The sequence below is a fragment of the Eucalyptus grandis genome, chromosome 11 (assembly GCF_016545825.1).
Source record: "Eucalyptus grandis isolate ANBG69807.140 chromosome 11, ASM1654582v1, whole genome shotgun sequence".
In the NCBI taxonomy this organism is placed as follows: domain Eukaryota; kingdom Viridiplantae; phylum Streptophyta; class Magnoliopsida; order Myrtales; family Myrtaceae; genus Eucalyptus; species Eucalyptus grandis.
In genome coordinates this window covers 3,981,413-4,042,360 of record NC_052622.1, presented here as the reverse complement: position 1 = coordinate 4,042,360, position 60,948 = coordinate 3,981,413, and the positions used below count along the sequence as shown (strand labels likewise).

Genomic DNA, 60,948 nt, shown 5'->3' with positions numbered 1-60,948 from the left:
GGCCTGCGGATCAGGCGATGAATGATGGTGATATCGACAGGATCTATAGATTCACCATATTGTTGCCTAATGGGACTACCGTGGGAATCACGTTAAGGGAACCCAACCCGACGATGGCCTTTGGAGATTTCATGCTGATGGCCAAAGAAAAGTACAATCGAGCCAAAGCGCAAGATCCATCACTAAGGTCAAAGCGTCCCATCGCATGGGAGAGTAATGAGTTGCATCTCGAAGATGCAAATGGCAACCGGATCAAAAGTCGAATTATTTTCGGCAACTTTAAGCCTCACAAGCGCCACATCTTGCGTCTTCACGTGAGTATTGGGCAAAATTCATATGTTGTTCGCTTGCTCTGTCTTTTAATTTACTGAGAGTGTGCAACACTTTAATGGCTGTACTTATTTTACTGTTTGTTTGTATGTATTGTCTTTTTCCAATTAGGATGGCTCTGGCAACACAACTGATACTTTTGAGGTTAGTATTTTATTCCTTTTTGCATCGTACCCAACTGCCGATATATTCTCAGTAATGGGTATCATTTGCCTTTTAGGAGTTCTCTTGCTGTGAATTTTGATAGTACCCCCCTGCCGGGGGTGGGGGTGTATCATGGCCTTCGAACACATGACCCATGCTATGATAGAGTTTCTCTAGTTCTCTGTGCTTCTTCAAGCGATTGCATTGATATATGGGTGAAATCTCTCACAGAATATGTGGGATTTAACGCCTGATACGGAATTGTTGAAGGAGCTACCTGAAGAATATACTTTTGAAACTGCTCTTGCAGATTTGATAGTAAGTTGTCCTGATGATTTTGGAAGTTATAATCCCTGTTTGATGCCAAACTGACCTGTTTGATGCCAAACTGACTGCTGCTCCTTTCGCCAGGATAATTCCTTGCAAGCTGTATGGGCTAATCCCCTGAAATCTAAAAGATTGATTAGGTGATTTCTTGATCTTGTCATGTTACCATTAGGATTGGAACATCAACCCTTTTGTGGCTTAAGGCTCGGAATTTGTGGAACATTAGAATCCATATTATGGCTTATGGTGGAAGCTGTGCAAAGGATGATGCTTCTTTGCGTTGATCTAGTTGTTGAACTGGGTGCATCTTAGAACTTCTCCTATAAAAGGAACCTTTTCTTTTCAAATAGAAATTTTATACTAAGCAAATCTATAAGAGGTGATTGATGACTTGTTCACTGGATAAATATGAACAATTGTAAACACGCATTCTTGTTGTTTCAACTAAATTAGTGAACAATAAATGAGAGTAATGGAAAGCAACATTGAAGCTTTTCCTTTGTTTGCAAGTATCACTGCCAGTTTGCTAATTGCCAACAAAATTCTTCTTTAAGTCTGAACTACTTAGGACTTCATCGATGCAGACATCTTTCAGCCATATATTATGAATCATAAGTTTCACAAGGAGGTTGTTGCATTTACTTCAACACGATAAGTGTTTGATGCACTATGATCATGGGCTTACTATATTTTAATCTTTCATCTTGATGCTTCTGCTAGCTGCATTCTTAGTGAAACTTTGTTGGGTTTGAACTTTGGAGCATGACTCACTATTGTTTTGTTTTTGCAGCTTGGATATATCTGATGAAAAGATCTCAATCTTTGACACTGGCCCTGGAATGGATGACAGTGATGAGAACTCTATAGCAAAGTGGTATTGAGTACTCTAAAGCAATGTTTTTTCTTCCCTATTTAACCCGAACCCATGCATGCACCCACACACTCACTTGGCCATGGCAACTTACACCATAAACCGTATTTTGGCTTGAGGAGACAGAAACTTTGGGTAAATTTTGGTTATCTAGTTGAAAACGAAGAAACAACATTGGCGAGACTTTTCGAACATGCTTTGATTATGTGGAGTGACATCTTCTTCATATGATTACTTGAGTCAATTATCTATTTCCAGAAAGAGGCTGGTGCTACTTAAATGCAAAATGATGGCTTCTTTATGGAGAAAACTGACTGTATCCTTTCCAGTTATTTCTAATAGAAATATACTTTATAGGACAGAATTTTTTTTTTCTTTTTTTAAAACAGATATGGTTAACTACAAGATTAAATTCCATCCACTAGCAAGCCTTGGTTTCTGATTTCATTCTCTTTTTGTAACTTTTCGTGGATTTGTGTTCATTCTTTTTGTCTAGGGGAAAGATGGGTGCCTCACTTCACAGAAAGTATAAAGTTAAGGCAGTAGGTGGAAAACCTCCATATCTAATGGTAATTTCTCTTCAAACACGTGACATTAATTGAATATTGTAGTCTCTGCATGAAAAACACTTGCAAAATGTCCTTTTGCTAGTAGCAGGAATCCATTGGTATTTCCAGGAGATGTAAATTGATGCAAGCTAATATCACATGTGAATGATTGGTTGACTGCAATATATTAGGAGTGAATCAATTTTTCCGCTGCCATATTCATACACTGTCAAGTGTGTCCTGGCATAATCAATGTTCTTAAAGAATCAACTTCCTCTTCCCGAAAATGTTGCTGATACCTTCCACTTCTCATGGGTGGAATTAATTTTCAAAGCTACATTGCGCCATGCAGCATTAGCTTTGTTGAAATACAAAATTTATTTTTTCCCTATTCTCCCCCAATAAAAAGCAAACACAAACTTCTGTTTTCAATGAGTCGGAGTTATATGAGAGAAGTCGACAGTATGTTCTTAACTAGCTGACAATTCACCATTCCACGTCCTGGACATGGATTTGAATCGGGAAAATTAAACTGTTTTGAATCTCTAAAAGTTTAAATTGCTTCTATTTTCTGGATAATTTGTTGAGCATGGTGCAGCCTTTCTTTGGCTTGTTTGGTTTTGGAGGACCAATTGCCTCTATGCATTTGGGAAGGTACGTTCCAGAGTATTGTAGTTGTAGAAACTGGTAGTCCATTATATTTTGTGGAGGTAATTTACACCTCTTTACCTTTTAATGAGTTATAGGCATGCTGTGGTTTCTTCCAAGACTATGCAATCTAAAAGAGTATACATGTTACATCTGAAGAGAGAAGCTCTATTGAGCAGATCTGGTTCTCAACACTCTTGGAAAGTATGCAAGATCACTGATTTCTTCATTGTTGTCATATTTTTCTCTCGACTGGACTCCCTTATGTTCCATACATAGATTTATTCAATCAGTCATCATTTTCTTTGTCATTTATTCAGACTGATGGTGGCATCAGGGTTCCTTTAGAAAATGAAAGTGCCAGAGCACCTCAAGGAAGCTTCACGAAGGTAGACTTCTTTTAATAAATTCTTTCTATCGTGGTACTTCAGTGTCAATCGCATTGACTCATTGGACATTTCGTGGTGCATATGCCACGTTTTTTCTTTTTATATTTACAACTAAATTTTTGCCTATGTTTTTTTTTTTTTTTTTTTCTTGGGAAGGTTTTACTCAGCTAATCTCTACAAACCTGTTAAAAACCATTGTCTAGGATGTTATCTGTCATGCTCTGACCCGGGCATCTTCCATTGAAAGCATGTCTTTTAAAGTAACCTCCATTGCTCTATAAATTTGTTTTTTGGCTTGGCCATGGCATAGGACTTGGAAGAAGTCATAGGTCAGCTGTCTTGAGTGACTATTAGGCTCTAGATTCTCTGATTATGCCAGTCGAAGACTTCTCAGGTCATGTCTTTACTTTGTTCTTAAGGCAAAGTCAAATCTTCTTGAGGGAATCCTAGGCTTTAGATTGTCTATTATTTCACTTTAATATAGTGGCGATAAAATAGATTTTTTTTTCGAGATATAGGATTGAAATATTTAAAGAAGACGTTAGGCAGTGGGAAGAGATAGGGAGAATTTAAAGTCTATAAGATGTGAGGTGAGTTGAGAACTATACGTGAGTGAGAGATGAAATACCCTCACAAGGATTATGAAACATATAAACTGGCAGCTACTGTGAGTTAAGACATAACTCTTCAAACAGTTTGAAGTTGATAAAGATTGATAGAACACCTCTTCATGCATGTCGGCGTCTGTTGATGGGGGACAGCCTCTACTATGTAGTTTGAAGCAAATATTTTATTTCTTTCGTGTACTGCCTTGGGCATATATACGTAGTTAATGACTTGTATGTATTATTCTAAATACATTCTGCCAGTAAAATTTTCAGGTATTTCTTGATTTGTCACAAGGTGGTAAATATTGTGAATTCTCGATGCCTAGACAATACATTGTGATGTTTTCATGCATTCTTGTCGTATAAATTCTGTACAGGTTGAGATTTTCAAGCCTAGAATGAAAAATGTGAATCTATATCAACTCTCGTGCAAGCTGAAGGACATCTATTTCCCATACGTTCAGGTTTGCTGAAATCATATCTATTTTTGTTTAGTGTTTTGTTAAAGAGTGCCTGCAGGGCCCTTGTTAAGCCACAGATTGAGGAAAGTTCACAGTTTTTTATGCACTGTTTTACTTTTATTATATGTAGTTAATACTTTAGAAATTGAAACATTTCATACAAGTATGCTTAGCAAGTGCCTCGGGGCACTCTATAACAAGACTTTTATAGAGACATTATTTTATTACAAGTGGAGAAAGTTATGCCGGCCTTTTTCTCTTGGCTTTATGGGGTTCATCAGCTAAATTTGGGAAAGAGTCATATCACTCTTTTGAAATTTAAAATGATGTCTTAATTTTCTTACATTTTAAAGAGTTTTGCTAGATTTTTCAGACAGATCTGCGTTATGTCATCTTTGTTGCCTGGACTTGTGGTGGTGGAAAGTTTAAGTAGTGCAGAAATTGGAGTAAATCAAACACTGCTGTTGATTTCTCCAAATAGAATATCGATGTGGTATCATAATTCCTGTGTTGCTCCTATGAAAAGTTACTGCTATGGCACATGCAATAATGCTATAATGCCATCACTGCACAATGTTCATAAATGCTGCTACCTGACCACAAAGTTGGGTTCAGTTAGCATTGCGGCCAATGTGGGGTATGGCTTTGGTCAATATTTTTGAGAGTAGTACTCTTGGCTATGATTTAAAACTATGCTAATGAGTTCTCCCTTCTGGTGAATTCATAATTGTTACTGACTCTGTATTACTGGGGATATCAAGGTAGAGCAATGTCTAAGATAGCAAGTAGTAGGTAAAATGATTTTTCAGAGTTATGCAAGTTTGCTTCCTCTTTGTAAGGATTACATAGGATGCCTGAATTTGATTTATATCTAATTAATTTGAATGTTTGCAGTGTGATGGTTTGTCGAATTTGAGGAGGACTATCAGACCTGTCCATTTTGAGGTATGGAATGCACCGTTAGTATGGTGGACTCTAACAGTAACTCCATCTGCCACATAATGCTTTTGCTTTTTAGCTGGCCTCAATTAAGCTATGTAACTATGTTGTTCAAATTAACAAACAATTTCAGATTTCCTTGTTCTTGCTATGCCTACAAATATATTAAGTAATTTGAGAAGGTTTGCTATATATAGTGTATGGTTTGCAGAAAAAATAGTACCCATTATTGCATTTGTCTTTTTTGTCCACTATGAACAGGCAGTTTTGTACATTCTTAATATTGTGATAGAAAAGGCACAATCCAGCTATGTAACTATGTTGTTCAGATTTATGAACAATTTCGGATTTCATGTTCTTGCTATGCCTGCCTACAAATATATAAACTAATTTGAGAAGGTTTGCTATTTCGACGCTTATGATATGAGTGTGTCATAGTGTATGGTTTGTTGAAAAAATAGTACCCATTATTGCTTAATGGGATCTCAAAGTAAGCTTTTTGCACCATGAAATAAGTTTGTGCTTTGTCAGGTTAATGGTATTGATTTAGCTGAAATTGAAGGAGGGGAGGTTGCAATTACCAACTTGCATTCATGCAATGGTCCTGATTTTATAATTCAAGTCCATTTTTCAATCACAGAGGACACTGACGCAAATAGAATACTCGGTAAGTATCTGTAGTTCTCTGTCCCATTCTTTATAGAAGAGGAAACAGAGTTATATCATCTTTTATTCTAGGTTGTCCACCTTTTATCGTTCTCAGGCCCTTCTTTCATTTGTTGGCATCAATGCTTTTAGTACTAGTTTTACCTAAGAATGTCACTTAGATTGTGCTTTTCTCTAATATAAAAAGCTGCTATACTTTTCAGGTTCTGCACCAATTCATGAGGCTAATGCTTGCCTGAAGTGTGTCTACTTTCCTGTTGTTCAGGTATGGCAGTATATTCTTATAGTTTCTTTTCTTTTCAGTTTACTGCAGAGGAAGTTCTTAATATAAGTACTCCAGGCCAAGGAAAACATTGAGAGAATCTTAGAGAAGTTAGAAGCTGATGGATGCAGACTGGGTGAAACCTATGAATCTTTCAGTCGAGTGTCAATCCGACGTCTTGGCCGACTGCTTCCAGATGCTCGCTGGGTGAGTTGTGGATCTTTTTGGATATTATAATCAGACTAAGAAAAGCTGATGAAACAACAAGCCCTGGCATCTCCCTTGCATCACATAAGATAAGGATAGTGAGATGCAGGCTTAAATGCCTAGAAGCAATAACACATTTAACGGTCCTTAAAACTTACGCTGCTCCAAAATAGTACAGCTTACATTGTTATTGATCACACATCTTCAAGCCTTTATCCTTTTGGATACAGCCCCCAGTTAACAGATGGATATTTAAACCTCTCTTTTGTTGCTATCTAATCTAGTGGCCCAGTAGTCTTGCGTAATCCATTTTCCCCAAACCATCCAAGAAGCGAGGTTTAGACACCTGGCCCCATGGTTATACTTTTGGAAGTTGGACGACTATGACTGCGATTGCTAATCTAACGGATACATCAAGAAGCAAGCATTCTGCAAACCTGGAAAAGCCTGATTAAAATATTCAACACATGGAGTTTGTGTGATCCATATTTCTTGCCTCTAGTTGCCCTAATATGCAAGGTCAAAACAGTTGTTGCTCATTCCTTGCATGAATTTTAAGCAAACCTGGTCATGTTTAAAGCTGGTATTAAGTATAACTTCTTAGGCTGGTTTATAAGTTTTTTATTTTTGGCCAGGCTGGTTTATAGGTTTGATGAGACCATTTTCTTACTTCTATGTTGTGGCTGCTGTGCTGGGAATAGAAGACATCACGTAACTGGTTGTGTGCATTGCATGTTAGAACAATGGTGAAATGGCATCCTGACATTTCAAAACTTCTTTGCTGTTGTGCTTCAGTGCAACTCATGTTATCAACTCTAGTAAATTTTTCAAATGGTAACCCCACCAAATCATGCTCTACCTCTTTCCTTGGTAGGCAATCTTGCCCAAAACTTATAAGTCTATGTCGATGTGCTTTTACATCCAGCAAATGCCCGTGGCAACCCATTTTGTCTATGACAACCACCAAAATGAACTTTTCTTGTTTCAGATCTTTGCCCACGTCAATTGCATTTTGATCATTTCTTATCCTCCCTTTTAGTGCATATATGCAAATGTTGACATCATCTTCTTCAAGTTTGTGAGTCAGCTAATAAGACCCCTTTTGCGGGAAAAATGCTTATACATGTATTTTTCTCGAATTTCACTCTATTAACAGAGAATTTTTTTTTTTTGTGGTTAAAAGTCAATATATTACTTACCTTACCCAAAAAAAAAAAAAAAAAAACAGTCAAGGTTTTTTGTAATCTTCATTTCTTATTTGTGAAATATCATCAAACTTAAGATTTATTCCAAAATGAAGGAATTTCTGACAAGATTCGCAAGAAAACACAAATACTAAACATATTGTGGCTTATCTTATAAAAATTTCGTGTGCACATTGAGAAGGTCCTATCTGAGAAACTTGATCTAATTGAAAATTTTGGTTAAATCAAGCGTCATTGTCAAGTGGTTGATGCTTCCACTGTCTCTCTTTAACTGGGGTAACTAATGTCCTTATGGTTGCTTTCTACTACAGGGTTTGCTTCCATTCATGGAGAGACATAAGAAAGGAGATAAAGCTCACTTATTCAGGAGATCTTTCCTTAGAGTTAAATGTTATATTGGTATGGTTATCACTGATTATTAGGATGGACCTTTCTTATCTAACGGGACTGCATTTTCTTTAATTCTATACATCATGATGTGTCTTATATTTTGATGATGCAGAGACTGATGCTGGATTTTCTCCAACACCTTCCAAGGTGAGGGGAACTCTACTGCCTATTCATAGGCCATCAGGCTTTCTTAGAATACTTAATGTTCCCAGTTCTGACACTTTTATGTTACTTAAGACTTTCAAATGCTTCGATCTACTGAAAACATATGGAATAGGAACTAGAGATGTCTCGTAGCAAGGCCAAACAAAGTGTGCTGTTTTGGTGGTGCAAACCAGAGCAGAACACAAAAAATAAAAAATGTCTCCAGCTAATTCATGTGTTTCCATAGGGATTCTTCTGATATTTCTTGATGTATTTTGGTAGGAATGTGCCTTCTTTATGGATAAAATGGTAGCATTTTGAATGTTGCCAAAGGGATTCTTCTGAAATTTCTTAATGTGTGTTGGTAGGAACGTGCCTTCTTCATGGATAAAATGGTAGCATTTTGAATGTGGCTGTCATAAGTCTGATCAGAGTTGAGACCTCTTTATGTTGTCATATTAGCACATATGAATTCAGTGTTTTATTAGTTCCTTTAAGTGTTATATCTCAGGGCAAAACATGTTGTCATTCGTCTGTTATTTGTCAGTTGATAGTGATGTTTCCAATCTTTCTCATCGCTGTTACCTAGCTGGAGAGGAGGTTAGAAGTATGCATACACAGTAGCTGTAAGCCTTTGCAGTAAAATATTGTTCTTACTAAAATTTAAGGTTTTCGAGTTGCCGTTTGTAGATTTTAGGATGAGTACCTTTTCTATGACATCTTAAAATAATTTAATAAATCTTTTAAATTCAATTAATGGGAAATGACAAAAGTTTGATGATCAACATTTCAAAGACAGGTCTTCTTCACTTCCTTTTCTTTTGGTTCTTCATTTGTCTAGTATCTGTTGAGCCGACTCTTTGCTTGATAAGTAGATAATGTACTTTCGGAAAACATCGAAACTGAAACATGTCTATCTTATGTAAGTGGTTCATTACTTGAAATAGTTTGCTTTAGCAAAAGAGTTTTTGTGTGAGATTTTGTAAGAGTGCCACAAGCTGTTCAAAAAGCTTAAGCTAGTAGATAAATGCATGTTTTAATATTTTAATATCCTATAACTCACCCTCACCCTCACGCTTAGCTTGGTCTTTTTTGCCGAGTATTAAGCATGAAAAAATTTCATTGGGAGGCAAATAGGGGCCTGAAAAGATTTGGAATTAGGATGTCCTGCTCTAATACCATGTGGAATTTTGTAAGATCACTATCAACTTTTCTGAAAGCTTAAGCTAGTAGATGAATGCGTGTTTTAATATTTCAATATTCTATTAAATCAAAGGACCAAAAATAGGTTGAATGACATATAGTCATCATCTAAATTGCTTGAGAAATGAAAATTGCTCATCTTCTTGTGGAACTTTTCATATAGAGAGGCTCAATGCTCCTTTCTTTTGACAGACAGATCTGGCCCAGCACAGCCCATTTACCAGTGCTCTTAAAAAAATAGGCAGGCCTCTTGATGGAGTAAAAGGTCATGCTTGTACATATTTCGACTATCTTCTACTTGAACTTACGTGGTTTTCACTCCAAAGTCCTTAATGAATTTTTGTCCATTATCTAGGAATAGATGTTAAAATCTACAAAGAAGAGAAGTTGTTGACTCCTTTGCAACTGGAAAAGGAGTATTCTAATTGGATTATCCAAATGCATGATCATTATGATGAAGAGGTTGACAGCGGCGAGGACCAAGCTGTTTTCATAATCAACCCTGGAAACAAGAAGGCACTTGGTGTATCATCCGACGGTATGTAGAAGTGATATATATCATAATCTGGTGGATTACCAGTGAAGTTCTGTTATGTCACATGATAGTGGCTTGCTATTCAGTCTTTTCCTGTCTTGCGCAAAATGTTTGATATCTTTTGAACTTCTTTGATTGCACTGCTTCCAGTTTTACCTATTATTTGTTTGCTTTGCTGCTCATGGTGCAATTGGTTAATATAAAAATTTATATCTTAGTTGTGAGAGTGCACCGTCAGATGAAAAGGAAGGGAGTATCTTGGAGATGTGGCCAGAAAATCAAAATTCTCAAAGGAGCATGTGCCGGAGTGCACAAGAAGAATGTTTATGCTACTCTGGAATATTTTTTGCTTGAAGGACTTCAAGGAGATGGCGGTGGTAAGAAATGATATACATGTGTGCATTTAGTTGCTTTTACTTCGAGCTTTCTGCGAAAAGATACTTTTATTGTGGGCATGTTAGATTATCTCAGTATGTCTAACAGATAATGTTTATAATTAAACAGAATGGATTTTTTTTTTTTTTGAGCATGCGATTCGAAACATAAAGAGATACACTGCATCTAATACGTACAGACGTTGTAGCTTCTATGATAACTCTAAGTTTCAAACTGGTGCCTACTCCATAGTAGTCAAATGATTTTTCAGACAATTTCATTATTTCACCATCAATGACTTGATTTTTTTCCAAGGAGACTTGGACAGAAAAGTAGGTTCCTTAGAAGTGTCCTACATTGATCAGTGGAAGCATTTTGCATTCAAACCATCAGTCAGTACTTATGTTCGCTAGGTTTGAAATGAAAGAATTAGATCATGTATTAATTTGGAGAAAAATCTTGTGATCAAGTTTTAACCGTCTATCCGCTCATAGGGGATTTCCAGATCAGAAGATCCCTCAACTTGATTGAGAAAACAGTTTATTTATTGCGACGATGTTTCTCTATTCTATTTAATGAAGTGTATTGGTCAATTGATCTTTCTTCTCTCTTCAGGGGAAGCACGAATCATATGCAGGTGAGTCACTTATTGATTTTCTGTGGTTGAACTGTTTTCAGTTTTCATCAACTGATTGGATACCTCAAGATTCTGCTAACAAGCTGTGCCTGCATTATTTTGCGTGAAAGGCCACTAGGGGTGCCTGATGAGAAAGGCTGCATCCTCAATAAGCATGATGGAAATGTTTGCTTGGAGGTTCAGAGTTCTGTATCTATACCTATTGGAGTAATTGACTCTGGAGAGGTATCTATTTAATTATTTGAATGTCATTTTACTTCTTTATGTCGTATAATGTCCAAAATCACGGTTCTTTGTGGTCTCTACTCAATCTTGAGCTTCCAAATCCAGTTAGTAGCTGTTGGGAAATCTGAGTGGGAGTGCCAGTTGGAGAAGCAACACTTGAAAGCTCCATCTTCGATTGACTTGCTAGATGCCAACCAATGTGAAGAGTTAGGAATTCATGAGGTACGTGTCTAATTAGGGTTTGTAAATCGATCTTCAATTCACAGGTGACTGCAGAAAGTATTTCTTGAAGCATCCTATATAACCTTGTTCAAGTATTTTATAGCATTTAGGTGAAATCTGTCGGTCTGAAAGGTTTAAGAGCTAAGGAGATTTTCTGCATGATGTTACATATTGTGTTCCTTCTCCTTACAATAACCGCTGACCTGAGGATACTATTGATTTATCTGTCCTCGTCTATATTACTAGCCTATTCATATTTTCTTTTGTCTTTTTGTTTTCAGGCGTTACCAGTTCATGCACCCATTCCTGCTGGACAAGACCCTCCAAAGGAAATTGTAGCTGTTGTTCGGCCGGCAAATTTCAGTTACTCCACTGCTCCAAAGAACTTGGATCAGAAGTACATTGTCAAAAATAAAATGGAAATGTCAATGGAAGTCAAATTCAGTGGCGATTGTGATCAAGAAAGTCATCTTTATTCATCTCGCGTGACACCATCTTGTCATAGAGGATTTCACGGTCTATACATCTTTTCCTTGCAGCACAAGTCTCATGAACTATTTCAGAAATCTGGTGTATATAAATTTCTGTTTCATATGGTAAGCAAACATCTTTTAACTCTTTTCTGCCAGCTAAAAGAACAGGGACAAAATTTATCACTAAATGCTCTTTTTATTGTGTAATACCTCTCAAACATCATTTTGTTGATATGTACTTTTGATCAGGATGAGACAAGCTGTAAAAACTATGAAAAAGAAGTGACAGTTCTTGCATCTGCTGAGGTTGGAAGGTGGCAACTTGTGGGCTATGATAAGAATGAGCATCTTAGAGTCAGGTAAGGATGGTAAGAAGTTTTTGATAGTACCAACTTTTGTTCTTTTGTTGCATATGTGGAGCTCCAGGTTTATAATGTAATTTGTTGGCTATTTTGACAGGGTTGGATCATGCTTTCCTCCTTTAGAGGTTGCATGTTATGACATATATGGGAACCTCATTCCATTCCCATCAACTCCAAAAGTCAATTTGCAATTCAAGATGGGCGAAGGCATGTTGATTTGTGTAAAGAAAACGAAGGCAGGCCTTTCATCTGACAAAAGGACTCTAAGAATTAAGGTGCCATGCACATCTCTTTAATATGTCCGGCCCATCTCAGATTTGCACACTTTACTAAAATTTAACTATCGAGATACAGTAGTATCTCAAGCATTGTTGTGGTAACTCGGATTTACTGATTGTGTAGGATATACTAATAGAAAGTGGGGATTTAGATGTCATCCGGCCAAACTATGAGGGCACAATGCTTTTATGTCCGCCAGATGAATCTTTGTCCATTTCTATTCCATGTAAAGGTATCGCATTCTGGATTAAATTCCTTTACAGGCATGAGCGCGAGATTTGTTAATTGTTTAGCTATTGATATGCCTGGAAAATATTTTTCTTGACATTCTCATAGTTATTCCTGGACATGTGCGGCGAGTGTTGGCACATCCATCCATGCAAAGTATCCAAATGCTTCCTGGGTGCATAGTACAAGAACTCAAATTGGAGGTAAAAGCACATCCTCTCAAGCCTTGTGCTTAAGCCCAATTGTGAATGGAGTTTCTAGCACTATTTGTACGAGACAATACTCAATCATGTGCAGACTGTTACTAGTGTGCACATATTGCATAGTTGTGGTCCTCAGTGCATTTTCCTGATCGCAATGGCAATTATTTTACTTGCCATGTATATAGTTCTTAGTCTTTCATAAGGTATTTTATTGGATGGAAATTGAGGCCTGGTCTTTCTCTTTTCAATAGAAAAATAACAAGTATCTGAGACAGAACTTCTTTTAACTTTTTAATTGCGTACCTTATAGAACTTCACGGTACAACAGAAAAAGGAGTGTAAGCTAACATGGTCCAAACTGGAATATCATTATGTATAAGCTAATATTTCGCTGTATATTTGCAGAAGAAATTTTTTGCCACCCTTGCTTATGTCTTTCGTTTGATTCATTTCCTTCAGATGTTTGATGCTTATGGAAATCATGCTTTGAAGGGCTCTGAAGTTCTTTTGAAGGTTGAGGGATTTTCCATTAAAGATCAGATGGGTAAAAAGCACAAGGTGATGTGCTTTCCCAGATTCCCTGTGGTGCTATTGTGTATATTCTGTAATTAATTATTTGTTCTCTTATTCTATGTTTGGGAGATGAAGGAAAATGGGGAAAATGAAAATTTGGGCGGAAAGTGGGTAGGTAAGAATTCGGAATTTTTGTGAGAGTTTGGAAGGAAAATTCAAAGTTTTGTGTAGTCACACCTAAATTTTCTTCCCTACACTCTCCCAAACAAAGCTTCAAAGATGGCCTTTGTTGACACCGATTCAGCATGTTAGTCATGGCACTTATCTTTCCATAGTTGCATATGAGGTGCATGAGACCGTTTAACTGAAGCAACAGGAACTTTGTGGTGATTTTGCTCTCACATTTACCTACATTTCTGTTGTTATTATTGGGAATGACCCTGCTGGCCTTTTAGATATAGGGCATAAACTGTTCAAGCGATGAAATAGCATGTCGGTGGCCCAAAAAGATTTGGCGCATTGTAGAGGTGTATTGTGTATTCATACCATATTTGGAACAGCATATGCATTGCTGATGGGTTAGCCTCTGTCGAAAATTATTTAAGAGAATGGAATAAATTTCTTGTTCAGGTGGATCATGATGGATTTGTTCATCTCAGTGGCATGTTGAAAGTTACTGCAGGTTTCAATCAAAATGGTATGAACCTTGAGTTTGTAGCTTGAACTTTTACTTTGATCTCTTCTAACTTTTTCTTGGTAATCTTTAGTTGAAGGAAACTGTGTTTGCAAAAGAACATCAAGTACAGTAGAGTAGAGTATAGCTCAAATTCTTGCAATAACTTTCACAAGCTATATCTAAATTTAATGAACATGGTAGAGTGACCATGTATTCACCATTTAGGGGGCAGGTGGTATGCTAAGACTTACTCTCAGGCATATTTCCTTCTCTTTTTGCAGTTTTGTAGCTCAGCTCGTGATTACATATTTATTTGCTGATTGAGCCTCCAACCAAGAATGCTACTAGGCCTATGGCCATTCGAAAATGTGGTCCCTTCATGGTCTTAATTATAATCCCAACCTTCTACCATTAAAATCACGTCGTAAACTATTATGGGATTCATCATCGATAGGGCATTTTCTTTTCTACGCAAAGCCCGTTGATCTCTTGAAAAGTGCTAAATTTTGATTATCACAACTAACTTCTTAGTTCCTACATCTGCCATTAAATCAATGCAGTTTATTTTGAACCGAGGGTGGACTTATCGCTCTCAATATAATTAAGGAAGTTACAAGAAGCAAATAACTCATAAACTCTATAATAAAAGAAAAACATACTCAGCCTATCATTATTACTTTTTATTACTGAAAAGTTTCATCCTTATTCTAAACTAATATATATCTGTTTTCATTCTTTCAAACTAATTCCTTTTCCTTGATGAGGGTTCAAAAACTCCTGCTAGTATAAACCAAAAACTTGTTCATATATTTTTTTTTCTTTTTTTTTTGAAGTTTTTCATGTCTCTCTTGATGAAATTACTTTAACCTTGCTTGAATTGAGAATGGGTAGAATTTAGCGATTATGCAAAACATAAGAAACATTAGAGGTAGCATCATTGACACATATATTGAGGTTTACTGTAATGACAACAAAGTTTGAGTTTCAATTTACCATACTAATTGTTATAATTGACTCAAAGGAGGGATTGCATTAATACAATTAAGATTCGATTAATTAATTTTAAGAGAATTACATTGAGTCACCTTTTATTTCTTCAACTTATGCATTGACCATACAGTTTATTCAATTAGTATAGTTTACACTCCAGGTCGATCTACTTTAGTTATTCATTGTAGCGTTGATCAATTGAAGCTTAACATGATACCTATAAACAAAGATTTGGGTACTCCCAATTTATGAGGTAAATAACAGTCCTTTTACTTGGAGTGCAGACTTTCTGTGGTGTGGACTCGAAATCACATAGTTTTATCAAAAAGGTGTTTTGTTTTAATCTTGCTTCTGGGACATATCAGTTGATGATATTTATTGCTAGGAACTAAAATTATGGTGTTTGTATTTCATGCTCACGCAGCATCTATCATAATAATTTTGCTAAAGATTTAATATGGTTTCAGTAATCAGATTTGTGGGTAAGGATCTGAGAATGTAATGTTCCCTTAATAATAGTGATTCCAAATGTTTGGTCAAAGTCTATATTTCTGTATGTGTAAGAAAATGTTCTCATAATTTTAAACTATTATAATAAGGAATTGAAGTGCCAGGCATCTGGAAAAGGTGCAATTTCTTTATCAACAACTATCTATTTTGTTAAGTTCATTGGAGGGTAAGAATTCACATTTCACTACATTGAAGGAAACTCCAATAGATTCCATGTGGTCATCACTTAGCAGCTGTGCTGAAAGTGAAGCTTCAATAGTTGTACTATCAAGTTTTAAGTTTCAAACTTATAGCAACTACTGACTGTCTGGGGATATCTACATTCATTACCTGCATACAGTATTGCTGTCTGTTATAGCCGGTGGTGAAGAAATATTCAAGGAAGAGCTCCAAACAGAAAAAAGGGAGCTCAGAGTTGCAGAACCAGTTAGTATAGTCTTCTGCTTCTAGTTGCACAATGATTTCGATTTCAGAAACTTGTTTTAATGATGGCATGATTTACAGGTGCCTCAGCTTTGTGCGGCTGGTTCCCAACTAGAGAATTTCGTCTTCGAAATTGTGGATACAGAGGGTAATCTCGATGAGAATATCCACAATGATGAGGAAAATGGCCATTTTCATACACTTTCCATAAAACTGGACTCATCCGTTACAAAAACAACCACTTTATATGCTTTCCGAAAGGGGCGATGCACTATTCCTTCTCTTACTGTCCCTCGAGATGCTGGTTGCTTTAGCTTTTCTGCTGTTCATTCTCGTCACCGAGAGTTATCTTTGAGCATCAAGGTCGCAATGTTTTATTTTTGGTAATGTGTTGGTAATTTGCAGTGGTACATTTATTGAACTTGATTGGTATACGCAGATTGGCATTCAGCCTTCTTCAGATTTGCAGCATGAGATTCAAACCTTATGTCCAAATACGAATATAATGATGCTACAGGACACATCAACCCCTAATGATATAGGGAATGTACTTTCCATCATCAAGAATGAGGTATTGTGTTGGATCTTCATTGCACATTACATCCCTCTCATAAATCTGGTTATTTGTGGTTTGTAAATTCCTATTTTAATCTTGAAAGTCGTAACTATTCTTTAAGTACCTGGCTTTAAGATTCTAAATTTAAGCTTCTCATGTTCTAATGAGGTCAGTTGCAGCTAATGCCCATCATCCTCACATACTTATGTGGTCAGTTGTGCCTTGTGACTTACAATTACTGCTCCTCACAGGTTCTTGAGGAATCTGCTTTGTGCATTGAACATCAGGAAAGGGTAAATTCCTATTGTAATCTTGAAGTCGTAATTATTCTTCAAGTACCTGGCTTTAAGATTCTAAATTTAAGCTTCTCTCATGTTCTAATGAGGTCAGTTAGTTGCAGCTAAGGCCCATCATTCTCACATACTTATGTGGTCAGTTGTGCCTTGTGACTTACACTTACTGCCTCTCACAGGTTCTTGAGGAAACTCGTTCGCGCATTGAACATCGGGAAAGGGTACTGAAGTTGCTGCATGACCGGAAGGTTGAAATAGAGCAATCTTTGGTGGAGTTAGGAGGTGATTTGTCTTGGTTAATGCTATTACTGAATATTAATTGGTTTTGATAAATGCATGCAACACTGTTTTGCAATGACGCGCATTTCTTTGTCTTTGTGGTCTTGTCAATATCAGTGACCTATGGCTACTTAGTTTGGAAAGTCTAAAGAATATAAATCCATGTTTTTATTGTCATATTATGACTCTCTCATCATATTATCATGTTTGTCTCTAGATGAGAGAAATGCGATGCTTTTTAAAGAACGATTTGCCATTTACTCCAACGTACAATATATATAGATCTGAATCAAGTAAGGACGAAAATGATTGCTTAGTTAATGGTTGCTTTTCACCAAAATCACCTGGGGCGCGATTATTCATTTTACCTAGCAAATCCAATTGTGACAAGTAGGACCTACATCACTAAGTTAGGTCCATGGGGATGACCAACTTTTTCAGTTTATGCAGGGCCTTCCCCTTTGAACATTGTGGAACTCCTTTTTCGCCAAAGAGGAAATGATAGACATGATAGAAAACAGAGATGGCTCGGCAGCTTCCGTTCTCTGTGAACTGATCAGAAATTCTGCTTCAGAAGGACCACATGGAAGATCTAGAGATGGCATCATTGGTGTGGTTGCACTTCTTGGAACAATTCGCAATATTGAGCTTAGCAGGCAAACTATCACTGACCCTTCTATCTGACCCACTTGTTCAATGTTGTGAATCCCCTTTTCACATTTTAGACAAATTGATACTTAGAGCTGCATTTTCCATTTTGGAGGATCTTAGCCAAGTATCTGGGTGAAGATCAAATGCTCGGGATCGTGTGCACAAACTCTGAGACGGCATTTAGTCTCGAGACATATGACAAAAACGGAGAAGTTGATCTCCAAAATGCCGTTTATGCAAAAGCAGCTGAACTTGGCAAGTCTATTAGTGGTGAATTTCGTGTCATATGTCTTGAGGAAATAAGGTACATAAGTGGTATTTTTATAATTTTATAACATTTACTGTTATGGAAGATCATATTCCTTACCAACTTATTCGAGTTCTCAAAAGCATTTCCTCATTCATTTGCGATAAACCTTTGGCAGCCCATACAGAGGAGAGATTGAAGGCTGTGATCCTCAAAGGAAACTGGCTTTGCCTTATCCTACCTTACCTTGTGGAGAAATCCCTCCAGGCTTCGTAGGATATGCAGTTAACATGGTCAACATAGACTTTGATCATTTGGCAACAAGAACAACCAAAGGCCTTGGTCTACGAGAAACACTATTTTATCGGCTTTTTGGCAAGTTACAGGTTTATGACACCAGAGAACACATGAAGCAGGCCTCTGTCTGCATAGAACACGGTGCTGTATCACTGGATGGTGGAATAATACGAGAGGACGGCTTGATTTCTCTAGGCTTCTGGTATCTCCATTCCTCCCTCCAATTTTCCAGATGTCGTTAGTAACTATAAAATTTCTGTGACTAGGGTCTGACCTAACTGAAATTAAAAAAGAAAAAGGAAGTTGGTTGCTATTCCTGATAGTCAGTGATCAAGCTAAATATTCTTCTTCACATTTTCTTCGAGATTGATAAAAGGTAGAGAGACATTTTAGATGCGTAGTCAATCATTCTTCAATTTTTGATCAAGGAAGTTGTTTCTTTGCTGTAAAAGCTGTTGCAGTAGCAAGAATATCCCGTGGGCTGTTTTTTCTATGTGTTTCATAATCTTAAGCAAAGTTTCACAACACCATACTATTACTACATGCTCTGTTGATTATTAAGGCTTCTGCTAGTTCATATTTAAGGAAGGATATCTCCATTAACTGCTATGAGTGACCTGGTTTACCATTTTGCCTCTTCAGGAAGCCAGACATAATCTTTCCTGTTGTCACATCTGAAATTCATATAAATACTTTGCCGGGGAGTACGCAAGTCGGGATGCAGATCGCAGAGGCTATGTCGGAGTTGAGAGTGACCCTATGCAAGATACGTAAGATTACAAGAGCTTGCGAGGAAGATAAGCGGCAATTTTTTGGGAAGACTGAGGACTTTATAAGTAATGGACACAGCCGAGGCTTTCATGAAAAATCACTGTCCGACGATGGAATTCTGCCCGGATAATTAGGTCTACCCCACCATTTCCTCGTGAATTATTTCAAGTCTTATATTTCCAGCCTTGGAAACATGGGATAATTGTCTATGCCGAGTAAATGAAAGAGAACGAGAGAATCACTGGGTGTTTTTTGCAGCTGCCAATTTTTTGGAATTGAAACTGTTACCGTAAGTTGAACATTTCTGTCCTCTTTGTTGGATTGATGTTCCGGCATCATTAGTCAAGAGGCATCGCTTCATCTATCTATTCCCTGAATCGTAAGTTTCAAAATCAATGCCAATGAGGATGCCCGATATTTGCAGGTGCTTCTCGTGATCTCAGATAAAATTTCGATTATCATGACTATAGTATTCTCTGTGTAACTCTGTAGAAACTATGGTACTACTTTACTTTATGGGCAGTATTTTACACGACTGTTTTGGGGCGGTTTAATTTTGAAATTCTCAATTAGAATGGGTTCTTCTTTTAAGGAAAATGGGCAGACAAAAAAAGAAAGCGAAAGGTACAGATGATTACAGACAAGCAAGCGACTTTTAAGGTAAAAAGGGTCTTCGCCGTACTATCATTTGTCACTCTGGCGGCGTACAACCTTAACTTTTTCTAATGTTTCTCCTGGGTGCGAGCGTCCCACGTTTCTCCATGGATCACCAGACCATTCGAAAAGGGACAAATTATTTTTAAAATAAAGCATTTAGTGACTAATTAATCTTGGATTAAGATAAAGCGCGCTCTCTTTCCGCCCATTCTCTGTCCGATGCCCTGTCAGGTCGCTTCATGGGAATCTGTTTAGCATCGGTCCCGCCCATCCTTGCGTCTTGTTCCTTTCTGTGGAAAAAGTTAAAAGACTGTCGAAGCTTGCGCACGTATGCTGGTTTTTACGTTTGCAAATTACGGAGCAATACGGCTCGCTTCACACGACTGCACTTTTCATATTTGTAATTTTTCTATACCAATTTCCCTTTCCTTATGACTTAAGTTTTGTGATGGACCAACGTTTAATTTGGAAAAATTTCATTGAGAAATGATGACGATGTGAAATCGATATGACATTGTCTATGGTACAATATAGCTCCATCCATATTGCTGAGCAAGTTTCTTTCCGTTAGCTTGTTAATTTCCTTCTATCCATTTTTAAAATCTCAATGTCTCTAAGCATCAAGCTCACAAACTTAACTTAGAATATTTCGAAATCCTTTCTTAATCAGTTGAACATTACATATCCATTTTAAATGTATATTCTTTTGCTATGCTGAATTTAAGAAATTAATGAAGGAGGGCACAATAAGTTTACGATATATATAAGTGTGTGTGCACACGTGCGGGGCACAAAATAATATGGACTTATCTTAAAATTTTTATCTTAAAAAAAAGTTAAGGGTTTTTTATGAGAAAAAAAATTAAGATAGAATTAGGATCGAATTTTTTTTAGTTCGATTGGGATTAAAGTTAAAAGTTGGTATTTTTTAGGGTTTTAGGCCACTAATTTTACATTAACAAAATCCTTTTTTTTTTCCTTTTTCTTAATATTCTGGTCTGGTAATACACGTGACAATTTCGGAGATCCGGAGGTAGTTTATCCGACGAGCCCGTTTATGTTAGTTGGTTTGTTCGATTGTTTTGAACAGAGTTATGCAACGGCTTGACGCCGGTCTGGTATTCTACGTCGGCGTTTCGCCCTCCCTTCGTACTGGAGTCTCGTACCTCTCCCTTGGCGGTCCCCATATGAATCCTGAATCCTGTCGACTCTGCAGAAGGCAATCTATATCGTCGCCACAATCACTGTAACTTTCAGAAACGTACGGCGGACATTTATAACTCCAATAATGAGCGCCTCGGCGAGACCAAGAAGACGACAAAGGTATTCCATACGTCGTACGGATGTGACTTGGCCAGTTAATGTGCCTCCGAAATAGAGTTGCAAGATTGACTGGACTTGACATGGTTGCTGTTTTGGGGGGCCACCGTTCAGCCGGTCACTGCAGTCCCCACCATCAATGCTTTCCTGGTAAGAGCAGAAAGGAGAAAGCAGCTGCTGATCCCACAGCCAGCCTTCAAAACCCCCTCCTTTCCGCTCGCCCCACACGCTTGAGCTTCATTCCGACCGACCCGGATTCTTGAAATGGACGCCGACTCGCCGGAGGTGCACCGGAGGTGCGCGAGAACCGGCACGCCCAACTGGCGGTGCAGGGAGAGTGCTGTCAGCGGGGAGAAGTACTGCGAGAAGCATTTGCTGTATTTCACCAGAATGCGGAGGAGCGCTGGCGCCGACGGTGCTGGTGCAGCTGCTGGGGCCAACGGGAGGAGGAAGCGGTTTTCCGGCGACGTCTCCGACATGGGCCGCCGGAGGAGGGTGCTGAAGGTGGGGAATGGTGGAGGGTCTTGCGGTGGTGGTGATGATGATGGTGAGAGCAAGAGAGATGGTGGTCGGCGGAAGAGAGGGAGGCCGAAAGGATCGAAGAACAAGAAGAGAGTTGGCGATGGGACTGTGAAGGAGGAGGAGTTGGCCAGCGATGGGAATCAGAGTGTGTGTCCGAAGGCAAAGAGAGGAAGGCCAAAAGGTTCAAAGGATAAGAAGAAGAGGGAGAGGAGAAAGAAGGAGGAGGCAGGTCTTGGAATTGCAGGGGACCAAGCATTTTCTTGGCTTGAGACTCTGCGTGTGAACAATGTGGGTCATGAGGGAGTCAGTGGAGTGAAAGGAGAGACAACTGAGAACGGGGAGGGCCAAAATGAGATTTTAAAGCGGAAGCGCGGTAGGCCGAAGGGCTCAAAGAATCGGAAACGAGCCACTCATAAAACTAGCAAAAATCGGGAAGCTGCTCCTAGGTATGATGAGTTGTTTTGTGTCAATAATGTGGGCCGCGTGAAAGATGGAGAAGTGCATGGAGAAAACGAAGAGGAAAAAGTTGAGGTGGTACGAGGAAAGCCCGGACGGCCAAAGGGTTCGAAGTATCGGAAGTTTGCTACCGCTAAAAATGAGGCGGTTTCTGAGGATGGTGATAATGTGGGTTACGCAGTGGGCACTAAGCATGAAGAGGGGAAAATTGAGGTGGTACCACAAAAGCTCGGACGGCCAAAGGGTTCGAAGAATCGGAAGTTTGCTACTGCTAAAAATCAAGTGGTTTTTGAGGATGGTGCTAATGGGGGTTATGCAGGTGGTACTGAGCATGAAGAGAGGAAAATTGGGATTTCAAAAGGTCGGCCCAAGGAGTCAAAGAATCTTCGGAAATCTGCTATTGCTGATGGAGGTTTAGAGGGCAAGGTTGGAGATTACAAGGAAAATGTTCATTCTGGGTTGGAGACATTAAAGCCTAAAAGGGCCAGAGGCAGACCAAAGGGTTTAAAAAACAAGAGGACTCTATTCCTCGAGAAAGCTTGGTCTTCTCACGGCACAGAAAGGGTAGTCAAACGGACGAATAGAGAAAGAATGGTCAAGATTATTAGTGGCAGGAGAGTTGGAAATTCAAGATCATCAGTAAGTTGTCCCAAAGCTTGTCATAAGAAGCATCCTTATTCATTTTAACGTTGTATTGGTGACACAGGATTCTTGAAACGTAACGGTATTTTTTCTTTTTAATGACAATGTCAGTAACATTGTTTGTGACAAAATTGACAGAATCCTGGGAATTAGGAATTATCTGGTTTCTGTTTCAGTATCATAGGAGTCGTGAAATGAAGAAGAGGAGTTCAATGTGTCATCAGTGCTTGAGGAGTCACAGAAGTGGGATCGTAATTTGTTCAAGATGCAAGAGAAAGCGCTATTGCTCCGACTGCCTTGAAAAGTGGTATAGTATATAAGTTATTCCATTCAAACAAAGAGTAGCTGCATGTATTAAGTAAATCAAAATTAGCAAGCTTCATTTGAAGTTTTCTAGATTGATTTGCACTGTGTTAAGCTGATGTCACGCGACCATAGTCAAGGGACTAATCATTTTTTGATTGAATAGGTACCCGGAGAAAAGCAAACAAGACGTGGAGAAGGAATGCCCATTTTGCCGCGGCCATTGCAACTGTAGAAGATGCCTCAGGAAAAGTTCTGTTCTTAGGGTTAGTTTCCATATTCTTTTGCATTTTGTCTGCTTTCTTCCTTTCACTTCCTGCACCAGAAGTCTGTTTTCAGTGCTTGTGTCATTCCAAACTAGATATTGGTTTCTCTTAGGCAGAGGAGGACCGGCAGGATAGTTCTATGAAGCTGCAGAAGTTACTTTACATGCTCGACAAAACTTTGCCTCTCCTCAAGTATATGCAACAAGAGCAAGTTTCTGAATTAGATGCAGAGGCTAGAATCTGTGGTATTAGATCTGCTTGTTTGGTTCTCTTTATTTGCTCAAAAGTTTGTCATCGAGCGTGAATAAGGCATTTTGTCTGCTCCTTTTGTTCATAGGAAATCAAGTGGTGGAGGAAGATATACCGAAGTCTCTACTGGATGACGACGATCGAGTGTACTGGTAGATCCTGTTCAGGTCTTCCTGATGCTGATATTAATATATAGCATTAACGTGCTTCAACCTTATGACTTGTGGTAGATTTATATAGTATGACCCTGGTTCACCATCATAGCCAGGCTTATGAGTCATATACTGAAAAGCATTATATAAAATAGCTCCATGATAAACTAGGGATGGCTGGTCTCTTTATTTCTTTCTTCCTTTGAATTCTCTCTATAGATCAGCAATATGTTTTCTGAGTGATTCGGATGTGTATAAATTTGTAATTCTGCGTGCAATTTCTTTCAACAGTGATAACTGCAACACATCCATCATCAATTTCTACAGAAGCTGCCCCAACCCTTTTTGCTCATATGATCTGTGTCTAACTTGCTGTTCGGAGCTGAGAAGACTTGATGAGGCAGAATCAACTGAACCAGAAAGATTGCAGAGTGAAGGTACGGAGCTGGGTGTCCAGATACCATCTGTGAAAGGGGAACAACATGGTCATGAGAGCAAATTGACCTCCTCACTGACCAATTATGCAGGCAATACAAAATTTGACTTCCATGATCAGAGAGCAGAAACTGACGGTTCAATCCGTTGTCCTTTGAAAGCACAGGGAGGTTGCGGTATGGGGATTCTTAAATTGAGACGGATCTTTGATGCAAATTTTATAGAAAAAATAATAGACAATGTGCATAAGCTGATGCTAAATTACAAGTCCCCGGAGACTAAATTTTCCCAAGGATGTATATCATGCTATTCCACTGATTCTACATTAAGTGGGAAACTTGAAAGAAGACAGGCAGCTTATCGAGAGAACAGTCATGATAACTTTTTGTACTGTCCCGATGCTCTTCACTTGAAAGATGATGGACATAAGCACTTTCAAACTCACTGGGTCAAAGGTGAGCCTGTCATTGTTAGAAATCTACTACAAAAAACGTCTGGACTAAGTTGGGAGCCAATGGTAATGTGGAGGGCATTTATGGGTGCGCAAAAGGTATTGAAGGAGGATGCTCATGTTGTTAAGGCCATTGATTGCCTGGATTGGTGTGAGGTAGGTCTCAACTTTAAGCTAGTTGAGCTTGTGAGTTTGTAGTATCTTGTTTCTCGCTTAATGGTATCTGCTAATTGGTCTAATGTAAGCTGTGGTTGAATGGAGGATTCCATTACATCATCATTCGTTATTCAAGGTGCAAACTTCAATAGTGATGACATATTGCAGTAGAAAGAATGGAAGTTCCTGTTTTCCTAGGATCTCTTTGGCAAGGTCAATGAATATCTCCATGGCTATCTTTCCTCGGTACTTTTTCGACTCAGTCAATGAGTAAAACTACACTCAAGCCCAGACAAGTATCTAAGATAGGAAAAACTTAAGCTCAAGTCAACAACTCATGCCTGTCTAGATAATTTGCTTGAGATTTTATAAGATGCTTGTATAAGTTCAAATAGAATAATTCAGGACTTCCATGCGCTCATCAAGTAGATCCTTCAAAAAGGTAAGGTCTTCTTCCTGCTTTTGTCCGTCTGAACATTTCTGATGATCTTAACAGATATTGAGACTGCATTTTATATATGGAAAAATGCATAGCATGCCTTTACACTTCAGGATAAACACTGCTATCTGTTTCTGGTGCTGCAGGTTGGAATCAACATTTTTCAGTTCTTCAAGGGCTACCTAGAGGGTCGCAGGTATGAAAATGGGTGGCCAGAGATGTTGAAATTGAAGGATTGGCCACCATCGAATTCATTTGATGAGTGTTTGCCAAGGCATGGGGCCGAATTCATTGCAATGCTTCCTTATGTGGATTATACTCATCCAAGATCTGGTCTTTTGAACCTTGCCACGAAGCTTCCTGCATTTGTGAAGCCTGACTTGGGACCTAAAACATTTATCGCCTATGGATTTTCAAAAGAGCTTGGAAGAGGCGATTCAGTTACAAAGCTTCACTGTGACGTTTCTGATGCGGTGTGCTTCAATGCTTTGAGTAATCACTGCATATGCTTATTATATGCAACTTGCAAGTGAAGTGAATTAGAATTGACCATGAAATGCTCACATGTTTAGAAGCATGAGGACTTTCTCTTTTTAATACATTCTTACGTTTGCATAGAATAATAACATTACTAGCAGGCACTTTGCTCTCACTAGCTTTTGCTATGCGCTTTTTCCAAATACTTTATTCTCAGTAAAACTCTCAAAACTTCTCACCTATACTTGAAGATTGTATATCGTAATTTGAAAGCTTAAACAATAACATCATGTTTTCAGATCAATGTATTGACGCACACTAGCAGAGTAAATATAGCTCAGTGGCAGCGTACAGCCATAAACATTCTCCAGAAGAGACATGAAGCGGAAGATCCTGATGACCTCACTAACTGGATGCAAAATAAGTTGGTTACATCTAAAAGAGATGCGTTACGTGCTCATACTAGTGATCCTAGTGTCCATGAATCCCTCTCCTCGTCTGTGAGAAATGAAGGTGAGGAGCCATGTGATAGGGTCAGTAAAAGCGCATCAGAATCAGTTCTTCCCGAGGATGAGATGAGAGATGCAGGTTTGAAGCGCAACCTGAGCATTGCTGAAGAAGTTATTCTAGACGATGATCTAGAGGAATCATTTGGAGGTGCTGTTTGGGATATTTTCCGTCGGCAGGATGTCCCCAAACTAGTCGAGTACTTGCAAAGACATTGGAAAGAATTTCGCCACATCAACAATCTACCCGTTGAATCTGTGGGTATTTGGCTCCAAAATTAATTTGCCAAGCTAAAAGTGAAGTTATATTCTCTAAACTCGGTTGATGTGACTGTTGCAGGTTATTCATCCTATACACGACCAAACTCTTTACTTAACCGAGAGGCACAAGAAGCAACTGAAAGAGGAATACCGTATGTGAAGTTATTTATTTGTAATTCCTTCTTTTTATAGATTTATAGCCAGGGACAGTTCTTACGCGTGAACTCTCTTCAGACATTGAACCTTGGACGTTTGAGCAACAACTTGGTGAGGCTGTTCTCATTCCTGCAGGATGTCCGCATCAAGTGAGAAACAGACAGGTAAGACTGCTAATCTCAGAACGAGATGGATCAACTGTCCTAAGTATGTGAATAAATTGCCATGATCCTTGCTGAGAGCCAACTCTTCTGTACTGGAAGAGAAGAAAGGGAAAGACTTGTTATATTTAATCTGATCTTGCTTTATTATTCTTGATTGCACTAACAAGGTCGTAGTTCAAAGAAGGCAAACTTCTCTAAGATTTATCCAGAACTTCTGACTTATTTTCGATTTTCTTTCTATGTAAGTTTGCTTCTTTCACTTAGCTTTGCTGTCATACTGTACAGTCGTGTATTAAAGTGGCCCTCGACTTCGTATCCCCTGAAAATGTTCAAGAATGTGTAAGATTAACTGAAGAATTCCGCAAGCTTCCGAGGGACCACAGAGCGAAGGAAGACAAACTGGAGGTACATTGTCATGGTGCTGCTTTATATTATATCATAAACTGTGATTTCACACCATTCATCAGGTTTTTCACTTGATTTGCGTTATCTCAGTCATTGGTATATAGCCAATAATTCGCAAAAGTCAAATGACTGAGTTTGTGAGGTTGACAATGAAGATGAATCAAAACTAAGACGGTACACGTTGATATTGCTTCTAGCATGCATGTCATGACTAGAAATATCGATCAGCATATTGTGGAAAGATCACATTTTTAGTTGTTACAGTGATATCTGCTCTAGGTAATCTGATTGTATCTCTGCAAATACCAAATTAAGTCTCGTTACCTTTTCCCTTTTTGTAGGTGAAGAAGATGGCGATCTATTCTGCAAGTTATGCTGTAAGTGAGGCCCAAGTTCTGACAACTAAACTTAATCAGGATCAGCGTGGCCCTTAACCTCAGCACATTCTCGTAAGTACGTCGACACTTTCATTTTGCAAAGTGACCCTGGAAATTGAACAAATGACAGTCAACTCATGTGTGTAGGATTGTCATCTTCGAAGTGGCTTGCTATACTCTTGAAGCCGATAATTCCAGTATTGCTCCCTGAATTTTCCCTCAGCACATTCTCGTAAGTACGTTGACACTTTCATTTTGCAAAGTGACCCTGGAAATTGAACAAATGACTGTCAACTCATGTGTGTAGGATTGTCATCTTCGAAGTCGTTTGCTGTACTCTTGAAGCCGATAATTCCAGTATTGCTCCCTGAATTTTCCCTCATCCCCCCTCCTAGTTTTGTAGTTCAGCTAACGGAGACAAGAGATAAGTAAGGGACTATCTGTCGGAAATGTCTCCGTCCTAAGCAGTGTCAGAGAGTGAGATTTTTTGAAGATATTTGTATGTCAAGACATCGAAAATTTGGTACATGCTCCATTGACAATCGAGAGGTTATATTCACGTAACCTGATAGACATTCTTTGTTCAGAGTTAGCTCGTAATCTAACTATAGTAGAAGGTGAAAGTGGCGTATGCATTATGCAGGATGTGTAATGAACACCACCTGCTTTCAATTGTGTCAGTCTAAAGCTGCTCATTTCATCTGCGACGGCGGCAGAGCATTGAATTTGCAAATAACCAAGAAATTATCGCCAATACTTGTTCTCTTAGATCAAACCGATTGCGTACCACGTATGGAGAAACTAGGTTGCAACACATTTTCCGTTCTTGATTTGTCCATCAAATCGTCCTGTGTCACCTTTAGACAAGTAATCACAATGCAGGTTATGTCCAAGGATTAACTTATTACAAGATAATACCAACTTCGGTTTTGTATGAAACTAGTAACAATACGCACTTCATTGTCAAAGCGCAAAAAGGAAAACCAGTGACAGCGCAGGAGCTGTAGCCTGTATGCATTTTCAATCACTGCTTTTGCTCGTTCGTCTCTCCGAACTGATGAACAGCTCCCTACTACAACTACTCCAAGCTGACTTCAAAAGTCAACTTCCGAGTCTGACTCGTGGAGTGCACAGAAAGGCACGTTCCTAAAGACAGCGTCGCACGTGCCCCCCGACGAGGAATGCGTTCCACTCGTGGAAGGATGGATGTCGCCGTCGGGCACGGCTCCGTGGACCCGGGGAACGACGCCGACCTCGTTTTCGCCGCGAAAACGAACGGCGTCGTTTGAGCCGAATCAGACCGCTTAGATATTCTGGAGGGCCCTCGCATCTTGCGTTTGCCCATTACTTTCTCCCTTGGCTTCTTTCGACATATCTCCTCTTCCTTGTCCGCTTGCAACTCTTCGTTGCGTTCCCATAAGAACAGTGGAAAAGCCCATAAAAAAATCTCGAATCTTTTGCGTGCTTTGATGACCTTTGACGCTCACCCTTTTCGATTCACCTCATATCGTCCCCAACCCATCCGTCAAGTTCCGATTTTTCTCCATCTCTTTGTATGAACTCGGAGCTGGGCTCCGGCTGAGCTCGACCTTTCTTGACGAAATTCGCCCGCTTTTTGTGCTTTCCGGGGAAGTTCTTGACGGCCCTCATGGCCGCCGTGCTCAAATGCAAGCCTTCCAGGGAAACAGCGGCGTTCGCGGCCTCGCAGTTCCGCTGCTTTATGTTCAACAATCAGATGCATGCGGGCCGCGTGCCCAATTCTCACCGCGCTAGCCATTCCAATTGGGATAGGTTCTTTGCCAACACCCCGTACCTCTTTACTTCATTCAAGCCCGTGACGCTCCGCGGCGATTTCGTCGAGCAGGGCACGCAGTTCTTGAGTGATCGGAGGGTTAACTCGATTGTTGGTACCAAGAAGGGTGCCGTAACATGTGATGAGAGGGAAGAATTAGGTAATTTTCGTGGGGATTATGATGGGGGTAGAAGGTGGAGTGAGAAATTTAACATGGCGAGCTCCAATGGGGACCCGCCGGAGGTGTGGCAGCCTCCTGGGGGCGGAGTTACGGTGAGGCTCGGGAATTCAGGGTATGTCGTGACGAGAGGAGGTGGGTCGGGTTCGGAAAGTGATTCACCCAAGGATGAGTCTTGGGGTGGCTCCAATTGGGGGAGCAATTTTCCCACTCCAAAGGAGATTTGCAAGGGGCTTGACAAGTTTGTGATTGGACAAGAGAGAGCAAAGAAGGTAATGCTTGTTGCTTGTTAGTGAACTTAAAATTCGTTTTTAAAGGTTCACTGTTTATGCTCTATGAAATGTAAAAGGATAGATGTCAAGAAGCTTAATTTGCTAAAGCAATGTCTTCTTTTCTTATTTTGAATTGATATTCTGAGTGGTTACCATTAGCAGTAGTTACTGATCATTGCAATATTGCTTCTGGAATACAATCAAACGGTGTAGATTAATTCTCCATTAGTTGGGAGTAAAGAATCTGTTTAGGTATTATAGTTACCTGTAGTTGCGTAACGAGTTAGTATTTTATGCTGTAAAGCAATAAGCTTTTACTGTTTGTGAACGCTGGAAAGCCAATGGTTTTCTGTCATACTATCAGAATGAGAATATTGTAATTGGTGATTTAGCATGGTGATACTCAGTGCTCATGCTGGTTTCTGAATCAAATCATATGAAAGTTTCCTGCGTTACTTGAACTTTTGGGATCCCTCTCCAGATATGCTAGCCTTGAAACACTTGTGTGGCTGTGAGAAGATATTAGGTGTGAATAAATGGAAATATGATGGACTTTATTATAGAGCTTTGGAGCTATAAATAGTTTCTCAGTCTGTTAAAAACATTTTTTACAGTCCTCCTTGTCATGTGCTTTTGCAGGTGCTCTCAGTTGCAGTCTACAATCACTACAAAAGGATATATCATGAGTCTGTGAAGAGGTAATTAGCTTAATAACTCATGGTATACTCATACGAGCCTGAATATTTCCTGATTGATCCACGCACTTCTGATGTTAAACCATTTAAATGTCCAATTGAACTGTGCCATGCTTTCATGTATATTTTAGGCAATTTCTCCTTTTCGCTTGGTGAATTTCTCTTTTGGGAGTTGCCATTTTTCCATTAACTGATAATGAGCAACTTTAATTGTTATTGTTTTGAACCCCACTAATTAAAATTTGTTGGTAATTTAGTTTTTTGTGTGGTGAGATGCAGGATGTTTCCGTGTTTGTTGTATATGTCTAAGCAAATACAATAAGGATAAACTATTGGGATGTAAAGCTAGAATTTCAAGCTTATGGAAGATATTCACTCTTTTATTCTGAGGATTTAACTATGATTATTGCCGTGCAATATGCAAATCTTTGTCATAAAGTTGAAAGGAAATGCATTCATGATTCAAAGATGGATTAGCATTGACCTGTTTGTTCACAATACTTCAAATCAATACATTGAAGATACCAAATTAATTTGTCCATATTGTGCATGTGAAACGGAATAGCTTCGGTGAAACTTTTAGTTTGCCACCATAAAGGCTTGGAACTTATTATGGGTTAATCGTCCTCAATGGATCTTTCTTTACGTCTATCCAATGTTCTCTAGCACTACGACCTTGAAATATTGGAGTATAGCCTTCATGTGTTTCTCTATGCGCCTGACTAGTGTCACTTCTAGTGCTCATAACTCTTTGTGTTAAATTGTTTAATCCTTCGACACTTCCATCATCATTCTGGAAGTTAGGCCTTCTGGAGATTCAGAGGATGCAAGACCAGAGTCTGCTGATGATTACTTAGTTGAACTTGAAAAGAGTAATATCCTTCTCATGGGGCCGACAGGCTCAGGTAATTCACTATCAGTCTCTATCCCCACTTGAGAAATGTGAATTAGTAAATGTTTCAGCTATAAAGTAAATATTTTTTATCTGATCAAGTGCGAAATGCGTTGTCTAGTTGTACGTCTTCATTCGAGCCAACTTAGGGTCCTTTCGTGAATCCAAAAAGTTAATATAACCCAGAGTACAGTTTGTATAAACTGAATTTGCATATAAAAACTTCTCCCTGCCTTATTAATTTCTTCTGTTACTGATGTTGATCTCTCTTTGCTTACAATTATGTCGGAATATTAAATCGGAGTTTGGACAGTTGATATGATAACTATAAGAGAACATACAGAGTTTTATATTTTTTCTCTCTCTTCCAGTCATTTAATTATCCCATGAATTGACTACTTCTCGGGCTTACTCTCTGTTGATGTTGTCTCAAGGACAGGGAAGACATTACTAGCCAAAACTTTAGCACGATTTGTGAATGTTCCCTTTGTTATAGCTGATGCAACTACATTGACTCAGGCAAGTCCTTAATTTTATCTTTTTGTCATCAGCATGGAGCAAAAATGTGAACACATTGAAGCTTCATGTTTTACAAGTATTTGTCCCTAGTTGCTCATATATACACAAGCTTTGGGAATTATGAAGATGCAAGAATGTACCTAGTCTTTCTCAGTAGGCATTGCTGATTTGGAACCTTACCTTTTAGATGGATACCAGTAACTTTTTCTGCGTCATTCTTGCTGAGTAGTTGACTATTTGACGATATGGAGTAAGTGACTTGTCCAGGGAAGACTCGTGTTCATTGAGTTTAACTAATATGGTATCGACAGTGGAAAAGTAACTTCTTTACCTAATCTTAGACTTCTGGGGAGAGACTGGATGATTTATTCCATTTGTTTTAAAGTTCTTTTAGGAGAGTGGGATACTAGGATAGCTAGGATCATTGTTTTCCCCCCCTTTTTGGCTCAATTTAGAATTGAAATTTGTGTCATTTTCTTTTGGAATTCATATTTCTGAACTTCTCATGTGCTGTCCTATTCAATTGCGAAAGTGAGAAAGTTTGTCAGTGATTTTAGCTCTGGACTTGCAATGACATGAACTGTAACTTGCAGGCTGGATATGTAGGGGAAGATGTGGAGTCCATATTGCATAAGCTTCTTACAGTAAGTTTTTCTCCCAAAAAGGAGTGACAGAACTTTTGTCCCTTGACTTGAATTTTTATCTTTCTCTGGTTGCATCTTTTCTTGGGTTAAGATGGCCTCTTGCAATTTAGGGCATGTACCTAAAGGACTTTCACTTTATACTTTTTTGATTAATCTAAATCTGCAATGCTCGTACTTTGACCTTTTTTAGTCTAAAAATATCTGAAACTTTCTCAACATCTAAATGTTGCCCCCATAAATTCACATATATATTATTTTTCATGAATAATATTTTAAATTTCGTTGTGAAAGCAACAAAGGTGCATTTTGCTTATGATTAATCAAAAACGAACAGTCCTTTAGTAATCTTCACTTTAGGTTCCTTTTGGTTGTTTTTTCTTTTGAATGAGGACAATTCTACCACAAGCCGTAAGATATGGAGTTACTTTGGATTTGTCTGTTCTAGCTCATTAGGATTATTTCTCACAGCAGTAGTGATCTATCACATTACTTTTGAGTCACATTCATTTTTCTGGTCCAACTGCTCAAGCTTCACCTGAGCAAGCCAAAGTTATGCTTGCTATTACTCAGATTTAGTGCTGCTTCCTCATAAGATTTTGGGCCTTCTTTGTGTGGCCTTTCAAGTTTCTTTTGTCCTGGCATAAGTCCCAAGCTCTACTTTAAACATGTATGCCTATCATAAATTTCTTCAGTCTTGGAGTGTGGTACATCTGCCAAAGTTCTTTGTATGGGTTGTCCTTTAATTGCCCTCTCCCTCTTCTCAAGAATAATAGTTTTCCTTGTGTAAAAACAACAGAAAATAAAAGCTAGTTTTTTCACTGTTTTCCATGCTGTATTAGCTTGCTAGAGCAGTTGTGTATATATACGAATTATCTTCTGTCATGGTTCTCATTGCGGTGAAAACTGGTGATCTTACCTTCTTGTTTCTTCAATTTGTGAGGCTGCCGATTATAATGTGGCAGCTGCACAGCAGGGCATTGTTTACATTGATGAGGTTGACAAGATCACCAAAAAGGTTTGTGCTTCCCCTCTTTGGTCATCTTGCTTGAAAATTTACTGAATCCTTTCAACCTTAGAAGCATGTGATTTGATTACCTATTTTATCTTGCAGGCTGAGAGTGTTAACATAAGTAGAGATGTATCTGGGGAAGGTGTCCAGCAGGCATTGCTAAAAATGCTTGAGGGGACTGTAAGTGTGTTTTCTGCCCCAGCTCTAAAATGAGTAAACTAGCCGTCGCTTATGTTTCCATGTCATGGACAGGCAAGGTGACGAAGTGTCACTAAAAAAGCTCTTTGTGCTATCATGAACACAAACACACACGTACATATATATACACAAGGGGAAAAAAAAGAAAAAATCCTGCCTGTTGATCTTATCACCTCCAGAGTCTGTCAAATGGTGGAACTTTTACCGTGATTATTCTTGACTATGTCTGATCTTGAACTCTTTTTTTTTTTTGACATTCATTTTGTTCTGGATCTTGTAAAGGTCGTAAATGTTCCAGAGAAGGGAGCTCGTAAGCATCCTAGAGGTGACAATATTCAAGTATGTTCACCCTGCATTTATTTAATGAATTACAAGTCATGAGCATGTACTTCATTACATCCTGGTTTACAACCTATACTTTGTTCTTTCTCTTTTTGACAGATCGACACCAAGGACATCCTCTTCATATGTGGCGGGGCCTTTGTTGACCTAGAGAAGACAATCTCTGAGAGGTCATATTAATGCTAAAGTCCTGATTCTAATGTCCTCAAAATTGACTATAAATGTGCTTGTACTTGACTACCTGAAAAATTGGTCTGCAGGCGTCAAGATTCGTCCATTGGATTTGGTGCTCCTGTACGTGCGAACATGCGAGCTTCCAATGTTACGAATGCAGTCGTGGCATCTTCTTTATTAGAGTCTGTAAGTGCATGCTAGTCCTCATTTTGCATCTAACAGCTTGTAATCTTCCAAGCTTGTTAAATTCACATTTACTAGGGCTGTTTGGCAGGTTGAGAGTAGTGATCTTATATCATATGGTCTGATACCTGAGTTTGTTGGGCGGTTTCCAATCCTTGTCAGTTTGTCAGCTTTAAGTGAGGACCAACTTGTTGAGGTAATTCTGTACTCTATTTTATAGTCGGTACTTTAAATTTGTGAGGTTAATTATGTGAAGTCAACTGACTGACTGGTTTTTAATTTTGCTGTATGTCTCGCATTTTCGTTTGCCTCATGCTGTCTTTAACTTTATCAAAAGATCACACTGTTCAAGCATTTTTAGAGTGTTGAAACGTTGCTGACTATGTGCATTGACTTTTTGTTCCTTGGAGAAAACATGAAAGCGGTCAAAGACTGCAGCAAAATAAGACTTACAATGTTTGACTTCATGATTTGGGTCGCTCCAATTTTAGCTTGTTTTCTACAATCTCATGACTCTGTTGTAACTCATGTAGGTTCTAACGGAGCCAAAAAATGCTTTGGGAAAGCAGTACCGGAAGATGTTCCAAATGAATGGCGTAAGTTTTATTGCAGGGGCTTCTTCCCAGTTTATGTGGAGAAGCTCTGCTTAGAATTGTTTGTGTGTTCAGTGTGACTAGTGTCATTTAGATTGTTTGATTTCACATAGACATCGTGTTTTGCAGGTGAAGCTGCACTACACTGATAATGCTTTGAGATTAATTGCTAGAAAAGCGATAGCCAAAAATACTGGTGCTCGAGGATTAAGATCCATACTGGAGAATATTCTGATGGAAGCGATGTATGAGGTAATTCTGATATTCCTCCTGGGGATCACTTGAGTGGTCTTCTGAGAGCAGTAATGTCAATCAATCCCTTTGCTTGTTGGCTTAATAAGGACGCTTTAAAATTTTTTGTAGCTAAGTCAAGAACGACAGTTCTCGGGTTTGAATGTTTCTTCAATTACTTTCGGATGTTAGTTTGGTGATCTGTTGGCCATTCTTGATTCATAGGTTGGTATTTGCAACGTTTCTAGTTGTCTCATTAAATACCTAATATTCCCTAATTCCTTTTTGCAGATTCCAGATGTCAGAACGGGGGAAGACATAATTGATGCTGTCGTAGTTGACGAAGAGGCGGTTGGGATCGAGGGACGTGGACATGGGGCGAAAATCCTCTATGGCAAAGGTGCTTTTGATCGATATCTTTCCCAAAAGAAAGTAAAGGATCAAGAGGTGCATCTTGCTATCTTCTCGTGTTACAAGTGTCTTTCCCTGAAGAAACATCTCTTTCTCACGTTCTTATTTTCGTGTTGCAGACGAGCATCGAGAGTCCTGATGGGGAACCTGAGGTCGAAGCCGAGATTCCTAAAATTGTTGCCAGCATGTAATCCTTTTAGCTCAATCTTATTGTAATTCCATCGGTGTACATAATAATCTTATATTTATTGAACTAGTTAGTGTATGCATATAACATTATAATTCTCCTCAGAAATTGCATTTTCTGACGGTTCGTGCGCGTGTATATTGTCATTGCTTTTCTGATTGAGATCTATGGTACATTACAACTTCTCTTTTGCTTTTCTGTGAAGATGCAAATAGATTGTTCCTCGTGATTGGGCATGTTCCAAGCGTGCATTATCTACTTGAATTATTATGGGCGTTATTATGCCACACTCTCATTCTCACGTCTGGCCTTGTGAAGGATGACATTTCAAATTTGGCATATGGTTAGGCCGTTTTCACTGTAAACACGGTCAGGATTTGTGACATGACGGGAATTATGTCCTTTCATCTTGGGGTAGTGTGAGGAGCAGCATCCTTTGTGAAAAATCCAATTCTCGAAGTAGCACCGCACGAGAATTCGGACCTTTCTTGACGATGTCGAGACTGAAATACAAGGACATCAACGTCGCTCTATTTCATACACTAGCCCATGCATTGCATGCAATGCAAGAAGTACGCCAATCGTGACTACTCTCCATCCGAGGTGGCATATCACACAAAATGATACGTTTGCATGCTGCCGCACGATACACATGTCAACGCACACAAACACCCTCTCTCTACTCCAGTAAAACGGTCTTAAGTCAACTGCATAAAGAGAGAAAGCAATAAAAGGCTTCAATCATGCGACTTCCGATTATTATTCTGAAGGAGACGAAGTGAAAATGGGGTCTGTACGCTTGATATTAGAAGGAAACCCTTCTCATGTAGATTATAAGTACGCTTCCGTGAGACCATTATAGGGAATTTCTTTTTGTGTTGAATGAAATGACGCTCGCTTATTGAATTTGACATGAATCAAGCGTATTGATATCATTGTTCCATAACCAAATCATCTGAAGTGGAGTCTTGTCCTTGGCACAAGAGCAATGCTTCACCTTCTCCTTCAAATATAGTCATTTCCAATCCTATTCCTTTAAATTACTTTTTAGCAAATTTCCCGTTTTCCATTGAAGTGGGCGACTGCCCCAGGTTTCACATATGAACCAAGCAAAATTTGTTAGGTAAAACGACGTTTAGCCTCATGTTCTAAGCTTAAAGGAGCTTTTGATTAGTAGCTGCTTTATTATACATCCAGCAGCGAGTGATGCATACCAACAGCAGTTCACAGAAAGTCCGAGATTTTATCTCCATCGATACCTTTTATATCGCAACTAGTATGCACTTGATGGAATACCCACAGGCCACAATAGATGGTTCAGCAAGACAAAGCAGGTGACATTTCATCCAATATCTATTCCACTGAAGTGAAGCAAAGAATGCAGATACTCACTAGCACTTAATTAGCACAAAGGAGACTTTCCTTAGGCTTTCACCTGTTTGCAGCATCATCGCTTCTGCCTTTGGTCTCGACTATAGTCTCATTCTCATTTGCTTCTCTGGCTGGATCTACGTCCCCACTAGCTGAATTCTCAGCAACAACTTCCTCAGTACTCTCTTCTTTCTACGTCACGGCTAGCTGAATTCTCAGCTACAACTTCCTCAATACTCTCTTCTTTCCCAGCATTTGCATTTTCAATCGCTGATGGGGCTGCATTGGCTTCGGCACTGGCGTTATTAGCCAAGTCCTTTTCTTCTTCCTTCTTACCCAGCAACTTTGAAGGAAGTAAAGAAGCAACTGCAGCTCTTGCGCTTCTCTTGGCTGCTTCAGCTGCCTCGGCCTCTCTAGCTTTAGCCTCAGCTTTTTGCCTCTCCTTCTCCTCCATCAGCTTCCCCAACTCTTCCTCTCTCCCTTCTTTCCTCAACTCTTCCTTCACAAACTCCTGAAACTCCTCATCGAAGATAATTGGATCTTCATCCAACAGTTGATCCACCATTTTAAGAACTTCGTCCAATTTACCATCCTCGCTCAGCGCCTTCATCATGAACTGGTAGCTCTCCACATCCATCTTCAGCTTCTTCACCATGAGATCATAGAATGCCTTAGCCTCGTCGACCTTCCCCACCTTCACCAACCCATCAACCAACTTGTTGTACACTGCCAAATTAGGTCTCAGACCAGAATCCACCATTTTCTTAAAGTATCCCGCCGCATCATCAGCCCTGGCATTCTTGAAACAGGCATCCATCAGCAGAACGTGAGTGAATTCATCAGGATTGACTTTCTTCTCGCTCATTTCCCCAAAAAGCTCCTCTGCTTCTGCCAGCAAGCCATTCTCACACAATTGTTCAATCAAAACATTGTATGACAACACGTCCGGACCACATCTATAGTCGCCCATCTTCCTGAAAACATCAATCGCGTCTGTAAACTTCCCTTGCTTGCAATAGCCATCAACAATCACGTTAAAGCTCCCCAGATTAACTGCCAACCGCTTAGGTGGATTATGCTCGTTAAGCATTCTGTCAAACAACTTCAGCGCCTCCTCAAACTTCCCATTCTTGGTCAACGCATCCAACACCGAATTATACGCGACAGCACTCATCTTCACCTTCGAATTCTCACCCACGGCTTCCTCATAACACTCCATCGCAGCATCCTCCGTTCCCCTCAAGAAGTACCCTTTCATCAACCCTCCATACACAACCCCATCCTCAATGACACCCCCCAACTTCTCCTTCAACTCCTCATAAAGCTTGAAAATTCCATCCGCATCCGAATTCTTCGCACACCCGACCATCAGATAATGATACACGAGCGGGTCCGGAGCGAACTCCTTAGCGGCCATTTCCTCCTTCAACTCCAGAGCCCTCTCGACCCTGTTGTTATCCACCAACCCCTTGATCAGTATCCTGTAAGTCGTGGGCGAAGGATTAATGGGCGCGTCATTGATGAACTGCTTGTAGTGCTCCATCGCGGTATCGGGTCTTCGGCAATCGAGGTAGGTCTGGAAGAGCAAATTACAAGTGATCACATTGGGGGCGAGCCCGGCCTGAGTGATGAACCGATGGAGAGACAGGAAATCGGAGTACTTCGACTGGCGGACGAGCGCGTGGAGGACGGCGTTGGCGGTGAAGATGGTGGGGCGGCAGTTGGAGTAGATGGAGTGGCGCGTGAGCAGGGCGGCCTCCTCGAGGTCGTTCTCGCGGATGAGCGCGAGGATGCGGTTGTGGAGGTTGAGGCGGTTGCCGGAGAGGGCGGAGAGGGGCTCCGGGAGCTTCGGGGAGTTGGGGTTCTGCGGGATGGAGGACGGGGGCTTCGGCGGGGGCGGGGAGGCGGAGGGGCGGCTGAGGGAGGAGAGCGGCGGCTCGATGCGGAGGCGGCGCTTGCGGCGGCGGCGCTCGGCGGCGGCCTCCTCCGGGGTGGCGAAGGAGAGGAGGCGGAGGGAGACGGAGGAGGGCGGCGGCGGGTGGCGGCGGTGGGGGCGGCGGAGGGCGGGGGTCGCCAGGGTTTTGAGGTGGGCGAGGAAGGCCGGTTTTGAGAACGCCATTTCTAGAGAGAGAGAGAGAGAGAGAGAGAGAGGGGGGAAGGAGATGAAGCTGGATAGGGTTCTGAGAGGGTTTTAGGAAGGAGGTCGGGTCGGGTCGGGTCGGGTCGGGTCGGGTCGGGTCGGGTCGGGTCGGGTCCAGGGACGAGGGAGTTGGTTTGGGCTTAAGGCCCAGTAAAAGGATTGCTTATGGGCTTTTTCTCGTGTATTATTCCTACTTGATAAAGGAAAGCTCGTGGGTCGTGACATTAACTCGAAATCTTTGGTAAACCATAAGAGGAAAGAAATGAGATTGAGATATTGGAACGTTGATTTTAGCCCCTAATACTAACTTTAATGAGATTAATAATAAGAAAGAATCGATTGATCTTGATTACCCATTTCACACGGTTCCACGAGTCTTCAGAAAAAAAATCGAAATGAAATTAATTTGCAAAAATTGCAATTTCATTTGCTTTGCGAACTGTACTCACAAAAAAACCCCTTCTTGAATTGGATTGAAGAGCAAAGATAATTGGGTGCACTTCGATTCTAGTTCACTAAAGGCGGAGCAAGATCTTCATTAAAAATAAAAATAAAAATTGCAATGTCCAAACTTTTTTAGCACGCTCATATGAGTTTTCATATATATATTTTGGTTGAAACAGCTTCATTTAATTTCACTTCAAGTAGGTAAAGTAGAAAACGAGCCCAACTGGGCTTCAGAACAAAGAACATCAAACAATGGTTGGGGTGGGCTTGAGACCTAGTTCGGAGGGAGGGACTGATCTAGTTGGGCTTTAATGACTCAATCTGCTACTTTATTTTGTTCTCTAAAATAGTGGGTTAAGCTTAAATGAGGCAAAGAGGAAATTGAGGCCCGGCCTATCTTGAGTAGTTCAGAGATTTCCCACGATGTTTGACTCTCCCCCAACAGTGCCTGAACTAAACTAAGGCAATCAGACTCTAGAGTTGTACTTTCACTTCTCCCTTCTTTCTTCTCCCATTTGTGCATGAACGCCACTCCCTCCAATAGAGCTAGGGTTTCTGCTTGAAGTGCAGATTGCACTCTCACCTAGCGCGCAAATCCTCCGACTAAAGATCTAGCGGCGTCTTTGCATACTCCAGTAATTGTGCCTATTGTTGTGCCCGCTTGGAACGTGCCGTCAACGTTGATTTTCAGCAACTTTGGGGTAGGGGGACGCCATTGGGATGATGAGGTACGGTCTCTCTCCAACCCTTTTTTCTAATTTGAGTTCTAGATGCTGAAATTTTCGTGCTTTGTGAGTGTTTCGGTGACTACTCCACGCAGATCTGGTGTCTTCTCTCAAAAGATGGCCCCATTCCTCTCTTTCCACACAAACCAGAGTGTTTCAGCAACTAGTTCGAGGGAAGGTGCTTATGGTAAGTCGCTCTTGTAATGAAGGAGCCATTGATCTATGCTTGTTAGTCCCTTGCTCTGAATTCAAATGCTGATTCGTGGATCCGACCACACTTTAGTTGTCCAGGGGCAAAGCAGAAACAAGTGCTTTGCTGATTCGTGGCTTCATTTTGCACAATTGGCATGTCAATTTGGTATGATTTTTCGTCTGAATAAATTCTCTTTCGTGGGGAGGGCGTTTTGACATAGAGTCCATATAAAGACTTTGATTTTTGGTAGGGTCTACATACTCCATATCTTGCACCATAGCGCTTGAGGCTTTTGGTATGATGGTGATGCTTCATTTTATGCTAGGTTGATATTGGCTTTCCTTAATTGATTATATCTACTCTTCACTGTATAGTTGCCTGATATTGTTTTTGTCCAAATAAGTTTGTCTTTTTCGCTTGTGGACGGGATAGGAATTACCAATATTTCATTTGCAATTCTGTCTTTGAATGTGTTCTGTACTATGTCTTCTTTCCATGAGAGAGTCTGCTTGTCGATCAACTCAGTTACACGCTTAGGTTCTTCTCGATTAGTTCGTCCTATAAGTGTACCCAGCTTTAACCATTTATCTTCACGTATTCTAATGGATTGCCCATCCCTCACTGCCCATTGAACCGAATATGATATGGCATCCCTCCCAACTAGTAAGCTTTTCCATCCCCACGAAGATTGTTGCCCCTCCCTTGCATGCCAGAAGTCGGTACTGGGAAAATATAACCCTTTAAAGAGCTGACTCCATAGTGTGGGAGGATTTTCGACCATTCACCATGCTTGCTTGCCTAGCATGGCCTTGTTAAAAGTAATTAGGTCCTTGAAACCCATCCCTCCATTATCTTTTCTCATCTTCATTACATTCCAGCTTTTCCGGTGAATGCCAGCTTTCACTTCATTGTTTTTCCACCAAAAGGAAGCGATCTTTTGCTCAATAGCTTTACAAATAGATTTCGGGATTTTAAATATGGACATTGCATATTGTGGCAAGGCCTGAACCACTGCTTTCAACAGGATTTCCTTTCCAGCTTTTGACAACAAATTTTCCTTCCATCCTTCCAATTTCATGTTTACCCAAGCCAAAATTCATGCAAACATATGTTTTTTTTTAAACTGCCCCAGTCAAAGGGGATGCCCAAATATTTCCCTGTTTTCTCAATCTCTAGGACTCTCAGCTCCCCTGCCATATTTCTTCTTAGACTCTGAGGGCAGCCCGTACTAAAAAGGATCCCTGATTTGTTTAGATTCACAACTTGTCCATTTGCTACACAAGATTGATTTAGCACCTCAGCTAGATTTTGGCATTCGCTAATTTTGCCATCCAAAAAGAAAATTGAGTTGTCTGCAAACAATATATGAGATAATGTGGGGCAATGTTTGTTCAGCTTAATGCCTTTTAATCTCCCTTCCTCAACTATTTTTTTCATCAATAAAGATAAGACATTTGCAACAAGTATGAACAGGTAAGGGGATAGAGGGTCTCATTGTCTAATACCTCGAGCTGGTTGAAAATAAGGTAGAGATTCTCCATTGAATTTCACGCTGAAAGATACAGTAGTCACACATTGCATGATCCATGATACCCATTTAGTGCTAAACCCCATCTTCAGCATACAAGCTTCTAGAAAATCCCATTCAACTCTGTCATAAGCCTTCTTCATAAACAACTTGGAACTTCTTCTTTCTTTTCCTGATTCTAAGTTGGTGGAGAACCTCTTGAACTATGAGAATGTTGTCTTGTATTTGTCTTCCACTCACAAAAGCGCTTTGTTTTATTTCAATCAGCTTAGGTAGCCATTTTTTCAGTCGATTTGCTAGCACCTTCGAAATGATTTTATAAGTAAAGTTGCAAAGGCTAATCGGCCAAAATTGATCTAATTTTTCTGGATTGGGGGTTTTAGGGACAAGTGTGATTTGGGTTCTATTCAGAATTGGGTTGAGGCATCCTTTCTCCATGAAATCCTCTACCATTTCTAGAATATCTTTTTGAATGTAGTTCCAATGATGTTGATAAAACTGACCATTCAAACCATCTGGTCTTGGAGCTTTGATTGCACCGAGTTGAAAGATAGTTTCTTTGACTTCTTGTAGTGTAATTTTAGCTATTAGAGCTGTATTCATTTCATCAGTCACCATAGTAGGGCATTGATCAATGATGGGTTGGAAATTGCGAGGTCCAATTGAGCTGTATAATTCTGTAAAGAAGGATAATGTTTCCTCTTTCAGTCTTCCCTCATCCTTGCTCCACTCGCCATCCGAAACTTGGAGTATGGATATTCTATTTCTTTGCCTGCGCTGAATCGTAGTAGCATGAAAGTATTTAGTATTCCTATCCCCCCATTTCAACCAAGTAATTCTCGATCTCATCCCCCATAACATTTCTTCTTGCTTCCATAATAGCTCAATATTTTCTTTTACTTCTTTGACCCTCTTCTTATTGTGCTCGACCTCTTTGCTATTTGTGATGGATTCAAGTTCTCTTTTTAAAGATTTGATATGCCTATGGGTGTTTGAGAAGTTTTTACTCCAAACCTCTAATGACATCATGACTTTTTGTAACTTTGCCCACCAACTCAGATTTGTCACACTTGGATCATTCAAAATGGCATGTATTATGTCCTCATATTCCTTATCCTCCAACCAAAAGGCTTCAAACTTGAAATTCCTTTTCTGCTTTGACCTTTCAGCCAGGAGAGACACCAACAAGGGGCAGTGATAAGAACTTATTGCCGGCAAGGAAAATACTAAAGCTTCTGGGAACAAAACCCTCCATTCAATAGTGCATAGAACTCTATCAAGTTTTTCTTTAATAAAGTCATCTCCCTCTCGGTTATTTGCCCAGGTGAAAGCGCAACCTTTTCCTTCTAATTCCATAAGAACAATCATTTAGGACTTCCTGGAATGCTGCCATTTGATAATATTAAGCTAATCTCCCTCTAACCTTTTCCTAGCGGTAGAGAATTTCATTAAAATCTCCAAGACAAATCCACGGGAGAGAATTGTGGACCTTGATATATTTCAGCTCCTTCCATAACATCACCCTTCTTTGGAAGGTATATGGTGCATGCACAAAAGTGCTTCTCATAACTATCTTGTTGCCCTCCCATTTACAAGTGGCATTTATAAACTTAGCCGAGCACGAGTCAATTGATACCTGAATTTCTTCATTCCACATTAGAGCTAACCCCCCTGCTGTCCCGATTGGGTCCACCACAAAATGATTCTGGAACTTCAACATCTTCTTTATCTTGACAACCAACTATTTTTTGTCCTTTGTCTCCATTATGAACACTAAACTGGGCCTATTATGAGCCACTACGGCTCTTAGTTCCTGAATTGTTAGGGGTTGCCCAACCCCTGATAATTCCAACTTAAAAAGTTCATTGGTACCTCGGTGGCTTATTAGGGCTAGCCACCAAAGCCCATGTACCCTCTCCCTTCTCAACTTGGATCGGAGTTTCTAAGAGTTGTGTCTCGTCCAATAGCTCCTGGTCTATCTTCTCACTGCCATAAGAGCTGAATCTTTTCTATTTCTTGCTTGTATGCCTTGCTGTTTTCCCTTCTTTTTTCTAATTTCATCCTTCCTTGAGGGTCTGTTTATGGGTAGAAAGAGATTTTCCTTTGTCTGGCCACGTTAATAACAGGAACGAGGGGTTGGATTTCCCTGGTGTGTCTCTTTGCTTGTCATAATCCATATCTTTTCTTTTTTCAGGTCTGTCCATACAGCTACTGTTAGGGGGGGGGTCTGTTGAACAATCTCCATTTGATTTGGAGCTTCTTGAGTTTCAGGTATTACCTCTTCCTCTACACTACCTTTATACTGATCTTCATAACACTTCTTCCATATAGGACTGAATTCTTTTGTTTCTGCCTTCAACTAGTATCCGAAGCGTAGTTCATGAATTCTATCAATATCAACCTGGTTTTCAGCACAACGTGTAGTAAAGTGGCCTAGTTTGCCACAAACATAGCAGAAATGAGGTAACCTTTCATATTTATATTCCAGCCAGAATTTTTTCCCCACCTGTTTAACAACACTTCCTTGCTTTAAAGGTGCGAATAGATCCAGTTTAACTTTCACTTTCCTTGATATAAAATTAACAGCACCCTTTGATTCCATTTTAATCTCTAAAACTTCTCCTAGGTCCTTCGCAATCCTCCTTACAACTTCTTCATTTCGCCATTCCACCGGGAGGCCAAAGATGTGTACCCAAAAAGCCCCCTTTGAGAAGTTGTAATAGCGAGGGGGAGAGTTAGGTTCCCAGGGTTTTAGTAGTAGGCAGTGATTGGCAAAAGATCACGGACCTCCATTTAGCACGCGTCTAGATTCCACTTCTGTTTTAAAAGCAAATAAGAAAAGTCCCTACTCCAAAGGGGTTATATCAACACTATCTATTTTCCAAGCCTTCTTCATAGTATTCTGGAAGGCTTGAAAATTTACAGATGGGTTCATAAATAACTTCCCTATCAACATTGCACGACAATCCTTTTCATGCTCAAAAGTATCTATATCCTCTAGATCAATTATATTATCTACTGACCACATATCACCCAATTTTTTGCAGAGAAGTTCTAGATGAGGATCTACTCTTGAGTTTTCCATGTAGGCCAGCCAACCCAGTAGTATAACGAGAGATGTAATAGACTGGACAGCAAGCGTAGCAGCAGAAACTCTAAAGGCAATTCATAACCCTGAAGGCAAAGAAGCAAACCTGGAGCAAGGGGAAGCGAGTGATACCGTGAATGGGATAACGATTGTACTAATGCTGGATCAATGTAACAGTTAGCGACAATATTAAGCGTCCAGCCCTCCTGAACTCCTTACAGGAAACTGGGTTTTAGCTAGATGACTGAAAATGGAGTAAGGTTAGGGTTTTGGGTAATTTGGGATAGATGAAAAAGAGAGGGGATTTTTAGACGGGAAGGCATGGCTATTTGAGGGATATTACGTGGAGGTGTGGATTCCATTTTAGTGGATCTTGGTAAAAGTGGTTCATTTGGTGAAGAGGACAGGTTTATGCACCATTGAAACAATGCTCGCGTTAGAACGGAACAGTTCTCGAAAGGAAACTATGATCAACGGAATGGAGCTATAATGGTTATCGAAAGGGCCGGAGACACAAAGATGCGGAGGGTCGAGTGTTTCAATTTAGGGTTGGGATTAGAGCTGAGCGGAGCCATCACCATGCCAGGTGTCGAGGACACTCTTCCTGCGAGAGAGAAACCCAGAAACGGGAGAAACCCAGATATATATGTATATAGAACGACAAGCTGAGTTTTCATATATTACACGCTATAAATTACACCAAGTGATGACGATGGGGCCGCCACCACCGCCAGCTTTATTATGCTCGCCCACGTTTGACCGTTTGAACCGATTTTAATTATAGATTGCATGGAGAGAGTATAGACAAATTAAAATGCTCCAAATTCTTGGTACGCAGCTCTTTATCTTCAAATAAAAAGTCAACCCATAAAAAAACTGGCAATGTCCAAACAGCGACTTTTCGCAGCTTTGTGTTCACACAATCACATGCGCGCGGTTCTTTGCGGACACCCTGTACCACTTTCCACTTCTTTCAAGCCCGTGACGCTTCACGGCAATTCCGTCGAGCAGGGTACTGAGCGGTTCTTGAGTGATCAGAGGATAGTTTTGTCAGACGTCAAGAAGCTTAATTTGCTAAAGCAGTGTCTTCTTTTCTTATTTTGAATTGATATTCCTGTGTGGCTACTCATCAGCAGTCCAAGCAACATGCTTTTACCGTCTGTGAACACTGGAAAGCCAAATGGTTTTCTGTCATACTATCCGAATGAGAATATCCTATACTACGTCTAGCGTTACAAACATCTTTCCCTGAAGAAACATCTCTTCATCACGCTCTTATTTTTGTGTTGCGGACGAGAATCGAAGGTTCTGATGGGGAACCGAAGGTGCAAGCTGCATGTAATCCTTTTGGCTCAATCTTAGTTGTAATTCCGCAGGTGTACATAACAATCTTATATATATATAATCCTCCTCAGAAATTGCATTTTCTGTCCGGTTCGTCTGCCATTGCTTATGGACCTTTTCTCGTGAATTATCTCTACGCGATGAAGGAAAACTCGTGGGTTGTGACATTATCTTGGAATACCAAAATACTAAACCCAAGGGCAAAAAGGGAATACAAAATCAACAAGATCAATTAACCTCTAGTATATGCTGTAAAATATTAGAGGGAAGAAATTAAATGTTGAAATGTCCATTTGAGCCCTCGTATTAACTTTAATGAGAGAAATAACAAAAAAAAGTATCGATTGATACGGAATATTCAATTCACGATTTCACGAGTTTCAAGAAAAAATGCATTTCATTTGCTTTGCGAACCATACTTACCAAAGACCTTCTCGATTTGGACCAAAGAACAAAGACGATCGGGCGCGCTTTGATTTAGTTAATTGATGGCAAAGCAAGATCTCCTTTAAAAAAAAAAAATTGCAAAGTTCAAAATTTTTGAACACACTTACACGAGTTTTTGTGTATTATGTACTGCAAATTACAAAATAGCAGTTTTAGTTGAGAAACACGTGCACAAAATAATAATAATAATAATAATAATAATAATAATAATAATAATAATAATTCCAGACCAATTAAATGTTCCTAAATTCTTGATACGTGGTTCCTATCTTCAAATCAAAAGTCAACCCATCGACCATTAATGTATACATCGGGCATTAGATTAAGAGATTATTTAATTCGATTTTCATAATCAAGATGGCATGGCGATGTAACCAACGAGTTAATTAACTAGAGATTAGGAAGGCAAGCTGACGGCTAATCTTTCAAAGCAAGTCATATCCTGGACGCTCTAATATAATACTAGTCTAGCGGATCACATATAAAATAATTGTTTGAATCGGTCTCGACTAAGTAATAATCTTTTTCTTTTCAACAATCGATCTGGCACTTGTCGAGTTCATGTTGCAGTGTTATTCTATGTACGATTGCATCTAGACCTATCAAAGTGGATTATAAAATAATTTATTAACTCATATACGACGGGTTGAAATGTGTTATAAATGAATTGTCATATCGTTAAATATCATAAATGGTTTACAATTTATTTGGACTCATCCCACCTCTATAACTTTCTTTTAATTCTTTCTTGTTTTTACTCGATCTTGCGAAGAGTTTTCTTAAATTGAATTAGATTTGAAAGTGTCTTAGCAATATGAATTGGATTGGATATGTGTTGGATTAGGTGTGAGTTGGGTTAGGTATAAGTATTAGATTTGCATTGTATAGAATATTTGGATATTTTCAATTCAACCTATTTGTTTAATGTGTCTATGCGCTCCTGTCTTCTCGATCTCCTTTTGCCGAAGCAGGAAATTGATTCGGAAAACGCTTGTTTGACATAATTTTCCTTTTTTACTACATGTAATTTTCAGCTTTATCCACATGCAATTGCACCGACTATTTGATCTGCGGGTCCATTGATCGCAATCAGAATCTTAAAAAGAAAAGGAAATCTAATTGGCCTGACTCTGTCCCTCCTCCCCTTTTTTTTGGCTTTTTCTTAACGAACGAGTTTGATATTTTACTTTTGGTAATGTTGATTCCTCTAAGATTTTTAAGATGTAAAATAAATAAAATCTACAATCACCATTACCTTTTTCAATACTTTCTAAAAGTAAAAACGACTTTTTCTCTAACTTTCACGGGGATAATCCAAGCCTCTTGACCCACCAAAAAGCTCCTCGTGAGTTTTTCTTTTTAGTGAGAAAAAAAACCATAACATATCCTGGAAAATAACTATAATGGCTTTACTATTGTTATTTGTATATGTCTAACATTTTGAGGTACTTCAATACTTAACACCCGAGAATTTGAGGTACATAAAATTAAGTCGGAGTCGAAGTTAAAAAGTTCTAGGTATAAAGTTGAAGAAAAAATCAAAAATCGAAAATAAACCCATACACCAAAAAGAAAAAATCCAATCTATCTTTTTTGAACTCACATTTAATGGTGCTTACAAGATTTGAAAACTCAAAATTTGAAAAACATTTAAAAAAAAAATTCTTACTTATATCACTTACAAAAATGAATGAATGAAAAATATTTTCACTACTCATGAAAAAAGTTAGATATAAATTATTGTCGATATTGAAAATATTTTTCAATGATTAATTTTTCTAAGTACCCATCATTTTTGAAAAATGTTTTTCCAATTTTGAGTTTTCAATCTCTCCTTTGTTTTTTTCCCTTATTTTTGCCTTTTCTTTAATCTATTTTTTTCTTCTCCTTGAAATTAGAAATATCAAACACTTGAAAACATTTAGAAATATACAGACATTTATACGTGGACTCTTAGATGTTTTCTTTATAATTCTATGAGATTTAAAATAACTTTTCTTACTTTTCAAAATTAAGGAAAAGCAAAGGTGTTTTTTTTTTTTTTTTTGAGCCAGGAGGTTGACTTCGCAACAGGGGTGTGCACTCCATGGCTCCACTGGCGATTCCATTTGAATGCTTGCTACTGCTCTCTCCATTATAGAAAAGGAAAGAAAAAAAGCTTGAATGGTCACAACAAGTGAACAATGCTCCCCATGGCGAAAAATCGCCACAAAAGTATGCAATTACCACAAAATGATTAGCTCAAGATCGAAAGGATTGAGCGTGATCTCGATTGAAATAGTGTTCTACAAAATCAATTGGTGTATGCTCACAAATGGCATTTTGCACAAAATGAAGCTTTTTTCTAGAAAAATCATGACGGAGATTCCTTACGAGACATTCATTAAGTTTTTGAATATGAAAGGTAGCAATTTTGAATCTAATAATTTTTTGAGATATGTATTATTCGGGATATAAAAACTATACCTTTTTGTGCTAATTATGTTGGAAAGTGCTTCGGTACACTCCTCAAAATGAATCTTATGTCAATTCACGCCAACAAGCAAGAAAGAGGAACTTGATACCAACACAAAACATTATTAGGATTATAAGGGGATAAAATTCGCCTTTTTCAAAAAGTGTTAATTTAAAAAAGAAAAAAAAAATGAATAAAGCCCCCCAACTTTTCTTGATTTACAATCAGATACACTAACTTTAATGAAAGTAAACAGTTAATGTTGATTGAGTAACCTAATTCTAAAAAAACAACTTTTTCATGTGGTTAGCTTTTTAATAGAATATTTTGTTCCATCTCCTATTGGGAAAAATTTCCTCCACTAGTGTCTTTAATTGGTAGTTTATAAGTGTTGACATTACTCACATACAAATTGATTCAAATTGAAAGTAGGTGATGTCGATTATTTGGAAAACATTTTCATAAAAAACAATACTTATATCACTTACACATATGAGTGAAAAAAATATTTTCATCGTGCACAAATATGTTTAGATAAAAATTGTAGTCAATAATAAAAATATTTTTTACTAACTAAATATTTCAAGCGATTATTTTTTTTAAATATTTTCCAATTCATTTATTTTCCATAAAAGAAACAGAGACAAAAAAAAAGGTTTTTTTTTTGGTTTTCTTGTTTGCTAATATGAAGCTTATTTGACATGATATCGAACAATACAAATGATTAATAAAAAAAAATATTTTTAAATTTATTCATTTTTTGTGCAAGAAACGGAGGAAAAATATAAATTATTTGGTTTCGTTGTATGCCGATGTGACACTTATTTGATACTGTATCGCAACATGTCCATTGGGTGCCACATTGGGGATCATACATCAGCAATTTTTGGTGGCGTTGGCGACAATGACTAGAAAAACGATTGGTTATATAAAATCAAATGAGATGGAGAATTTGGTCGTACAACCATAGATCAAGATTCCTTTTTTAAAGGTAATTGGTGCAATGCCCATGGACACCCTGGATTTGCCAGTAAAGTCCAAACGGATGAAGTCGTCCGCAGCTACAGAACAAGATCAAAGTGGGGGAGGAGGCGAAAGTTCGTTACTTTGAGCACTTTCTATCGACGTCGCTCTCTGGGGAGCTCAGGAATAGCGACCCCCATTTGGCGGTACGAGAGCGAATTCGCGTGTTCGGCAGATTTTCTTGGTGGGGAAGACAGCGAGCGAGCGAGAGAGAGAGAGAGAGAGAGACCAAGAATCAAGAAAGGAACTCTTTATTCTTGGAGAAGTTCCAAAACCAGAATGCAGAGTGCCTGAGAAATCCAGGGGAGTTCCATTTGCCCGGTGGATAAAAACAGAGCGCGAGAGAGTATCTCTCAAGAATCCCAACTTCCCTCCACCGCAGATTTCGGGTTAGTCCACGACTCTCTCTCTCTCTCTCTCTCTCTTTCTCCGTGCTTTGAGCGTTTGATGGGTGGTTGTGATTTTTTTACCCGCTCGAAGGATTTGCCCTGTTTTCCTGCTCTGATGATTCTTCTTGCTTCCTTTCGCCAACGCTCTGGTTGGTTGCTGAGAAAATGCAGAGACCATCGGCAAAATCTTGCAATTTCCTATCCCTTCTGGATTTTTGCCTTTGACAAACACCAGAAAGATTTAAAAGCTCGCATGCACCTCGTTAATGATTTCCATCGGCTCTCCTCGATATGCAGATGCAGGGCAAAGTTCCTTCCTTCTGTTCATTTTTATTCTCTTTGGGTAAATTTGTTCATCCTTATTTGCTTAACTGGTCGTAAATGGAAAAAGAAAGGGTGATTAAATAAATTTGATAGTATAACGACGTGAGTGATTACCCTTCATTTTCGTTTAAGAAAACAGGGCTTATAAAAGTTTATTCTTTTTCTTGGGAATTTGATTCCACTAAGTAGTCATTCTCATCGTTCCTAGGAAGCCTCCAAAAGTCATATCCTCTTCACACGGCTAGAGTCCAATAAAAGATTAAACAAAGAGAAATCGATTGAAGTGCAAGGTTCGTCTTGTTATCTTAACATTGACCTGCTTTTTCAAGAAGCAAAAAATCTGCTAAGTTGGCTCAAGAAATCTGCGTTTGCGTATTGGGTTTGTGGTCCAATGAGGAAACGGTTAAGAGGATATTTTTATCCCACGTCGACGGTTTGATGGATAACGAAAAGATGGGCTTTCTTTGAATGAGTCTCTTCCTCACGAGAATTCCTCCGATGAGTTTCGTTACTTCTATTTTTTGAATATTCTTGTCTGTAGTACACTCTTTGGGAAAATTGTAATTGCGAAATCAGACATACACTCATCTTGTGCATAGCTGCTTCTCTCAACCTTGGGGTCTACATAGTTTTCTTTAATGGATATATATGTCAGAATTTTGAGATTTTATGATGGTCAGTTCCATCTTGACGTTTCAGTTTTTGTACATTTGTCTTGAGCCACTTGCACGGTACTTTTTTGTGCACTTGTCAAGCGTATTGACCTGAAACTGTCTGCATCAAGGATATCTGTCTTTTGAAATTAGATTTCCTTTGCTTTTGGTTAACTCCATCCGGTCATAATGTTGAGGAAAACAGTTTATTTTGCCGGCTTCCACAGTTTCTAGGGTCATGGTTCTTCTTTAAAAAAGCCTGCTACTCATGTCTCATCTTCATAGATTCATAGTTTCTCTAATATAAATGCTTTAGGCAGATAGGTGCTCTTGACCTTTAATTTGGTGATTTACTGATGCCGGTGTTTACCATCAGTGATTACATCATCAGCAAACGAATCAAAGCATCAATGCTCTTTTGACAATTTCTTGTCTTTATTTATTTATTTTGGGTGTCCCCGAGGTTCTACTACTCATCTATTAAAGCAAAGTGACCTGTATATATAGGATAAGAAAAGGGAATGGGTGTGGTTATGGGGAAACTTCATCAGTATACAGGATAAGAAATGGGTATGGGTGTGGGTATGGGGAAACTTCATATTGAGCTTAAAATTTGCTATGTGTCTCATAGCAGACCTGCTACACTCAGAATCACCATAACTGAGTTGAAGAAAGAATATCTTGAATTCGAGGTGTGATGATTCAACATCCTACAAAATTTTGAACCTTTTCTTACGTTCTGCTCACCAGGAGCGAAAAAGCATATTGATTCTATGTTTTCCTATGACCCAGTTCTGGCACTCAAGTCTTACACATCCACGTACCAAGTCCATCTGTCAGACATCTCGAAACACAGATGACTAAGCGTGCCAGACTCCATGTTTGAGTCTGAGTAATATAATTTATGCCTACCCAGAGTGGTAAACTTCCATTCTTGAATTTGGTGTTGCATGCAGTTGTCTTGACTCTAGTTTCACAGCGTTGACCATGAAATCCATGGTACCAGAGGGTGCAATCTCTTGTATGGTCTAAGAAGAGCAATTGTATGCCTGAAAGTCTAAGCAGTAAAAAAAAACCTTTCGATATCCAAATTAAGCTGAATTGGCATTTTGCAGCATCTCATTCTCCTGTGAACTGGCATTGGCAGGGGTGGCTAGACAGTTTTCTCAATTCGAGCTGGCAGATGTATCTGGGAAAATTGCAAGGTAAGTAATTGTCATGGGCTGCATTATTTCGAAGAATTCTGAGCAAACACCCGGATATGAAGAGCCTAATGTTCTTGCTGCTGCAACACCTTGTAAGTGCCAATCGTTTAGATGTTAAGTTTCTGCATATACTTCCCTTTAGATTGCTCCCATGAAGCTTTAGTGTAACCTGGACTTTTTTCCCCAGTTCATTTCCAATCTGTCTATTCTCGAGCGCTTGTTCATCCAATAGAGCATTGTCATATGCTTCTTTTGTGTACATTCAGAATTACTTAATTAAGGACAGATCTTCAATAAAGTCATACACTAAATTAACTGTGATGCTACCTGCCTTCATCACTTTGACCATCTATGTTTTTTAAATGCAGTTACTGCAGGTGAGGTCAAAGCCTTATATGTGCTCTTCAAGAAATTAAGCAGTTCCATTGTTGCTGATGGGCTTATTCACAAGGTATGCTTCAAACCTGCGTTTGATACTTGAATGAGAATCCCTTTCCTTTTGCCCATCAGTTGCCACTTGCTGGGTTGTCTTCTTCTAGTCTAGTCGCGTGATCACAAGACACTGACAAGGTTAATGGTGCACTTGTTTCTGCTACTGAAAACTGCTATTTATGCTGCATTTCGAGCAGGAAGAGTTTCAGCTTGCACTTTTCCGGAACAGAAATTGTAGAAATCTTTTTGCCGACAGGGTATGTAACATAGGGTCACTTCTATTTGATGGATATCTTTTCACTTCATTTATCTTGTGTAATCTGATACGATTAACCGTCCCACTTAGATAAAAAGAGCCGGGATCCCAAATATTTTTTATCTTACAAAGTGCCACTCACAACTTTTTGTGATTTTGCTCATTCATTAGAGTAATGCCTTTTTTGTCCTGCTGATACATGAACTGTGAGTATCATATTTTGCAGATATTTGATTTGTTCGATATGAAGGGAAATGGGGTCATTGAGTTTGGTGAATTTGTGAGATCGCTTGGCATCTTTCACCCAAATGCACCGATAGAAGAAAAGATTGCATGTATGAAAATTTCAAATATCCCTTTTTCTTTTGTTCCCTCTTTTAGTTCTCACTAAAATTCAATTTGACTTACTCTTTCATGTTGGAGCATAATGTTCACATTAGTAGCTAAATGATATCTGAGTCATGAGACCTTTCCACAGTTGCTTTCAGGTTGTATGACTTGAGGCACACTGGATATATTGAGCGAGAGGAGGTGAGGACGATATCTCCTTTTTTCTGCTGTTGCATGGACAACATGATGGATGTGTTTGAATTGTTCCTAATTTCTTTTGTAGTGGTTTCAATTTACAGTTGAAGGAAATGGTATTGGCACTTCTTCATGAATCGGATTTGGAACTCTCGGAGGATGTTGTGGAAACAATCGTGGATAAGGTGCAGTACTTAACTTTCATGCATAACTATCGTCAACTTGGTACTTCCATCATTCTGAAACTGGTTGTTCAATTGACAGGCATTTAGAGAAGCCGATACAAAAGATGATGGAAGGATTGATCGGGAAGAGTGGGAGGACTTTGTGTCGAAGAATCCTTCTCTGATAAGAAACATGACTCTTCCATACCTAAAGTATGTAAGCCCGATTGAGATTAACATATTGGTCACATCAATGTGGAGAGCAGCCTCTCTACTTCAAAATTTAAACCCCCTGCAAAGAAAAAGATAACCCGGAAACTGTCTACTAAACATCTGTCTCTGGTCATGTCGGGCTTCGCATTCTCAATGGGATTACTCTGCAGGAGTGATATGCTACAACTCTTTCTTTTGCACCTTTTGCAGGGATATAACGTTGGCATTTCCCAGTTTCATAATGAGTTCTGAGTCTCAAGATCCACAAGTATGACTCCGTTCTATCACTAAGGCATCAACGACATGTGGGATCGATGTCATATGGTACCAGATGATGCTCCTATGTGTCTGCCAACTACCAGTTGTCTTCACAAGGTAAAACCTGAAAGATGCAGGGCCGTCGTCAAGTCTTTAGCTGGCCTTTTTTATCGACAAATTGGTGCATAATGGTCGTCGCATGTATCATCAATTGCGAAGCACTCAAAGCTTTATGCGTCTTTCGAGCTTTTGAGTTCGAGGGTTTGAGTGGATATATGGAAGGGAGGCATTCTGCAATGCAGAAGTAAACATTTGCAGGGACTCTTAAAAGATTATGTGTATGTCTGATAAAGCGTCGGATCATTAGATGAATTCAATAATGGTCATCCCAGCGATGATCCCTCCTGTGGCCCAGGAGACTATGCCAAGGTGAGACAAGAGAGTTTGATTCTCAAACAGGCTGCTCTTTGTTCACTTGTCTCCTTTTGTTTAATCATTCACTTGGTTTTTGCTTTGCATTAGAGGCTGCTCTTTTTCACTTGTCTCCTTTAGGTTAATGTTCCTAAAGAGCAATTACTTGCAGAGTTGGGCTTTGCGCATTAATTAGACGATCTGATTGGGAATCTGATCAGGAATTCTTACGGAATAAGAAGAATAACATGTATAATATATATAACGCAGAGTGTCATTATTTAGACCATTATGGTAAGGAAATTGATCACCAATGTACATATAGCATTATTCCTGATAATCTAAATGTAGGTTTGCCCAAAAGAGAATAATTCAAATTCAGGAGCAATTCAGTGTCTTATAAGCTTGGTTATTCGAAAGATGAACTCTAATTCAGTATGAGCAAACGAAGCTAAAATTACATTTGCAGAGTATGGCCACTATACTATCTTTTTAACAAATACTGACCAAATAATAGAAGAAACTAGAGTTACAATTTTTCATAAGAAAGTTTGGCGACCTAAAGTGGAAGAAATTCATAGTGAAAAGTCTCTAAACTGATTCCTCTAAGCATAAATTGTACCCGAAAGCAAAGTTCAAATTTCATCACTTGGAAATTTTATGCGATCTAGATTCTAAATTGTGACAAACACTTTCAACTGTTATTAAATATGTGGGCTTTCAACCTCCTGGTGATTGAGTATTTATAATAGCAAATAAAAACGATGGCTAGATACCTTTCATTTTGAAAAGAGTTTGTACTGCTAATAAAAAGCAACATGTCTTTTTCACTATGGTTTAAAAAATTTCGAATTGGAAAATTAAGTCCCATCTCCCCTGATCTCCTACAGTAAATATATCAAATTTAAAGGTGGATTACTAGCTTCAAAGGACATAAATAGATAAAGCAAAATTTGCCAATCAGTCGGCATTAATTGCTTTTTTGTCGCTTCCGATACAAAATTACAGTCGATGGAAGGACTTATGAAGCTGTGGAATTTTATAATATATTGAAAGAAGGCAATTGAATGGTTCAGGAAGTTGGCTAGATGTCTCCATAGCCATCGCAATCAACTTCAGTTAACCGACTGGCAGGCCATGACAATGTTTCTGAGTAAATTCTCGCAGAAAATGTCTTTGTATAAACCACAATCAATCTGAAAAGTTGTTGACACCAAAAATTACTCCTATTGTCACGTGCTGGTCACAAGGGCAGAAGTCCACCACAAGTGCCATAATCTCGGCACGGCACTGGGTGCCATAACTTCAAAAACGGTACACTTAAGTGCCACTTTTTTTTTTTTAAAGTGGGACACTTAAAGTGCCACCTCCGGCGACCCTTGCCGGAAATCCTACGTGGCAATATTTTATTATTATTTTTTGCCTACGTGGCTCATGGAGCTCCAAATCAGCATAAAATTTAAAAATTTTTAAAAAAAGAAAATTTTAAAAATTAAAAAAATTTTAAAAAAGAGAAATTTTAAAATTTTAATTTTAAAAATTAAAAAATTTAAAAAAAAAAAAAATTTTAAAAATTTTAATTTTAAAAAATTTTAAAAATTTTAAAAAATAAGAAAATTTTAAAAAATTAAAAAAAAAAGGGGGAGGTCGAACGGGCGGTTGAGGGCTGAGCCCTCGCCGCCGCCGCCCGTTCGACCTCCCCCCCCCCATTTTTTTTTTAATTTTCTTAATTTTTTAAAACTTTTAAATTTTTCTTAATTTTTAAATTTTTCTTAATTTTTCTTAATTTTTTAATTTTTCTCTTTTTTTAAATTTTTTGAATACTTTATAATTTAATTAATTTTTATATTATTATTTACACGTAGACACGAAACGGCGTCGTTTTACGTTTTCTCCGCCACGTCGGCGTGCAAAACGACGCCCGTTTTGGACTAAACTCGCCGGAAAATTGCCACGTCAGCCATTTGGCCGGATTTTCGCCGGAGTGGCACTTAAGTGTCCCATTTTACTCCGATGATGGCACTTAAGTGTACCATTTTAAAGTTATGGCACTTAAGTGTCCCGGCGTGCCAAGTTATGGCACTCCAGGTGTCCCGCACTCTGGTCACAAGGGATGAAAATATTCAAAATCATCTTCACTATCATGTGTGGGCTATGATTAACATCAACCCAGCCTATGTTGGTCTATAAGCAAAGGATGGCCAGGGATTTCAAGATCTCTTGGGCTAGATTTCGATGGGCTTACCAATGGATATACACAATTTGACGATAAAGCAGTTGATTACCATGACGTTATTGAAGACATATAATTCATATGAAATTGACGGCAAGATTTAGGTGAAAATAGTCTATGCTTAAAAGGGCGCCAAAATCAAAGGAGCAGACTTATTGAATAAGTCATGCGAGCATCATTGATGGTGCGTTTGGGAAAAGCCTTTAAGGAAATATAAAAGCTTTTGGTCTAAAGGTCTTTGCTGAAATGCAAAAACCGTTTGGTAAACTATAATTGAAAAGCGCCTTGAGAAGCAACTTTGGGTAAATGCTGTTTGGTAAACACATATTTGGGGAAGTCCTTTAGCGAGACCAATTTAAGTTTTTAATTTTTATTTTTTAAAATTGAAAAAAAAATAATGATTTTTATTATTATATATTTTTGCACTAAGATGTATATATAAAAGAGAGATATATTCAATGACTTTTTTTATTATATATATATATATTAACAAATTCAATGACTATTTTTTATTATATTTTTGTACTGAGATGTATATATAAAAGATATATATTAACAAATTCAATGACTTTTTTATTATTATATTTTTTGCACCGAGATGTATATATAAAAGAGATATTAACAAAATGAAAGAGTAATTTCATTATATTAAAGATGATTACATATGCATTAAAGAAAGAAATAGTTTTTCATTGAAAATTACAAACATTCTCAAGTATTTACTAAACTCATTACTATTTGATCACGTAAACGCGCCATGTCAGGAAATAAATTGTCATTTGAAGTACCGCCCCCCTCATTTGTATTATGAAAGTCAATTGAATATCCATAATTGGGATCTAAATATGCTTTTGTAAAATGTCTATTATTGGCGGCGTTTCGTCGTATATAATTATGCAAAGTTATTGCTGCTATAACAATTTTTACTTGCTTTTCAAAGGGGAAACTTGGCATATGCTCTAGGATCTTCCACTTCTTCTTCAACACACCAAAGCTCACTCAATTTCCGATCGTAGTGAGAAATGAGCACGATTGAATACATCTTGATAGCCTGTAGGGATAGACCTTGTTGAAATTCTAGCAAATGATATTTAACTTCTTTGTATGGTCCCAAATAACCCGTCGTATTTGGATATCTAACATTTATTAAATAATATTTATTTGCATAAATATAATATAAATTTGATCAACATATACCATATTTATACATATTAATGTACAAAAACCATTAATTAACAAACCTAGGAAGATGAGGAAATTACATATCATGTCTCCTTAAATCTTCATAGAAAATACGAGTATCATGGGCTTGGTCCTCCTAACCAGCCCAAACATAAGTGAATTCCATATTAAAATTGCACACCGCTAAGACATTTTGAGTCGGTGTACATTTTTTTTTGGTAAAGATTTGAGTTGGTGTACCTTTTCGACCAATAAAAGGAATCCGATCTTTTACATGTATCACCGTTGGGATATGAGTGCCATCAATAGCTCTAATACAATTCTAAAACAAAAACACAAATATTATTATATAATCAAAATTTGCATTTAGTTCTTTCTTTCTATTGAATAATCAAAACTTATCTTAAAATATGGATAAAATCTTCAATTATTTTTTTATCTTCTCTGGAACATCCATATATTGCCAATTAGCTGGTTGAATCAAATCTTGTCCCATTTCACATACTTGTCTAATACTAAGTTAAAGTATTTGCTTATAGTTTTCCTAGAGGGTTGAAAACGCTATTGTGTTAACCTATTACCTATACCATGTCCTAAAATATGAAGAAATATTCCAAGCATTTCTCTAACATCAATATTCCTAGTTCCTTCAAGACCATAGCATGTTACTAAATCATGCATTAAATTATTAAATACAATCTTATCCATTCTAACATTTGATAACATCTTCGCCCATCAACTCTTTTAACCATGCATATCCTGTATATGATGATGTCCTACAAAGTTTTTTGTGATTGTATATTGCTTGATAAGCGATTGCGGCTTGAGTAATTTCCATAAGTTGATTGAATTCCTCGTTTTCGTTTTCATGGATTTCTCTTTCAAGAGAATCGTCTATATCTATTTAAAGTAACAAAACAGTAAAAAAAGTGATGAATAATCATCCATCAATGGAACAATTACTTTCCATAATATATATGCAAATTCCACCAAATCGAAATAACATAAACTAAAAACACATGTCTCACATTATAACATAATCATTAGAAGAGTTCACAAATAGTGCAAATTAACAACCGAAAATAAATCTCACATTACAACATAGATTAATATGAAAGAGCTCAAACCTAGTGGCGACTATTACGCTATTCCAACTTATACTTTAGCCACTCAACTTTTTCTTCATCTTCATCCAAGTTCTTAAAAATCTACCTATTGTCTTTCTTTTCAATAAAATGATTGAGTGCAAAAAAGAATAACTTTCTGTCTTGCTTAATCTCAAGTATGGATTTCAATGTTTGTACAATTTCTTTGTAAGGATCAAACTTTCTTGCAATTGATGTTGCATTGCTCCTACTTTCAACAGCTGAACAAAGTCTGTCGATTTGTGATGCTAACTTATCAGGTCTGGTCAATTTTTTTCTTCTCTTTCCTCAAGCTTGCTTCGTTGAATTTTCTACCATTCTTTTATAGCTCTTACTTTGACTTGGTTGGGCATTTGCTTCACCTACATCACCCTCTAAAGTATCATCAGTAGATCCTGCACAATCACCAATATTAGCTTGTGTGGTCTCAACATTCTCATTATTGCATAAACCTTGTGCATGATTCTAGGTAACATTTCCAGTAGCAACTGTACCCTAGAACATTTGATCCAACAAAGCTTCAACATTCGGATGTATGCCTTTCGTTCGAAAGACTCTAAACTTAGGATTGGCCTGTTATAATAAAATATTTTTAGGAGTTATATTATAAAAGATGAACTTACAAAACAAAAAGTAACAAAAGATTAGATAAACACTAGAATTTTTCTCTCTCACCATTCGTCACTCGCGTTAATGGTTTTCTTTCTTGGATCTCACCCTAGTCTTGTTTCCCTTTGAACCAATTGCTTCCATTTTTTCCATTATTCCTTTAAATTATCCCACTTACTCTTCATTTTATTTTTGTCATACTTTTTTCCCCTCAGCTCCTCAAACTTGTTAATTATATCTGTCCATCAATCACTTTTGTTGTTCGCAGGACGATTGCCTTTTTTAATTTGTTCAATGCATAATTGACAAAAAGTTTCTATATTTTTAGGGCTCCAATATGCCATCTTTCAATAAAATGAATATAAAAATATTTGAAAAATGAAAAGA

The 60,948-nt window shown here is 38.6% G+C and overlaps 7 protein-coding genes and 1 long non-coding RNA gene across 17 annotated transcripts; 7 read left to right on the top strand and 1 right to left on the bottom strand.

The window, feature by feature from the left end:
* Window positions 1-2,809: 2,809 nt before the first annotated feature.
* Window positions 2,810-6,262, top strand: LOC104454742 (structural maintenance of chromosomes flexible hinge domain-containing protein GMI1). The gene is made up of 8 exons (XM_039304693.1): window positions 2,810-2,874; window positions 2,967-3,072; window positions 3,189-3,257; window positions 4,243-4,329; window positions 5,221-5,271; window positions 5,797-5,932; window positions 6,135-6,196; window positions 6,245-6,262. The coding sequence occupies exons 1-8, from the start codon at window positions 2,810-2,812 to the stop codon at window positions 6,260-6,262; spliced, it is 594 nt and encodes a 197-aa protein (XP_039160627.1).
* Window positions 6,263-9,545: 3,283 nt separating this feature from the next.
* Window positions 9,546-10,248, top strand: LOC120289546. The gene is made up of 3 exons (XR_005547571.1): window positions 9,546-9,607; window positions 9,698-9,880; window positions 10,096-10,248. It is a non-coding gene; the product is annotated as an uncharacterized LOC120289546 (long non-coding RNA).
* LOC108956981 (structural maintenance of chromosomes flexible hinge domain-containing protein GMI1-like) lies at window positions 10,246-17,805 on the top strand. The gene is made up of 17 exons (XM_039304692.1): window positions 10,246-10,254; window positions 10,834-10,889; window positions 11,000-11,114; window positions 11,220-11,336; window positions 11,618-11,932; window positions 12,059-12,168; window positions 12,269-12,446; window positions 12,574-12,682; window positions 12,787-12,881; window positions 13,341-13,439; window positions 14,025-14,091; window positions 15,911-15,996; window positions 16,075-16,356; window positions 16,433-16,564; window positions 16,723-16,842; window positions 17,022-17,124; window positions 17,696-17,805. Exons 1-17 carry the CDS (start codon window positions 10,246-10,248, stop codon window positions 17,803-17,805), a joined length of 2,103 nt encoding a protein of 700 aa, XP_039160626.1.
* Window positions 17,806-17,858: 53 nt separating this feature from the next.
* Window positions 17,859-19,430, top strand: LOC120289348 (protein DEFECTIVE IN MERISTEM SILENCING 3-like). Its single transcript, XM_039304112.1, has 3 exons — window positions 17,859-18,076; window positions 18,198-18,518; window positions 18,959-19,430. Exons 1-3 carry the CDS (start codon window positions 17,916-17,918, stop codon window positions 19,215-19,217), a joined length of 741 nt encoding a protein of 246 aa, XP_039160046.1. The 5' UTR covers window positions 17,859-17,915; the 3' UTR covers window positions 19,218-19,430.
* A 1,763-nt stretch (window positions 19,431-21,193) lies between these two features.
* Window positions 21,194-28,153, top strand: LOC104424512 (lysine-specific demethylase JMJ25). Of its 7 annotated transcripts, XM_039304203.1 has the most exons (15): window positions 21,194-22,681; window positions 22,861-22,991; window positions 23,154-23,253; window positions 23,366-23,498; window positions 23,591-23,654; window positions 23,946-24,091; window positions 24,182-24,696; window positions 25,282-25,608; window positions 25,912-26,376; window positions 26,459-26,531; window positions 26,614-26,699; window positions 26,985-27,104; window positions 27,446-27,553; window positions 27,629-27,713; window positions 27,789-28,153. In XM_039304203.1, the coding sequence occupies exons 1-13, from the start codon at window positions 21,329-21,331 to the stop codon at window positions 27,536-27,538; spliced, it is 3,606 nt and encodes a 1,201-aa protein (XP_039160137.1). In that variant the 5' UTR covers window positions 21,194-21,328; the 3' UTR covers window positions 27,539-27,553; window positions 27,629-27,713; window positions 27,789-28,153. The 7 variants fall into 7 exon arrangements, with proteins under 7 accessions (XP_039160137.1, XP_039160133.1, XP_039160135.1 ...); XM_039304199.1 differs by having other exon boundaries at window positions 21,195-22,681; window positions 23,946-24,696; XM_039304201.1 differs by having other exon boundaries at window positions 21,195-22,681; window positions 23,946-24,696; window positions 27,612-27,713.
* Window positions 28,154-28,829: 676 nt separating this feature from the next.
* Window positions 28,830-35,999, top strand: LOC104424511 (CLP protease regulatory subunit CLPX1, mitochondrial). The gene is made up of 15 exons (XM_010036965.3): window positions 28,830-29,723; window positions 30,363-30,421; window positions 31,223-31,323; window positions 31,750-31,829; window positions 32,423-32,473; window positions 33,414-33,488; window positions 33,585-33,662; window positions 33,963-34,019; window positions 34,122-34,192; window positions 34,283-34,382; window positions 34,471-34,575; window positions 34,913-34,975; window positions 35,102-35,224; window positions 35,495-35,650; window positions 35,734-35,999. Exons 1-15 carry the CDS (start codon window positions 29,130-29,132, stop codon window positions 35,803-35,805), a joined length of 1,785 nt encoding a protein of 594 aa, XP_010035267.2. The 5' UTR covers window positions 28,830-29,129; the 3' UTR covers window positions 35,806-35,999.
* Window positions 36,000-36,950: 951 nt separating this feature from the next.
* LOC104424510 (pentatricopeptide repeat-containing protein At3g49240, mitochondrial) lies at window positions 36,951-39,315 on the bottom strand. Its single transcript, XM_010036964.3, has one exon. The coding sequence runs from the start codon at window positions 39,289-39,291 to the stop codon at window positions 37,348-37,350; it is 1,944 nt and encodes a 647-aa protein (XP_010035266.2). The 5' UTR covers window positions 39,292-39,315; the 3' UTR covers window positions 36,951-37,347.
* Window positions 39,316-50,624: 11,309 nt separating this feature from the next.
* On the top strand, window positions 50,625-55,114 carry LOC120285856 (calcineurin B-like protein 4). 4 transcript variants are annotated; one of them, XM_039304357.1, is made up of 10 exons: window positions 50,627-50,951; window positions 51,123-51,294; window positions 53,076-53,225; window positions 53,502-53,584; window positions 53,763-53,822; window positions 54,048-54,156; window positions 54,300-54,352; window positions 54,451-54,531; window positions 54,611-54,723; window positions 54,934-55,114. In XM_039304357.1, the coding sequence occupies exons 3-10, from the start codon at window positions 53,147-53,149 to the stop codon at window positions 54,995-54,997; spliced, it is 642 nt and encodes a 213-aa protein (XP_039160291.1). In that variant the 5' UTR covers window positions 50,627-50,951; window positions 51,123-51,294; window positions 53,076-53,146; the 3' UTR covers window positions 54,998-55,114. The 4 variants fall into 4 exon arrangements, with proteins under 4 accessions (XP_018720754.1, XP_039160291.1, XP_039160292.1 ...); XM_039304358.1 differs by lacking the exon at window positions 51,123-51,294 and having other exon boundaries at window positions 53,044-53,225; XM_010036952.3 differs by lacking the exon at window positions 51,123-51,294 and having other exon boundaries at window positions 50,631-50,951.
* The last annotated feature ends 5,834 nt before the right edge of the window (window positions 55,115-60,948 follow it).

What these genes read in the sequence shown, in the direction of transcription:
- LOC104454742 (XM_039304693.1), top strand. Translation starts at nt 2,810, where the DNA reads ATGGTGCAGCCTTTCTTTGGCTTGTTTGGTTTTGGAGGACCAATTGCC. An exon ending in GTTCTCAACACTCTTGGAAA is followed by an intron (nt 3,073 to 3,188) that starts GTATGCAAGATC and finishes TCATTTATTCAG; the next exon opens with ACTGATGGTGGCATCAGGGT. An exon ending in TCTATTTCCCATACGTTCAG is followed by an intron (nt 4,330 to 5,220) that starts GTTTGCTGAAAT and finishes GAATGTTTGCAG; the next exon opens with TGTGATGGTTTGTCGAATTT.
- LOC108956981 (XM_039304692.1), top strand. An exon ending in AAGAGTTAGGAATTCATGAG is followed by an intron (nt 11,337 to 11,617) that starts GTACGTGTCTAA and finishes TTTTGTTTTCAG; the next exon opens with GCGTTACCAGTTCATGCACC. An exon ending in CATTTCTATTCCATGTAAAG is followed by an intron (nt 12,683 to 12,786) that starts GTATCGCATTCT and finishes ACATTCTCATAG; the next exon opens with TTATTCCTGGACATGTGCGG.
- LOC120289348 (XM_039304112.1), top strand. Translation starts at nt 17,916, where the DNA reads ATGCTCGGGATCGTGTGCACAAACTCTGAGACGGCATTTAGTCTCGAG. An exon ending in ATATGTCTTGAGGAAATAAG is followed by an intron (nt 18,077 to 18,197) that starts GTACATAAGTGG and finishes AACCTTTGGCAG; the next exon opens with CCCATACAGAGGAGAGATTG. An exon ending in TTGATTTCTCTAGGCTTCTG is followed by an intron (nt 18,519 to 18,958) that starts GTATCTCCATTC and finishes TTGCCTCTTCAG; the next exon opens with GAAGCCAGACATAATCTTTC.
- LOC104424512 (XM_010036968.3), top strand. Translation starts at nt 21,329, where the DNA reads ATGGACGCCGACTCGCCGGAGGTGCACCGGAGGTGCGCGAGAACCGGC. An exon ending in GACGACGATCGAGTGTACTG is followed by an intron (nt 23,655 to 23,945) that starts GTAGATCCTGTT and finishes TTCTTTCAACAG; the next exon opens with TGATAACTGCAACACATCCA. An exon ending in CGAAGGAAGACAAACTGGAG is followed by an intron (nt 27,105 to 27,445) that starts GTACATTGTCAT and finishes CCCTTTTTGTAG; the next exon opens with GTGAAGAAGATGGCGATCTA.
- LOC104424511 (XM_010036965.3), top strand. Translation starts at nt 29,130, where the DNA reads ATGGCCGCCGTGCTCAAATGCAAGCCTTCCAGGGAAACAGCGGCGTTC. An exon ending in TAAAAATGCTTGAGGGGACT is followed by an intron (nt 33,663 to 33,962) that starts GTAAGTGTGTTT and finishes GATCTTGTAAAG; the next exon opens with GTCGTAAATGTTCCAGAGAA. An exon ending in AGATGTTCCAAATGAATGGC is followed by an intron (nt 34,976 to 35,101) that starts GTAAGTTTTATT and finishes CGTGTTTTGCAG; the next exon opens with GTGAAGCTGCACTACACTGA.
- LOC104424510 (XM_010036964.3), bottom strand. Translation starts at nt 39,291, where the DNA reads ATGGCGTTCTCAAAACCGGCCTTCCTCGCCCACCTCAAAACCCTGGCG.
- LOC120285856 (XM_039304358.1), top strand. Translation starts at nt 53,147, where the DNA reads ATGGGCTGCATTATTTCGAAGAATTCTGAGCAAACACCCGGATATGAA. An exon ending in TCTTGCTGCTGCAACACCTT is followed by an intron (nt 53,226 to 53,501) that starts GTAAGTGCCAAT and finishes TTTTAAATGCAG; the next exon opens with TTACTGCAGGTGAGGTCAAA. An exon ending in ATGACTCTTCCATACCTAAA is followed by an intron (nt 54,724 to 54,933) that starts GTATGTAAGCCC and finishes CACCTTTTGCAG; the next exon opens with GGATATAACGTTGGCATTTC.